Below are 69,072 nucleotides of genomic sequence, written 5' to 3'. Positions count from 1 at the left end.
CAGGCCTATAAGCTTGGCTGGGGGCAGAGAAGCAGAGTCTGAGCAGCTACAGGAAGGATGGAGGGGTTCAGACAAGGTTTTCCAACTCCGTGCCTAAATGTCACTTTCACAGCGAAATAAGCCCAGTTTGGCCCTGTTCACTTTTGCTTAGCAGAGTCTGTATCTTCAAAACTAGACACTCTGCAGGCCTATAAGCTTGGCTGGGGGCAGAGAAGCAGAGTCTGAGCAGCTACAGGAAGGATGGAGGGGTTCAGACAAGGTTTTCCAACTCCGTGCCTAAATGTCACTTTCACAGCGAAATAAGCCCAGTTTGGCCCTGTTCACTTTTGCTTAGCAGAGTCTGTATCTTCAAAACTAGACACTCTGCAGGCCTATAAGCTTGGCTGGGGGCAGAGAAGCAGAGTCTGAGCAGCTACAGGAAGGATGGAGGGGTTCAGACAAGGTTTTCCAACTCCGTGCCTAAATGTCACTTTCACAGCGAAATAAGCCCAGTTTGGCCCTGTTCACTTTTGCTTAGCAGAGTCTGTATCTTCAAAACTAGACACTCTGCAGGCCTATAAGCTTGGCTGGGGGCAGAGAAGCAGAGTCTGAGCAGCTACAGGAAGGATGGAGGGGTTCAGACAAGGTTTTCCAACTCCGTGCCTAAATGTCACTTTCACAGCGAAATAAGCCCAGTTTGGCCCTGTTCACTTTTGCTTAGCAGAGTCTGTATCTTCAAAACTAGACACTCTGCAGGCCTATAAGCTTGGCTGGGGGCAGAGAAGCAGAGTCTGAGCAGCTACAGGAAGGATGGAGGGGTTCAGACAAGGTTTTCCAACTCCGTGCCTAAATGTCACTTTCACAGCGAAATAAGCCCAGTTTGGCCCTGTTCACTTTTGCTTAGCAGAGTCTGTATCTTCAAAACTAGACACTCTGCAGGCCTATAAGCTTGGCTGGGGGCAGAGAAGCAGAGTCTGAGCAGCTACAGGAAGGATGGAGGGGTTCAGACAAGGTTTTCCAACTCCGTGCCTAAATGTCACTTTCACAGCGAAATAAGCCCAGTTTGGCCCTGTTCACTTTTGCTTAGCAGAGTCTGTATCTTCAAAACTAGACACTCTGCAGGCCTATAAGCTTGGCTGGGGGCAGAGAAGCAGAGTCTGAGCAGCTACAGGAAGGATGGAGGGGTTCAGACAAGGTTTTCCAACTCCGTGCCTAAATGTCACTTTCACAGCGAAATAAGCCCAGTTTGGCCCTGTTCACTTTTGCTTAGCAGAGTCTGTATCTTCAAAACTAGACACTCTGCAGGCCTATAAGCTTGGCTGGGGGCAGAGAAGCAGAGTCTGAGCAGCTACAGGAAGGATGGAGGGGTTCAGACAAGGTTTTCCAACTCCGTGCCTAAATGTCACTTTCACAGCGAAATAAGCCCAGTTTGGCCCTGTTCACTTTTGCTTAGCAGAGTCTGTATCTTCAAAACTAGACACTCTGCAGGCCTATAAGCTTGGCTGGGGGCAGAGAAGCAGAGTCTGAGCAGCTACAGGAAGGATGGAGGGGTTCAGACAAGGTTTTCCAAGTCCGTGCCTAAATGCTCACTTTCACAGCGAAATAAGCCCAGTTTGGCCCTGTTCACTTTTGCTTAGCAGAGTCTGTATCTTCAAAACTAGACACTCTGCAGGCCTATAAGCTTGGCTGGGGGCAGAGAAGCAGAGTCTGAGCAGCTACAGGAAGGATGGAGGGGTTCAGACAAGGTTTTCCAACTCCGTGCCTAAATGTCACTTTCACAGCGAAATAAGCCCAGTTTGGCCCTGTTCACTTTTGCTTAGCAGAGTCTGTATCTTCAAAACTAGACACTCTGCAGGCCTATAAGCTTGGCTGGGGGCAGAGAAGCAGAGTCTGAGCAGCTACAGGAAGGATGGAGGGGTTCAGACAAGGTTTTCCAACTCCGTGCCTAAATGTCACTTTCACAGCGAAATAAGCCCAGTTTGGCCCTGTTCACTTTTGCTTAGCAGAGTCTGTATCTTCAAAACTAGACACTCTGCAGGCCTATAAGCTTGGCTGGGGGCAGAGAAGCAGAGTCTGAGCAGCTACAGGAAGGATGGAGGGGTTCAGACAAGGTTTTCCAACTCCGTGCCTAAATGTCACTTTCACAGCGAAATAAGCCCAGTTTGGCCCTGTTCACTTTTGCTTAGCAGAGTCTGTATCTTCAAAACTAGACACTCTGCAGGCCTATAAGCTTGGCTGGGGGCAGAGAAGCAGAGTCTGAGCAGCTACAGGAAGGATGGAGGGGTTCAGACAAGGTTTTCCAACTCCGTGCCTAAATGTCACTTTCACAGCGAAATAAGCCCAGTTTGGCCCTGTTCACTTTTGCTTAGCAGAGTCTGTATCTTCAAAACTAGACACTCTGCAGGCCTATAAGCTTGGCTGGGGGCAGAGAAGCAGAGTCTGAGCAGCTACAGGAAGGATGGAGGGGTTCAGACAAGGTTTTCCAACTCCGTGCCTAAATGTCACTTTCACAGCGAAATAAGCCCAGTTTGGCCCTGTTCACTTTTGCTTAGCAGAGTCTGTATCTTCAAAACTAGACACTCTGCAGGCCTATAAGCTTGGCTGGGGGCAGAGAAGCAGAGTCTGAGCAGCTACAGGAAGGATGGAGGGGTTCAGACAAGGTTTTCCAACTCCGTGCCTAAATGTCACTTTCACAGCGAAATAAGCCCAGTTTGGCCCTGTTCACTTTTGCTTAGCAGAGTCTGTATCTTCAAAACTAGACACTCTGCAGGCCTATAAGCTTGGCTGGGGGCAGAGAAGCAGAGTCTGAGCAGCTACAGGAAGGATGGAGGGGTTCAGACAAGGTTTTCCAAGTCCGTGCCTAAATCTCACTTTCACAGCGAAATAAGCCCAGTTTGGCCCTGTTCACTTTTGCTTAGCAGAGTCTGTATCTTCAAAACTAGACACTCTGCAGGCCTATATCAGCCCAATATCAGCATCAGCCCAATATCAGCATCAGCCCAATATCAGCATCAGCCCAATATCAGCATCAGCCCAATATCAGCATCAGCCCAATATCAGCATCAGCCCAATATCAGCATCAGCCCAATATCAGCATCAGCCCAATATCAGCATCAGCCCAATATCAGCATCAGCCCAATATCAGCATCAGCCCAATATCAGCATCAGCCCAATATCAGCATCAGCCCAATATCAGCATCAGCCCAATATCAGCATCAGCCCAATATCAGCATCAGCCCAATATCAGCATCAGCCCAATATCAGCATCAGCCCAATATCAGCATCAGCCCAATATCAGCATCAGCCCAATATCAGCATCAGCCCAATATCAGCATCAGCCCAATATCAGCATCAGCCCAATATCAGCATCAGCCCAATATCAGCATCAGCCCAATATCAGCATCAGCCCAATATCAGCATCAGCCCAATATCAGCATCAGCCCAATATCAGCATCAGCCCAATATCAGCATCAGCCCAATATCAGCATCAGCCCAATATCAGCATCAGCCCAATATCAGCATCAGCCCAATATCAGCATCAGCCCAATATCAGCATCAGCCCAATATCAGCATCAGCCCAATATCAGCATCAGCCCAATATCAGCATCAGCCCAATATCAGCATCAGCCCAATATCAGCATCAGCCCAATATCAGCATCAGCCCAATATCAGCATCAGCCCAATATCAGCATCAGCCCAATATCAGCATCAGCCCAATATCAGCATCAGCCCAATATCAGCATCAGCCCAATATCAGCATCAGCCCAATATCAGCATCAGCCCAATATCAGCATCAGCCCAATATCAGCATCAGCCCAATATCAGCATCAGCCCAATATCAGCATCAGCCCAATATCAGCATCAGCCCAATATCAGCATCAGCCCAATATCAGCATCAGCCCAATATCAGCATCAGCCCAATATCAGCATCAGCCCAATATCAGCATCAGCCCAATATCAGCATCAGCCCAATATCAGCATCAGCCCAATATCAGCATCAGCCCAATATCAGCATCAGCCCAATATCAGCATCAGCCCAATATCAGCATCAGCCCAATATCAGCATCAGCCCAATATCAGCATCAGCCCAATATCAGCATCAGCCCAATATCAGCATCAGCCCAATATCAGCATCAGCCCAATATCAGCATCAGCCCAATATCAGCATCAGCCCAATATCAGCATCAGCCCAATATCAGCATCAGCCCAATATCAGCATCAGCCCAATATCAGCATCAGCCCAATATCAGCATCAGCCCAATATCAGCATCAGCCCAATATCAGCATCAGCCCAATATCAGCATCAGCCCAATATCAGCATCAGCCCAATATCAGCATCAGCCCAATATCAGCATCAGCCCAATATCAGCATCAGCCCAATATCAGCATCAGCCCAATATCAGCATCAGCCCAATATCAGCATCAGCCCAATATCAGCATCAGCCCAATATCAGCATCAGCCCTAGACACTCTGCAGGCCTATAAGCTTGGCTGGGGGCAGAGAAGCAGCCCAATATGATATAATATCAGCTGATGCTGATATTGGGCTGATGCTGATATTGGGCTGATGCTGATATTGGGCTGATGCTGATATTGGGCTGATGCTGATATTGGGCTGATGCTGATATTGGGCTGATGCTGATATTGGGCTGATGCTGATATTGGGCTGATGCTGATATTGGGCTGATGCTGATATTGGGCTGATGCTGATATTGGGCTGATGCTGATATTGGGCTGATGCTGATATTGGGCTGATGCTGATATTGGGCTGATGCTGATATTGGGCTGATGCTGATATTGGGCTGATGCTGATATTGGGCTGATGCTGATATTGGGCTGATGCTGATATTGGGCTGATGCTGATATTGGGCTGATGCTGATATTGGGCTGATGCTGATATTGGGCTGATGCTGATATTGGGCTGATGCTGATATTGGGCTGATGCTGATATTGGGCTGATGCTGATATTGGGCTGATGCTGATATTGGGCTGATGCTGATATTGGGCTGATGCTGATATTGGGCTGATGCTGATATTGGGCTGATGCTGATATTGGGCTGATGCTGATATTGGGCTGATGCTGATATTGGGCTGATGCTGATATTGGGCTGATGCTGATATTGGGCTGATGCTGATATTGGGCTGATGCTGATATTGGGCTGATGCTGATATTGGGCTGATGCTGATATTGGGCTGATGCTGATATTGGGCTGATGCTGATATTGGGCTGATGCTGATATTGGGCTGATGCTGATATTGGGCTGATGCTGATATTGGGCTGATGCTGATATTGGGCTGATGCTGATATTGGGCTGATGCTGATATTGGGCTGATGCTGATATTGGGCTGATGCTGATATTGGGCTGATGCTGATATTGGGCTGATGCTGATATTGGGCTGATGCTGATATTGGGCTGATGCTGATATTGGGCTGATGCTGATATTGGGCTGATGCTGATATTGGGCTGATGCTGATATTGGGCTGATGCTGATATTGGGCTGATGCTGATATTGGGCTGATGCTGATATTGGGCTGATGCTGATATTGGGCTGATGCTGATATTGGGCTGATGCTGATATTGGGCTGATGCTGATATTGGGCTGATGCTGATATTGGGCTGATGCTGATATTGGGCTGATGCTGATATTGGGCTGATGCTGATATTGGGCTGATGCTGATATTGGGCTGATGCTGATATTGGGCTGATGCTGATATTGGGCTGATGCTGATATTGGGCTGATGCTGATATTGGGCTGATGCTGATATTGGGCTGATGCTGATATTGGGCTGATGCTGATATTGGGCTGATGCTGATATTGGGCTGATGCTGATATTGGGCTGATGCTGATATTGGGCTGATATTGATATTGGGCTGATATTGATATTGGGCTGATATAGGCCTGCAGAGTGTCTAGTTTTGAAGATACAGACTCTGCTAAGCAAAAGTGAACAGGGCCAAACTGGGCTTATTTCGCTGTGAAAGTGAGATTTAGGCACGGACTTGGAAAACCTTGTCTGAACCCCTCCATCCTTCCTGTAGCTGCTCAGACTCTGCTTCTCTGCCCCCAGCCAAGCTTATAGGCCTGCAGAGTGTCTAGTTTTGAAGATACAGACTCTGCTAAGCAAAAGTGAACAGGGCCAAACTGGGCTTATTTCGCTGTGAAAGTGACATTTAGGCACGGAGTTGGAAAACCTTGTCTGAACCCCTCCATCCTTCCTGTAGCTGCTCAGACTCTGCTTCTCTGCCCCCAGCCAAGCTTATAGGCCTGCAGAGTGTCTAGTTTTGAAGATACAGACTCTGCTAAGCAAAAGTGAACAGGGCCAAACTGGGCTTATTTCGCTGTGAAAGTGACATTTAGGCACGGAGTTGGAAAACCTTGTCTGAACCCCTCCATCCTTCCTGTAGCTGCTCAGACTCTGCTTCTCTGCCCCCAGCCAAGCTTATAGGCCTGCAGAGTGTCTAGTTTTGAAGATACAGACTCTGCTAAGCAAAAGTGAACAGGGCCAAACTGGGCTTATTTCGCTGTGAAAGTGACATTTAGGCACGGAGTTGGAAAACCTTGTCTGAACCCCTCCATCCTTCCTGTAGCTGCTCAGACTCTGCTTCTCTGCCCCCAGCCAAGCTTATAGGCCTGCAGAGTGTCTAGTTTTGAAGATACAGACTCTGCTAAGCAAAAGTGAACAGGGCCAAACTGGGCTTATTTCGCTGTGAAAGTGACATTTAGGCACGGAGTTGGAAAACCTTGTCTGAACCCCTCCATCCTTCCTGTAGCTGCTCAGACTCTGCTTCTCTGCCCCCAGCCAAGCTTATAGGCCTGCAGAGTGTCTAGTTTTGAAGATACAGACTCTGCTAAGCAAAAGTGAACAGGGCCAAACTGGGCTTATTTCGCTGTGAAAGTGACATTTAGGCACGGAGTTGGAAAACCTTGTCTGAACCCCTCCATCCTTCCTGTAGCTGCTCAGACTCTGCTTCTCTGCCCCCAGCCAAGCTTATAGGCCTGCAGAGTGTCTAGTTTTGAAGATACAGACTCTGCTAAGCAAAAGTGAACAGGGCCAAACTGGGCTTATTTCGCTGTGAAAGTGACATTTAGGCACGGAGTTGGAAAACCTTGTCTGAACCCCTCCATCCTTCCTGTAGCTGCTCAGACTCTGCTTCTCTGCCCCCAGCCAAGCTTATAGGCCTGCAGAGTGTCTAGTTTTGAAGATACAGACTCTGCTAAGCAAAAGTGAACAGGGCCAAACTGGGCTTATTTCGCTGTGAAAGTGACATTTAGGCACGGAGTTGGAAAACCTTGTCTGAACCCCTCCATCCTTCCTGTAGCTGCTCAGACTCTGCTTCTCTGCCCCCAGCCAAGCTTATAGGCCTGCAGAGTGTCTAGTTTTGAAGATACAGACTCTGCTAAGCAAAAGTGAACAGGGCCAAACTGGGCTTATTTCGCTGTGAAAGTGACATTTAGGCACGGAGTTGGAAAACCTTGTCTGAACCCCTCCATCCTTCCTGTAGCTGCTCAGACTCTGCTTCTCTGCCCCCAGCCAAGCTTATAGGCCTGCAGAGTGTCTAGTTTTGAAGATACAGACTCTGCTAAGCAAAAGTGAACAGGGCCAAACTGGGCTTATTTCGCTGTGAAAGTGACATTTAGGCACGGAGTTGGAAAACCTTGTCTGAACCCCTCCATCCTTCCTGTAGCTGCTCAGACTCTGCTTCTCTGCCCCCAGCCAAGCTTATAGGCCTGCAGAGTGTCTAGTTTTGAAGATACAGACTCTGCTAAGCAAAAGTGAACAGGGCCAAACTGGGCTTATTTCGCTGTGAAAGTGACATTTAGGCACGGAGTTGGAAAACCTTGTCTGAACCCCTCCATCCTTCCTGTAGCTGCTCAGACTCTGCTTCTCTGCCCCCAGCCAAGCTTATAGGCCTGCAGAGTGTCTAGTTTTGAAGATACAGACTCTGCTAAGCAAAAGTGAACAGGGCCAAACTGGGCTTATTTCGCTGTGAAAGTGACATTTAGGCACGGAGTTGGAAAACCTTGTCTGAACCCCTCCATCCTTCCTGTAGCTGCTCAGACTCTGCTTCTCTGCCCCCAGCCAAGCTTATAGGCCTGCAGAGTGTCTAGTTTTGAAGATACAGACTCTGCTAAGCAAAAGTGAACAGGGCCAAACTGGGCTTATTTCGCTGTGAAAGTGACATTTAGGCACGGAGTTGGAAAACCTTGTCTGAACCCCTCCATCCTTCCTGTAGCTGCTCAGACTCTGCTTCTCTGCCCCCAGCCAAGCTTATAGGCCTGCAGAGTGTCTAGTTTTGAAGATACAGACTCTGCTAAGCAAAAGTGAACAGGGCCAAACTGGGCTTATTTCGCTGTGAAAGTGACATTTAGGCACGGAGTTGGAAAACCTTGTCTGAACCCCTCCATCCTTCCTGTAGCTGCTCAGACTCTGCTTCTCTGCCCCCAGCCAAGCTTATAGGCCTGCAGAGTGTCTAGTTTTGAAGATACAGACTCTGCTAAGCAAAAGTGAACAGGGCCAAACTGGGCTTATTTCGCTGTGAAAGTGACATTTAGGCACGGAGTTGGAAAACCTTGTCTGAACCCCTCCATCCTTCCTGTAGCTGCTCAGACTCTGCTTCTCTGCCCCCAGCCAAGCTTATAGGCCTGCAGAGTGTCTAGTTTTGAAGATACAGACTCTGCTAAGCAAAAGTGAACAGGGCCAAACTGGGCTTATTTCGCTGTGAAAGTGACATTTAGGCACGGAGTTGGAAAACCTTGTCTGAACCCCTCCATCCTTCCTGTAGCTGCTCAGACTCTGCTTCTCTGCCCCCAGCCAAGCTTATAGGCCTGCAGAGTGTCTAGTTTTGAAGATACAGACTCTGCTAAGCAAAAGTGAACAGGGCCAAACTGGGCTTATTTCGCTGTGAAAGTGACATTTAGGCACGGAGTTGGAAAACCTTGTCTGAACCCCTCCATCCTTCCTGTAGCTGCTCAGACTCTGCTTCTCTGCCCCCAGCCAAGCTTATAGGCCTGCAGAGTGTCTAGTTTTGAAGATACAGACTCTGCTAAGCAAAAGTGAACAGGGCCAAACTGGGCTTATTTCGCTGTGAAAGTGACATTTAGGCACGGAGTTGGAAAACCTTGTCTGAACCCCTCCATCCTTCCTGTAGCTGCTCAGACTCTGCTTCTCTGCCCCCAGCCAAGCTTATAGGCCTGCAGAGTGTCTAGTTTTGAAGATACAGACTCTGCTAAGCAAAAGTGAACAGGGCCAAACTGGGCTTATTTCGCTGTGAAAGTGACATTTAGGCACGGAGTTGGAAAACCTTGTCTGAACCCCTCCATCCTTCCTGTAGCTGCTCAGACTCTGCTTCTCTGCCCCCAGCCAAGCTTATAGGCCTGCAGAGTGTCTAGTTTTGAAGATACAGACTCTGCTAAGCAAAAGTGAACAGGGCCAAACTGGGCTTATTTCGCTGTGAAAGTGACATTTAGGCACGGAGTTGGAAAACCTTGTCTGAACCCCTCCATCCTTCCTGTAGCTGCTCAGACTCTGCTTCTCTGCCCCCAGCCAAGCTTATAGGCCTGCAGAGTGTCTAGTTTTGAAGATACAGACTCTGCTAAGCAAAAGTGAACAGGGCCAAACTGGGCTTATTTCGCTGTGAAAGTGACATTTAGGCACGGAGTTGGAAAACCTTGTCTGAACCCCTCCATCCTTCCTGTAGCTGCTCAGACTCTGCTTCTCTGCCCCCAGCCAAGCTTATAGGCCTGCAGAGTGTCTAGTTTTGAAGATACAGACTCTGCTAAGCAAAAGTGAACAGGGCCAAACTGGGCTTATTTCGCTGTGAAAGTGACATTTAGGCACGGAGTTGGAAAACCTTGTCTGAACCCCTCCATCCTTCCTGTAGCTGCTCAGACTCTGCTTCTCTGCCCCCAGCCAAGCTTATAGGCCTGCAGAGTGTCTAGTTTTGAAGATACAGACTCTGCTAAGCAAAAGTGAACAGGGCCAAACTGGGCTTATTTCGCTGTGAAAGTGACATTTAGGCACGGAGTTGGAAAACCTTGTCTGAACCCCTCCATCCTTCCTGTAGCTGCTCAGACTCTGCTTCTCTGCCCCCAGCCAAGCTTATAGGCCTGCAGAGTGTCTAGTTTTGAAGATACAGACTCTGCTAAGCAAAAGTGAACAGGGCCAAACTGGGCTTATTTCGCTGTGAAAGTGACATTTAGGCACGGAGTTGGAAAACCTTGTCTGAACCCCTCCATCCTTCCTGTAGCTGCTCAGACTCTGCTTCTCTGCCCCCAGCCAAGCTTATAGGCCTGCAGAGTGTCTAGTTTTGAAGATACAGACTCTGCTAAGCAAAAGTGAACAGGGCCAAACTGGGCTTATTTCGCTGTGAAAGTGACATTTAGGCACGGAGTTGGAAAACCTTGTCTGAACCCCTCCATCCTTCCTGTAGCTGCTCAGACTCTGCTTCTCTGCCCCCAGCCAAGCTTATAGGCCTGCAGAGTGTCTAGTTTTGAAGATACAGACTCTGCTAAGCAAAAGTGAACAGGGCCAAACTGGGCTTATTTCGCTGTGAAAGTGACATTTAGGCACGGAGTTGGAAAACCTTGTCTGAACCCCTCCATCCTTCCTGTAGCTGCTCAGACTCTGCTTCTCTGCCCCCAGCCAAGCTTATAGGCCTGCAGAGTGTCTAGTTTTGAAGATACAGACTCTGCTAAGCAAAAGTGAACAGGGCCAAACTGGGCTTATTTCGCTGTGAAAGTGACATCGAAATTTCACAGCGAAATAAGCCCAGTTTGGCCCTGTTCACTTTTGCTTAGCAGAGTCTGTACACACAGAGAAGTCTTGGGCTATTTCTATGAACACCTTGCTGGGTTAATTTCGTTCAGCCATTATTCTGGTTTATTTGGTTACTGTAAACACACTGCTGGGTTGTTCTGTCTACCCATCACCCTGGGTAACCCCTGGGTCAAAGCGCTTGAACACCTGCCTGGGTTATTTTAACCCAGAGGTTGCTGGGTTAATTTCGTTCAGCCATTATTCTGGTTTATTTGGTTAATGTAAACACACTGCTGGGTTGTTCTGTCTACCCATCACCCTGGGTAACCCCTGGGTCAAAGCGCTGGGTTATTTTAACCCAGAGGTTGGCTTTATTGATTTTCCCACTTGATTGATTGATTGATTGAAATATTTATTAACAGTTTGCAGAATTACAGTACATTTCAAGCACAAACTCAATACAAAGGCTGTTAAGTGTGTGAGTGGACGACGACGGGGGGGGTGGGGGGTCTCAAGGTTCGGGGACCCCCAGGGACCCCCCAGGGACCCCCCACATGGTAACTTAAGGCACTTCTGGTTGTCGGGTTGAGATATAACCTACATATTCTGATTCAGCGCCATTGGTTTAGTGGGGGTAGAAGGAGTTTTGGAGCAAAATGACTAAAATTCGAGAAAATATGAATTTTTTAAACTTTCAAACAGCAATTTGACCCATTTCTAAGTCTTCTAGACAGTTAAAACTAACACCATTAGATTTCCCTTACTTGACATAGGGGGGGAAGTGTATTTAGAGGAATCCTTACAAAATTGGATTTTTAGTGGCCTCCAACGCGTTAAAATCAATTAAAAATCCAAAATTTGTCCGTTTGTTTTGAGCAGGCAAATTTCTTCTTCGTCTCATCAAGCTGAATCCATTGAACTTGGTCATGAGTCTCTACGACACTTCTAACTATTAAAGGTCACGCCCATGACCCCCGTGCGGCGTCAAGCCCCTTTTAAGCTATAGACGACAGGGAAAAACCAATTTTTCTAAAACAAAGGGTGTCTATCCATGTCTGAAGCACGGGGAATCCAATGGAATTGGTTTCAAGTCTCTACGACACTTCTAAATATTTTAGATATTTTTTTAGACACGTTTTTTGGACCCCACAAACACAAATATTTTTTTTTTTTTATAAAAACTACTTATTCTGACTCACTTCTTCACGCTGGATTTAATGGAATTGGTCCCGTTGAAAAGAAATGTTCTGTTATTTTTCTAGCCTCTCTAAGGCCACTAAGTCAAAAACCATTAGATATTAGAGGCCCATATTTTAGTATGTTCTATAGCTTGTCAGGACGAACAATCTGATATGTGTTTCTCCACACACGGTCATGTGGTTCTGAAAACTAGGGTTAGACTTTGAGGCGCGATAGCTCCTCCCACAAAGGTCGAAAATGGGCGTGCCTTACATCCACGCATAGCTATCGATTTGACGAACGCGCCAATATGTGTCTCCCCGCACACGGACCTGTGGTTCTCAAAATTAGGGTTAGCATTTCACCATTCAATACACTCTAAGGTTTACCATGTCTATAAAGCTTGTGGATTACAGGTCAGAGTTGGAGAACTCTTGCTACGGGTGTCGCACGAGAAGGGCGGACCTATCGGAGCGTAGATCTTGGAGAGCTGTACGCGCCCATGTGAATTACTTGGCTGACGGACCTATCGTTCCTGAGCTATCGCGCATTGAAAACTAACCCTAACGCTAGCCAATTAAGAGAACCGTAAGTCCGTGTGCTGGGAAACACATATCAGCGTGTTCAGCTTGTCGTGCTGAGTCCGAAAATGGTCTCACTTTTTTCCAGACGTGTTTCGAGGGCAAGGGACCGATAGTAGGCGTTTACACCCACTTCCTGACATTGTAGAGAGATGAGACCACAACCGTTGGAATCGGGTCGAAAAAGTAAGTGGGGATACATACCCCTTGATTATTTTAAAACATTTGAAATATATCGTTTCTGGGTGCATTTGTGACACTGGGTGCATTTGTGTCCAAAACGGTTGAGAAATTAAAGAGTTACCATGTGGGGGTCCCTGGGGGTCCCCAGGGGTCCCCGAACCTTGAGACCCCCAAAAACGCCCCCAGGGGGGTGACACGACTCCAACAAACCCACCCCTGTGCAAAACGGTTGAGAAATGAAAGAGCTACCATGTGGGGGTCCCTGGGGGTCCCCAGGGGTCCCCGAACCTTGAGACCCCCAAAAACACCCCCAGTGGGGTGACACGATTGGATATGTACTGTAATTCTGCAAACTGTTAATAAAACAATCAATTGATTAATTGCGTACAAAAGGAAACAAATTAACAGCCTGAACAGAAAAACACATTTGTGACATTTGCCAGTGGGACTGTGTGTGTGTACCTTTAAGTTCCCAGTATGCCACTCGCGCGCGCTTTGGGATTTTCTGTTTATTAGATCTAAAAGCTTTTCTTCAATATAGCTGTTGTCTGAGGAGGCAATATAACTCTGTTTTGTACTTTCTACGTCACTTCCCAGCACCCGCCCGGCGCGCGCACACAACACATGTGACACACACACACACACACACACACGTTACAGAAAAGCGCGGGCTGACTCGGCTGAGCAGTGAACAAACCACCAACAACAACAACAGGGTTCAGCTCAGTTCACCCGACCGGCGTTTATCCATCGTGAGTTTTATTTTTATTACTTGTATTAAACTACTATGAGGCCTAGCTTTGCTTTAGCCTCCATGTTGACAAAACAGAAACGAGACGTCATGGGATAACTATCATAGCATATGATAGTTATGATTCATAGGCTACTATGAGCAGAGGGGCTAATGGCTAGCATGGTTAGCATGGTGTTATCCTCGGTGACCGGCAGTGTTGACAACATAGCATGCATGGTTAGCATGTTGCATGCATGAGAAATAGGGACAATACACCGTGAATGATTACATTGACTTCATGTAAAGATAGTTATTTCGTCTGCTTTATACTGCTTTTACTATATACGGCTATATTTTTGTATTCTACCGGCAGTTAGCCTCGGTGACAGGCAGCGTTGTGCCTAAACATAGCATGGTTAGCATGTTGCATGCATGAGAACAGGGACAATACACCGTGAATGATTACATTGACTTCATGTAAAGATAGTTATTTCGTCTGCTTTATACTGCTTTTACTATATACGGCTATATTTTTGTATTCTACCGGCAGTTAGCCTCGGTGACAGGCAGCGTTGTGCCTAAACTAGAATAGGCTTTGCAAGCTAGAACCAATTTCGATAGTTATTTGTTTTTGAAGTGCAAACGCAGGTTGCCTCATCACAAATTATTACTACATTCGCTAAGTTTACAATAAATGTCAAGTCATTCTGTTTTCTAATTTAGATAATCTGATTTAATTCTAGTCATGGAGTTTCACCATGGACAGTTTTGTTGCAGAGATGCTGACTGCATGGCAACTCTCTAATTTAATTGAGACATTTAAAGGTAAATACATTTTTATTGAGGCAATGTTGTACTATAAACTATTTTGATATATTTTAAGGAAGCCATATCCAGTTTGTTACTAAATCCACACCATTTGTTGCTAAAAAACAAAATTGCAGATTTACAAGCTCACAACAGATTGCATTGTGAGTTTGTAGATATTTCTGGCTGCTAATCCTCCCAAAAATGTGGACGACTATGTCAATAAAATAAAAAAATCATTGTTTTGATTTTTTTTTAATAATTTTTTTTTTTTATTATTAAAAAAAATCAAAACAATGATTTTTTTTTTTTTTTTTTTAATACGTGGTGCCAAAGTTTGTTTTCGCCATTGAGAATGCATTTGGCGTTTAAATTCAATAACTCAGAAACTATAAAACATTTCAAAGTAAAAAGTTCCAGCATGTGTCTCCACAGTCAGCTGAATTATAAAAAATGTGAATGGATTTTCTAGGTGAAAGTGATTTTTGGGCAGTTTTGCATGGGCTCTCAATGTGTTTTAAAATTGTAATAATTGTGACTGGCCTACATTTGTAACAACATTTACTTATTTCTTTATTTTCATTCTTGAATTTCAGAGGAGGAGGTTGATGAGGAGAGTTTCCTATTGTTGGACACCAATGCCATTGCAGCACTAATACCAAAAATCGGACAGCGTGTCAAGTTTCAGAAACACCACAAGGAACTTGTGAGTAAAACATTTTAGGTTTGATCGGAAGTTTTTGTAATGATGGCATATACATGCTTCCGCTGCAAAGAAGCCATAGCCGGTGATGCCAAGGCTCTGTTTATTCATTTGAGGGCAGTGCATTCCATGACTTCTGCTTCAACATTTTGGCAGTGCTATGAAAATGGTTGCAGGCGGACTTTTGGGTTTGTGCGGTCTTTCAGAAGACACCTTTTGAAAGACCATCCTGTTGTTCCAGGCCAGCATCATGGCACTGAACAGCATTCCAGGGGGGCCTCAAGAGCATCTGTAGAGAGCACATCTGTTACCATGAATGTAGAAATGCATAATACAGCAAATTCTGATCCTGAAGAGGCTTTTGTGCAACAGGATGATTACTGGGATGACCTAGAACAAGAAACCATAATGGACAGAGTAGCTGAGTTTTTAGCAACCCTTAAGGCTAAATCAGCACAGACCTACAGTACAGTCCGTTTTGTTGTGCAACATACAACCAGCTTGGTTTCGGACATTGTCGGTTCACTACAGAGGAAGACTTTGTATCTGTTCGAAAGATTTGGTCATAAGGATGATCCCGCGGTAGAAGCGCTTGCCCATGATTTTGAGGCAGCAGCTAGTCCATTTGAAGGGTTGGAATCTGAATTCAAACAGATGAAGTATTTTGTGAAGTCGGGCAACTTCATTGAGCCGGTAGAGGAGATGTTCCCTGGAGGCTCCTTTGTGCAGAGAAGGGCCCCTGCTACTGGGACAGTTAGACAGGTCTTACTGCCAGACGTGTTTTATCGTGTCCCCCTGAAACCTCTGTTGCAAAAAGTGCTCGAGATCCCTGGCATTTTGGATGCCATCTTTGCCTGGCAGCAAAGAGAAGATGGAGTCCTTTCAGACTTCTATGATGGGGAATACTGTAAGCAGCATCCTCTCTTCTCCAGCAAAGTGTCTGTTCCACTTGTAATCTATAATGACGACTGTGAAACGGTAAATCCACTGGGGGCAAAGGTTGGCGTTCACAAGTTGGGGTTCATTTACATGATGATCAAGAGTTTGCCCCCAGAGTTTTCATCAAAACTCTCATCACACTTTCTGGTGGCAGTTTACAAAGTGGATGATGCCAAATCCTATCAGGTTGATGCTGTGCTGCGGCCAGTCATAGAGGAACTGAAGGATCTTGAGGTCAATGGGATAACTGTAAACACACCTCACTTTAAGGGTGAAATCAGGTTTGCAGTTGCCCAGTTGTGTGGGGACAATCTTGGTTTGAATGCCATACTTGGATTTACAGAGGGCTTCAATGCTAATTATTTCTGTCGCATCTGCAAAGCACACAGGACTACAACACAGTCACAGACAAAGGCAGATGCAACCCTGATGCGAAATGAGGCAAATTACGCGGCTGATGTTCGCTGTCATAGCTTGTCAGATACTGGTGTTAGCAGGGACAGTATTCTAAATAATTTGTCCTACTTTAATGTCACACACAACAAAGTGTTGGATATCATGCATGACTTGTTGGAAGGGGTGGGTCCATTTGAGCTGAAGTTGGTGCTCGCCTCCTTGATTGAGGACAAACACCTCACACTTGACACACTCAACTTCAGGATAACCAGTTTTGATTATGGCTTTTCTGATGTCAAGAACAAGCCATCTGTGATTGGGAAGCAGGAACTTAAAAATCCTTCAAGGGCAATGCGTCAGTCTGCATCCCAAACATGGTGTCTTCTCAGGCATCTTCCGTGTATGATTGGGGACCTCATACCGGAAGAGAATAAACACTGGGAGCTCTTGCTCCTCCTTCTGGATTGCATGGAAATAGTTTTCTCTCCATCTCTGACACAAGAAGTTACCGTTTATTTAGCTGCCATCATTGAAGAGCACCACTCTCTGTTCCTTGAGCTGTACCCCGATAGGCACCTTCGTCCAAAGCATCACTTCATGGTGCACTATCCAGAAGCAATTCGACAGTTGGGACCCCTGATTCAGTTCTGGTCAATGCGCTTTGAAGCCAAACATGCATTTTTTAAACGCATCTGCCACATCACCTGCAATTTTAGAAATATTTGCAAGACAATGGCGTTTAGGCACCAAATGACTCTCTGCTATTCCCTCCTCGCTGGTTCTGTATTCAAACCAGAAACTGAAATTGGTCCGGGTCACAGCACTCTGCTGGCTGAAATGGATGGTTTTGGTGAGGTACAAAGTGGTCTTGAAGATATCCCACCATTTACTGAAACATTTGTGCCAAATTGGGTCAATGTTAACGGTACAAAATACAGACCTGGCATGACAGTTTTTCTGTCCTATGATGATGATGGAGAGCCTCAGTTTGGCTTAGTGAAAAACATTGTAGTCATCAATCAATCAGTCAAGCTTGTTGCCCAAAAGTGGGACACTGTGGGTTTTGATAGGCATTTGTTTGCTCATTGCGTTGAGGCAACCACTAGTGTCTTTGCTGTCGACCAGAGTTCTCTTATGGACTATCACAGTCTCCATGCTGTGAAATCGTACAGAGATGACAGTTACTACATTTCGCTTAGATACAGAGTCTATTAACCACTGTATCCATATTCTGGGGGGCGATTTGCAAAAAATAGCAGATCTACAAGCTCCAAGCGGGCCATTTGGAACATGTTGTGAGCTTGTAGTTCTGCTATTTTTGATAAAGAGAATTTGAGTAGAGATTTAGTGTTGACTGGAAAAGCGGTCCAATTACATACAGGTTACATTTGTGTTTTTGTATGGACATAGTGTTGGGTGCTGGCACATGCACACATGGCATCAACGCATGGTGTTGTGTGCTGGCCCACTACGTCTTTCTTTTATCTGTTCTGTGTTTTTATATGGACATAGTGTTGGGTGCTGGCACATATGCACACATGGCATCAACGCATGGTGCTGTGTGCTGGCCCACTACGTCTTTCTTTTATCTGTTCTGTGTTTTTATATGGACATAGTGTTGGGTGCTGGCACATATGCACACATGGCATCAACGCATGGTGCTGTGTGCTGTCACACTATACACTCTGTCTTTCTTTTATCTGTATTGTATTGTACTGTATGTGTCATTGTATGTTTAGTTTTACTACCATTTTAAGAGCCTGCTCAGGGACTACAGATGTAAATTAGCTTATGGCCAACTCTGGCACATTTACATGGAAGTGAAAACTGAAAGCACTGCTGCTGATTACTTATACTGATTACTTACTACTTAATTACTTACTTACATGTGGCTAGACAAATTTAGGACATTTGTGATGGCATTGCCTGATCCCGCAACTGTGAATACAGTTGACGGAAGTTGGCTCTGTCTCATCTGTATGTTTTAAGAAGTCTTTGGAATAGAGCGTCGCAGTCCCGCCCCTTACCATGGCCCAGGAAATGATTCTCCGTTCATTTTCCTCATAGACGTTTCAGAAAGTATTTATTTAAAGACGTTTACGCCGCGGACAAAGCCAACTCTTGTCGTGACAAATCATGACAACAAACCTTTCGGGCCAAACAAAGAATTAGAAAGTAGAAAAAACCGCAGGTTACAACACTTTGTTGTTTTTCTTCTATGTAATTATTTGTGTGTTATGATTTGTCACGACTCGAGTTGGCTTCGTACGACGCTTAAAAGGTCTTTAAAGACTGTCTATGGGAAAAATGCATTGGGATTCATTTCCTGGTCCATGGTAAGGGACTGCGACGCTCTATAGTCCATTAATTTAACTATGATTCTCTACAGATTAACACACCAAGTTTTGCAGAGGGTTCTCAAGGTGCTTCTATGGCACCGGCACCAGCACCAGTGGAAGAATCCACATTCAGAATCCACAACGGCACCAATGTAGGAATCGACAATCTACAACCAACCTGTGTGTTGAACCTGCAGCTGGTACCAACATTTGTAAGTTGTTGGGGTCGCTGTTCTACACAAGTCACACAGGATTCAGTTGCATATTTGGCCACTCTGGCACGGTTTTTATTTCACAGAAAAGGTAGAGACAAGGTAAGTGCATCTAGACTAGACAACAGTTCATTTCTTCCTTTTCAGCGGGGGGGGGGGGGGGGGCAGCAAGGAGGAGCAGCAGCAGCGGACCAGCGGATGACCAGCCGAGGACCGTATCAGGTAAGTGGGTTTCTTTTATGGTTTTCCTTCCCTCCCCTCTAGGACAGCCTTGCTATTCCAGGTTTGCATAATGTGCAGCCTTGCCATTCCAGCCAAGGCGGGGTTTTGCATAATATGCCAAATCAAATGCAACTAAATAATAATGTATTTTCTTACAGGGGGGAGGAGGAGCGTCTACCGGTAAGTAGGACTCATGCCAGGGCTTCTCATCGAACACAGGTGGGGGTTATAGGGAAAGTTCAGTGCCATAGCCTCAGAGCCCAACGGTGTCATACATCCAGTATTGGAACGGCCTGTGAGGTAAGAGAATACACATTACTACCTTATCATCATCATCATCATACTGCTATTTAGAGAGGGGGGGAATATGGGTCTGTCTTACCGTGCGCCGTAGGTACTGTATGCGTGCTTCCCCGGGAGAGTTGTGAGATTGAGAGAGGCAGGGGATTATATACTACCTGGGCGTTGGCCCACAGGTGTCAGGTAATCTGGTAGATGAATAGGCGGCGTGGGAAGTACCGCCCATTCTGTATGATTCCAAGCTGACAGCGCGTCAGCCCACCTCCCTCCCTCTTAAGTATTGACTAAAAAAATCCCAGTGAAAATGCAAAAAAATAAACTTAAAAAAAGAGAACTTAAAAAAACATTTTATAATATTATTATTTTTAATTTTACAGTACCACACAGTTCTTGTCCTAGTCTAGTCTTTGTCTTTTTTCTATGCCCTTTCTCTTGTCTTTCTTTTCTTTCTGCAGACTGCACTCCTGAGCCAGTGTAACTCCTGAACCTAAACATTTGAGAAAGAAAAAAGTCCTCAAAAGAATTTGGCAGTTTTTCATTGTGATTCATTATGTTTTATAGTCAATACGCCAGATTCTGCAAGACACACTTCAGGGGAGGGAAATACTACGGAGTTTGGATGTACAGAGCTCCATCAACACCAAGCAGAGAAAGTCCCTAGCGAGACTTCTTGTAGCTCACCTGATTTCCACCCATGGTGAAACGTGAGTGAGCTGTATATGAATTGTTCTGTGAACATACACTTTTATACATTATGTTATTGAATCGTATATTTGACAATGATAACCGTCTCATCTTTACACTCTTCTTTGACAAACTTCAACCGTCTATTTTAACAGGCCAAACAGAGACATCAAGAAAGTCCTTGCCATGGCATTGGTGCATGACTTTCCCTGTCTTCTAGCTGCTACAGGCAGTGGCTATGTAAGTTAATCCGTCAGCACACAAAACAGAACACACACACCTACCAAGTTTTTCCTAGTACACAGTCCCGCACACATTTGTGGACTGCTCATCAAAATCCCATGTAACCTTCTTCATGGTTTATGCCAATTTAAGATGAATAAAATCTGTTTTACAGGGAGCTTGGTACGCAGTTGCTCGAAAAAATAAACCTGCTACAGGTTTCCTGGAGGAGCGCTTAAGGAACATAAGGAAGCGCATCAGAAAACAGAGACAGCTTGCACACGCCCATGAGCATCAGGAGGAACAGACCGTCCCTGGTGTACCAGGTAATATTAATAACCATGTAAAGTATTCCCAGCAGGCCAGAATGGACAAATGCAAGTGATTATATAGACTTCTGAACAGACCTTATACACTGATGTGATGTAAACACAGGTGCTGCTATAATTAATCTGATGACCCCTGTACTACATTCAACAGAACCCGATGTGTCCTGTGAAAAACTGAAAGAAATGGTGGAATGGCTGAAGAACAATAGATTTCCAGTGTCTCAAGTTGAGGAGTACATGAAACAGACAGCTATACAAAGAGGCAGGTGGATTAGGGATGCCCCGAGGAGCGTCCAGGAAGTCTTGACGGAGTTCCCTAGGCTTGTAGATCCCGGCATGGTAAGAAATTATTTGAACTGTTGAAGTCTGTTTAACCACTCCTACAGTATATACTTTGTAGAGTCTGCCTGGGATCTATACTTGGTCCACTCCCTCTACACCTGCCGAATATTTGCAATATAAATGTGCATCACAGCATGACACATTGTGAACTTGTTTCACTGAATGTTCACCTATTTTTCCAAAATGTTTACCTATTATGACCTGACCAGAAGTATGCTATAAGTTTCATTTGGTTAAGTAATAATACACAATCTAAGAATCATAGTATTTAGGTCACAGGACGGGTGTTGACAATCACAAACATTGACTGACTCTTACCCCTAACCCCTTTCCAGGTACAGTACAAGTCCATATCATTTCTTTAAACACTCTTGTACTATTGTTTTTCCAAAATGTATCAGATATCACAAGACTTCCAGCAGCTTTATCCAGAGGCGGGGGCGAAACTGTTCGAGAACTGGCCTAGTATGAGTGACCGAATCCTTGAAATGGCCCAGCGAGAGGGTAAACTGCCCCCAGTGTATGATGACATGACACCAGGTAAGCCATTTCTTGCTTTGTTACGAACTCTCACACAGGTTTGGGGTCCTTACGAATTGTAACGATTGCGGTTCATTAACTGTCTCATTCCTTAATTGTGCCCTTTAATGATTCCTATAGTGGGTTCCAAATGAATTTTAACAGGTCTGTAACTCTTGTGTACAAATATAACTATTTGTACACTGATGGAACGTTTCAGGTCCATTTGGTTCCATTTGTACACACACTGAGTTATGGTTGTCCTTGAAATTGAAATAGTTTAAGAACCAACAGTATTGCAATTGTACAGCAGACGGACGTGAAGTCCACATACCAGCTCTGACAATGTGATTACAATCTGGTTCCTCTTATTCCTCCGATTCCGAATCTCAACCCTACGTGTGTACACACACACAGACAGATGTGTTTTAGCACATCTACAAGCTTGCATCACGTCCCAATGAGACTCGTGAGTTTGTAGATCTGCTATTTTTGAGGCGCTAGCCCCTCCTATGCCCAGCTTTGTGTCTGTGTGTACCCCAAATCTGTGATGTGACTATAAAGATTCTGATTAGATGTCACATCTAACATGTCATCAACATTCAACACAAGGGCATAAAATATTGCTTCAGAAATGTCTCTTTATATTATTGGCATACTATTTAGATATTGATGTTAATATGTGTTCTTCTTATATTGCGTAGAAAGAGCTTTGAAGGTCCTGCCGTGTCTGCTTCCTCCATCGTCCTATAAGATTGGAAGAAAAAGCCACAGACCCACCATCGATGAGTCCTGCAAGGCCTTTATTAACATCCAACCAGTAAGTTTTACTTTGTCTACTTCAAATAACACAGGGAAGCTGGCAGAACCTTCACTAAAACCTGGGACAATGCTCCACACATCCAGACTCTTCTCCCTTCTTGGTCCAAAACTATGTAATGAACTTCCCATTGCAATCAGAACTGCAGACTTGCACCCAACCTTCCACCATTGTCTGAAAACCCACCTCTTCAGACTCCATCTCAGCCCGCACCACTGACCATAGCACTTAAACTAGCTTCGACGACCTTGCAGGCTTATGTAAAGGCTAATTGTGTAATTGTAGATGGGTTGTTATGTAGACAAATACCAGGTCATTATTGATCTGGCATTCTAGTGTCTATGTTGTGTTTCAATGTATGGATATTCTTCTGTTAGACGACAGATGTTAATCTCTTATACTTATGATCCTAGATGAGTATTTCTATGTTTTTGATGTATTACCTTGTATTGTCCTCGCTTGCTGTAAATCGCTTAAATTGTAATAATGTTGGGTGTTTCAGTGTTACTATTAGCATTTTCATATCTCTCTCTCTTTCGGTCTCTGTCTCTCTCTCTCTCTCTCTCTCTCTCTCTCTCTCTCTCTCTCTCTCTCTCTCTCTCTCAACAGGTGGGGACCAACATGGTGCAGTATCTCGAGACAGCAGATCCTTTACCGCACATTTTGTGTCTTGGCGATGAGAAGACCATAAGCCAGGCCTTCGCCATTGTGTCGGACAACGCAATCGAAACGGACACTTTGTTGGGTGCTGTAGACCTTTGTTTTAAGGCTTACTATGTGTTTCAAATGCATTACACAGTGAAGTGTCGCCCCACCTGGGAGTTTATCCAAAATGCCATGTATGACATTGCTGGACAGGAGTCCTCAATTGTGAAATTTTTGAGGACATCAATTGCAGCCTAGTGTTATGTTTTCGTTTATTTTTTATTTTTTTGTATTGGGGAATTTGAGCATCAGGGAAATAAATTGTATGAAAAATAAATTAGAAAAGCAATAAAAAAAACGGGGCAGGGCAGCAAATGTATATCTAAATACTAATTTGGGCAACTAAAAACAGTCTGGGGTACTGACAAAAGCAGGTTAAACATCCCTTTAATTTATTTTAATTGTATTTACCTCATTGTGTTTATTTGATTGAATATACTTTATTTATTTAATATACTTTATTTGTATTTATTTAATATACTTTATTTGTATTTATTTAATATACTTTATTTTTTATTTAGCTTGTTCATTTAATTGTTCCTGTTCGTTTAGCTCTTTTTTTGTAACTGAGGGAAATTAATGGAGGGTGTGCTCATGCACACACACACTCTCTGTGGATGTGTTTTTATTCATTCAGAATGGTCTCGATTCTGGAGACAATGGTGGCGGGTTATGAAAAGTGTTCAAATGTGATCTTTGTACATACCCTATTGTGCTGAATATAAGACCAAAATTCGGCACAATACGGTAACATGTTTTATTTTCTTGTAACAAGTTGCACAAATAGTTGATCTGCATGCTGGCTGTCGTACGCCTGGGAGGTTTTCTACCGTTACCTCATTACCAAAAACGTGTTTTTAGTGAAAGGCCGGAATGCCAGGGATGTGTTTACGTGTTTTGTGTTTTTATTCATTCAGAATGGTCTCGGTTCTAGAGACAATGGTGGTGGGTTATGGAATGTGTTCAAATGTGATCTTTGTACATACCCTAGGTATGTACAAAGATCACATTTGAACACATTCCATAACCCACCACCATTGTGAACTGAATGAATAAAAACACAAACACATCCCTGGCATTCCGGCCTTTCACTAAAAACACGTTTTTGGTAATGAGGTAACAGTAGAAAACCTCCCAGGCGTACGACAGCCAGCTTGCAGATCAACTATGTGCAACTTGTTACAAGAAAATAAAACATGTTACTGTATTGTGCCGAATAAGACCACCCCCATTGTTCAAGACTCATTTGTGGAAAAAGAACATTGAATGTCAAAAAAATTGGTCTTATATTCAGCACAATACGGCCTATTGTGCTGAATTTAAGACCACATGTTTTCTCTCCAATGGAAATATCTAAAAAACAGGGATGTATTGTAATCAGGGATTAGAACATTTGACATTCAATGTTCTTTTTCCACAAATTAGTCTTGAAAAATGGGGGTGGTCTTATTCGGCACAATACGGTAACATGTTTTATTTTTTTGTAACAAGTTGCACAAATAGTTGATCTGCAAGCTGACTATGTCATGCAGTTTTGGCTGTCGTACACCTGGGAGGTTTTCTACTGTTGCCTCATTACCAAAAACGTGTTTTTATTGAAAGGCTGGAATGCCAGGGATGTTTTTACGTGTTTTGGGTTTTTATTCATTCAGAATGGTCTCTAGTCTGTACTGGAGACAATGGTGGCGGGTTATGAAAAATGTTTCATATCGTTGCTGTCCGGAGGAAACCTCATAACTCAATTTATTTTACTTTTCATAACTAAGTGCTATTGAACACCCTAAAAGTAGTAAAAAAAACGCATTGGACAAAACCCAATTCCATTGGACCCTCAAACTGTCTGCTAAAACGGCTAACTCCACCACCTCGCTTTGTCATGCAAGTAATTGACAATATCTAAAGTCACAACACCCACTTTGATGAGGCAGTATTGCATCGTTTAAAAATATGAGGTTTTCTTCATTTCCTGAAAAATGAGTTTGGAGTTGGGGTTTCCTCCGGACAGCAACGATATGTGAAATTGCTTTATATATTTTATGACATTTCTGAAAAAAGCACTACGTCTGTAATCCACTTAACCCTTAGCCAATGTCCAGGCTCTGCCATGAGCCAATTGATGCTGGTCTAGTAGACGGCAAAGTCGTACTATATTTCTGACCCCCTCGGGGGTGTGTGTCTTGTAGTCTGGTGGACACTGTAAAGTGTAAAATAATTAATGGAGATTGTTCAAAATAACAAATAAATAATTTGTATACATTCATGGTTTGGAAATAATGTTACACTATTATTATTATTAATTTAAATCACTAACTTGGGTTAAATGAACAACCCAGTGTATGGTTTATATGTAACCCAGTGATATGGTTGATTTCAATCACTAACTTGGGTTAAATGAACAACCCAGTGTATGGTTTATATTTAACCCAGCGATATGGTTGATTTCAATCACTAACTTGGGTTAAATTAACAACCCAGTGTATGGTTTATATTTAACCCAGCGATATGGTTGATTTCAATCACTAACTTGGGTTAAATGAACAACCCAGTGTATGGTTTATATTTAACCCAGCGATATGGTTAATTTCAATCACTAACTTGGGTTAAATTAACAACCCAGTGTATGGTTTATATGTAACCCAGTGATATGGTTAATTTCAATCACTAACTTGGGTTAAATTAACAACCCAGTGTATGGTTTATATTTAACCCAGCGATATGGTTGATTTCAATCACTAACTTGGGTTAAATGAACAACCCAGTGTATGGTTTATATTTAACCCAGCGATATGGTTGATTTCAATCACTAACTTGGGTTAAATTAACAACCCAGTGTATGGTTTATATTTAACCCAGCGATATGGTTGATTTCAATCACTAACTTGGGTTAAATGAACAACCCAGTGTATGGTTTATATTTAACCCAGCGATATGGTTAAATGAACAACCCAGTGTATGGTTTATATGCAACCCAGTGATATAGTTAATTTCAATCACTACATTGGGTTAAATAAACAACCCAACACATGAGTTGAAATGATCCAACTCAGCACATGGGCTAAGCTAACCCAGCATGTGTGTGGTCCAAAACGAAACCAGGGGCTGGGTTAAGGTTGGGCTATTTTTTAACCCAGTAGTTCTAAGTGTGTATCTTCAAAACTAGACACTCTGCAGGCCTATAAGCTTGGCTGGGGGCAGAGAAGCAGAGTCTGAGCAGCTACAGGAAGGATGGAGGGGTTCAGACAAGGTTTTCCAACTCCGTGCCTAAATGTCACTTTCACAGCGAAATAAGCCCAGTTTGGCCCTGTTCACTTTTGCTTAGCAGAGTCTGTATCTTCAAAACTAGACACTCTGCAGGCCTATAAGCTTGGCTGGGGGCAGAGAAGCAGAGTCTGAGCAGCTACAGGAAGGATGGAGGGGTTCAGACAAGGTTTTCCAACTCCGTGCCTAAATGTCACTTTCACAGCGAAATAAGCCCAGTTTGGCCCTGTTCACTTTTGCTTAGCAGAGTCTGTATCTTCAAAACTAGACACTCTGCAGGCCTATAAGCTTGGCTGGGGGCAGAGAAGCAGAGTCTGAGCAGCTACAGGAAGGATGGAGGGGTTCAGACAAGGTTTTCCAACTCCGTGCCTAAATGTCACTTTCACAGCGAAATAAGCCCAGTTTGGCCCTGTTCACTTTTGCTTAGCAGAGTCTGTATCTTCAAAACTAGACACTCTGCAGGCCTATAAGCTTGGCTGGGGGCAGAGAAGCAGAGTCTGAGCAGCTACAGGAAGGATGGAGGGGTTCAGACAAGGTTTTCCAACTCCGTGCCTAAATGTCACTTTCACAGCGAAATAAGCCCAGTTTGGCCCTGTTCACTTTTGCTTAGCAGAGTCTGTATCTTCAAAACTAGACACTCTGCAGGCCTATAAGCTTGGCTGGGGGCAGAGAAGCAGAGTCTGAGCAGCTACAGGAAGGATGGAGGGGTTCAGACAAGGTTTTCCAACTCCGTGCCTAAATGTCACTTTCACAGCGAAATAAGCCCAGTTTGGCCCTGTTCACTTTTGCTTAGCAGAGTCTGTATCTTCAAAACTAGACACTCTGCAGGCCTATAAGCTTGGCTGGGGGCAGAGAAGCAGAGTCTGAGCAGCTACAGGAAGGATGGAGGGGTTCAGACAAGGTTTTCCAACTCCGTGCCTAAATGTCACTTTCACAGCGAAATAAGCCCAGTTTGGCCCTGTTCACTTTTGCTTAGCAGAGTCTGTATCTTCAAAACTAGACACTCTGCAGGCCTATAAGCTTGGCTGGGGGCAGAGAAGCAGAGTCTGAGCAGCTACAGGAAGGATGGAGGGGTTCAGACAAGGTTTTCCAACTCCGTGCCTAAATGTCACTTTCACAGCGAAATAAGCCCAGTTTGGCCCTGTTCACTTTTGCTTAGCAGAGTCTGTATCTTCAAAACTAGACACTCTGCAGGCCTATAAGCTTGGCTGGGGGCAGAGAAGCAGAGTCTGAGCAGCTACAGGAAGGATGGAGGGGTTCAGACAAGGTTTTCCAACTCCGTGCCTAAATGTCACTTTCACAGCGAAATAAGCCCAGTTTGGCCCTGTTCACTTTTGCTTAGCAGAGTCTGTATCTTCAAAACTAGACACTCTGCAGGCCTATAAGCTTGGCTGGGGGCAGAGAAGCAGAGTCTGAGCAGCTACAGGAAGGATGGAGGGGTTCAGACAAGGTTTTCCAACTCCGTGCCTAAATGTCACTTTCACAGCGAAATAAGCCCAGTTTGGCCCTGTTCACTTTTGCTTAGCAGAGTCTGTATCTTCAAAACTAGACACTCTGCAGGCCTATAAGCTTGGCTGGGGGCAGAGAAGCAGAGTCTGAGCAGCTACAGGAAGGATGGAGGGGTTCAGACAAGGTTTTCCAACTCCGTGCCTAAATGTCACTTTCACAGCGAAATAAGCCCAGTTTGGCCCTGTTCACTTTTGCTTAGCAGAGTCTGTATCTTCAAAACTAGACACTCTGCAGGCCTATAAGCTTGGCTGGGGGCAGAGAAGCAGAGTCTGAGCAGCTACAGGAAGGATGGAGGGGTTCAGACAAGGTTTTCCAACTCCGTGCCTAAATGTCACTTTCACAGCGAAATAAGCCCAGTTTGGCCCTGTTCACTTTTGCTTAGCAGAGTCTGTATCTTCAAAACTAGACACTCTGCAGGCCTATAAGCTTGGCTGGGGGCAGAGAAGCAGAGTCTGAGCAGCTACAGGAAGGATGGAGGGGTTCAGACAAGGTTTTCCAACTCCGTGCCTAAATGTCACTTTCACAGCGAAATAAGCCCAGTTTGGCCCTGTTCACTTTTGCTTAGCAGAGTCTGTATCTTCAAAACTAGACACTCTGCAGGCCTATAAGCTTGGCTGGGGGCAGAGAAGCAGAGTCTGAGCAGCTACAGGAAGGATGGAGGGGTTCAGACAAGGTTTTCCAACTCCGTGCCTAAATGTCACTTTCACAGCGAAATAAGCCCAGTTTGGCCCTGTTCACTTTTGCTTAGCAGAGTCTGTATCTTCAAAACTAGACACTCTGCAGGCCTATAAGCTTGGCTGGGGGCAGAGAAGCAGAGTCTGAGCAGCTACAGGAAGGATGGAGGGGTTCAGACAAGGTTTTCCAACTCCGTGCCTAAATGTCACTTTCACAGCGAAATAAGCCCAGTTTGGCCCTGTTCACTTTTGCTTAGCAGAGTCTGTATCTTCAAAACTAGACACTCTGCAGGCCTATAAGCTTGGCTGGGGGCAGAGAAGCAGAGTCTGAGCAGCTACAGGAAGGATGGAGGGGTTCAGACAAGGTTTTCCAACTCCGTGCCTAAATGTCACTTTCACAGCGAAATAAGCCCAGTTTGGCCCTGTTCACTTTTGCTTAGCAGAGTCTGTATCTTCAAAACTAGACACTCTGCAGGCCTATAAGCTTGGCTGGGGGCAGAGAAGCAGAGTCTGAGCAGCTACAGGAAGGATGGAGGGGTTCAGACAAGGTTTTCCAACTCCGTGCCTAAATGTCACTTTCACAGCGAAATAAGCCCAGTTTGGCCCTGTTCACTTTTGCTTAGCAGAGTCTGTATCTTCAAAACTAGACACTCTGCAGGCCTATAAGCTTGGCTGGGGGCAGAGAAGCAGAGTCTGAGCAGCTACAGGAAGGATGGAGGGGTTCAGACAAGGTTTTCCAAGTCCGTGCCTAAATGTCACTTTCACAGCGAAATAAGCCCAGTTTGGCCCTGTTCACTTTTGCTTAGCAGAGTCTGTATCTTCAAAACTAGACACTCTGCAGGCCTATATCAGCCCAATATCAATATCAGCCCAATATCAATATCAGCCCAATATCAGCATCAGCCCAATATCAGCATCAGCCCAATATCAGCATCAGCCCAATATCAGCATCAGCCCAATATCAGCATCAGCCCAATATCAGCATCAGCCCAATATCAGCATCAGCCCAATATCAGCATCAGCCCAATATCAGCATCAGCCCAATATCAGCATCAGCCCAATATCAGCATCAGCCCAATATCAGCATCAGCCCAATATCAGCATCAGCCCAATATCAGCATCAGCCCAATATCAGCATCAGCCCAATATCAGCATCAGCCCAATATCAGCATCAGCCCAATATCAGCATCAGCCCAATATCAGCATCAGCCCAATATCAGCATCAGCCCAATATCAGCATCAGCCCAATATCAGCATCAGCCCAATATCAGCATCAGCCCAATATCAGCATCAGCCCAATATCAGCATCAGCCCAATATCAGCATCAGCCCAATATCAGCATCAGCCCAATATCAGCATCAGCCCAATATCAGCATCAGCCCAATATCAGCATCAGCCCAATATCAGCATCAGCCCAATATCAGCATCAGCCCAATATCAGCATCAGCCCAATATCAGCATCAGCCCAATATCAGCATCAGCCCAATATCAGCATCAGCCCAATATCAGCATCAGCCCAATATCAGCATCAGCCCAATATCAGCATCAGCCCAATATCAGCATCAGCTGATATTATATCATATTGGGCTGCTTCTCTGCCCCCAGCCAAGCTTATAGGCCTGCAGAGTGTCTAGGGCTGATGCTGATATTGGGCTGATGCTGATATTGGGCTGATGCTGATATTGGGCTGATGCTGATATTGGGCTGATGCTGATATTGGGCTGATGCTGATATTGGGCTGATGCTGATATTGGGCTGATGCTGATATTGGGCTGATGCTGATATTGGGCTGATGCTGATATTGGGCTGATGCTGATATTGGGCTGATGCTGATATTGGGCTGATGCTGATATTGGGCTGATGCTGATATTGGGCTGATGCTGATATTGGGCTGATGCTGATATTGGGCTGATGCTGATATTGGGCTGATGCTGATATTGGGCTGATGCTGATATTGGGCTGATGCTGATATTGGGCTGATGCTGATATTGGGCTGATGCTGATATTGGGCTGATGCTGATATTGGGCTGATGCTGATATTGGGCTGATGCTGATATTGGGCTGATGCTGATATTGGGCTGATGCTGATATTGGGCTGATGCTGATATTGGGCTGATGCTGATATTGCGCTGATGCTGATATTGGGCTGATGCTGATATTGGGCTGATGCTGATATTGGGCTGATGCTGATATTGGGCTGATGCTGATATTGGGCTGATGCTGATATTGGGCTGATGCTGATATTGGGCTGATGCTGATATTGGGCTGATGCTGATATTGGGCTGATGCTGATATTGGGCTGATGCTGATATTGGGCTGATGCTGATATTGGGCTGATGCTGATATTGGGCTGATGCTGATATTGGGCTGATGCTGATATTGGGCTGATGCTGATATTGGGCTGATGCTGATATTGGGCTGATGCTGATATTGGGCTGATGCTGATATTGGGCTGATGCTGATATTGGGCTGATGCTGATATTGGGCTGATGCTGATATTGGGCTGATGCTGATATTGGGCTGATGCTGATATTGGGCTGATGCTGATATTGGGCTGATGCTGATATTGGGCTGATGCTGATATTGGGCTGATGCTGATATTGGGCTGATGCTGATATTGGGCTGATGCTGATATTGGGCTGATGCTGATATTGGGCTGATGCTGATATTGGGCTGATGCTGATATTGGGCTGATGCTGATATTGGGCTGATGCTGATATTGGGCTGATGCTGATATTGGGCTGATGCTGATATTGGGCTGATGCTGATATTGGGCTGATGCTGATATTGGAAACCTTGTCTGAACCCCTCCATCCTTCCTGTAGCTGCTCAGACTCTGCTTCTCTGCCCCCAGCCAAGCTTATAGGCCTGCAGAGTGTCTAGTTTTGAAGATACAGACTCTGCTAAGCAAAAGTGAACAGGGCCAAACTGGGCTTATTTCGCTGTGAAAGTGACATTTAGGCACGGAGTTGGAAAACCTTGTCTGAACCCCTCCATCCTTCCTGTAGCTGCTCAGACTCTGCTTCTCTGCCCCCAGCCAAGCTTATAGGCCTGCAGAGTGTCTAGTTTTGAAGATACAGACTCTGCTAAGCAAAAGTGAACAGGGCCAAACTGGGCTTATTTCGCTGTGAAAGTGACATTTAGGCACGGAGTTGGAAAACCTTGTCTGAACCCCTCCATCCTTCCTGTAGCTGCTCAGACTCTGCTTCTCTGCCCCCAGCCAAGCTTATAGGCCTGCAGAGTGTCTAGTTTTGAAGATACAGACTCTGCTAAGCAAAAGTGAACAGGGCCAAACTGGGCTTATTTCGCTGTGAAAGTGACATTTAGGCACGGAGTTGGAAAACCTTGTCTGAACCCCTCCATCCTTCCTGTAGCTGCTCAGACTCTGCTTCTCTGCCCCCAGCCAAGCTTATAGGCCTGCAGAGTGTCTAGTTTTGAAGATACAGACTCTGCTAAGCAAAAGTGAACAGGGCCAAACTGGGCTTATTTCGCTGTGAAAGTGACATTTAGGCACGGAGTTGGAAAACCTTGTCTGAACCCCTCCATCCTTCCTGTAGCTGCTCAGACTCTGCTTCTCTGCCCCCAGCCAAGCTTATAGGCCTGCAGAGTGTCTAGTTTTGAAGATACAGACTCTGCTAAGCAAAAGTGAACAGGGCCAAACTGGGCTTATTTCGCTGTGAAAGTGACATTTAGGCACGGAGTTGGAAAACCTTGTCTGAACCCCTCCATCCTTCCTGTAGCTGCTCAGACTCTGCTTCTCTGCCCCCAGCCAAGCTTATAGGCCTGCAGAGTGTCTAGTTTTGAAGATACAGACTCTGCTAAGCAAAAGTGAACAGGGCCAAACTGGGCTTATTTCGCTGTGAAAGTGACATTTAGGCACGGAGTTGGAAAACCTTGTCTGAACCCCTCCATCCTTCCTGTAGCTGCTCAGACTCTGCTTCTCTGCCCCCAGCCAAGCTTATAGGCCTGCAGAGTGTCTAGTTTTGAAGATACAGACTCTGCTAAGCAAAAGTGAACAGGGCCAAACTGGGCTTATTTCGCTGTGAAAGTGACATTTAGGCACGGAGTTGGAAAACCTTGTCTGAACCCCTCCATCCTTCCTGTAGCTGCTCAGACTCTGCTTCTCTGCCCCCAGCCAAGCTTATAGGCCTGCAGAGTGTCTAGTTTTGAAGATACAGACTCTGCTAAGCAAAAGTGAACAGGGCCAAACTGGGCTTATTTCGCTGTGAAAGTGACATTTAGGCACGGAGTTGGAAAACCTTGTCTGAACCCCTCCATCCTTCCTGTAGCTGCTCAGACTCTGCTTCTCTGCCCCCAGCCAAGCTTATAGGCCTGCAGAGTGTCTAGTTTTGAAGATACAGACTCTGCTAAGCAAAAGTGAACAGGGCCAAACTGGGCTTATTTCGCTGTGAAAGTGACATTTAGGCACGGAGTTGGAAAACCTTGTCTGAACCCCTCCATCCTTCCTGTAGCTGCTCAGACTCTGCTTCTCTGCCCCCAGCCAAGCTTATAGGCCTGCAGAGTGTCTAGTTTTGAAGATACAGACTCTGCTAAGCAAAAGTGAACAGGGCCAAACTGGGCTTATTTCGCTGTGAAAGTGACATTTAGGCACGGAGTTGGAAAACCTTGTCTGAACCCCTCCATCCTTCCTGTAGCTGCTCAGACTCTGCTTCTCTGCCCCCAGCCAAGCTTATAGGCCTGCAGAGTGTCTAGTTTTGAAGATACAGACTCTGCTAAGCAAAAGTGAACAGGGCCAAACTGGGCTTATTTCGCTGTGAAAGTGACATTTAGGCACGGAGTTGGAAAACCTTGTCTGAACCCCTCCATCCTTCCTGTAGCTGCTCAGACTCTGCTTCTCTGCCCCCAGCCAAGCTTATAGGCCTGCAGAGTGTCTAGTTTTGAAGATACAGACTCTGCTAAGCAAAAGTGAACAGGGCCAAACTGGGCTTATTTCGCTGTGAAAGTGACATTTAGGCACGGAGTTGGAAAACCTTGTCTGAACCCCTCCATCCTTCCTGTAGCTGCTCAGACTCTGCTTCTCTGCCCCCAGCCAAGCTTATAGGCCTGCAGAGTGTCTAGTTTTGAAGATACAGACTCTGCTAAGCAAAAGTGAACAGGGCCAAACTGGGCTTATTTCGCTGTGAAAGTGACATTTAGGCACGGAGTTGGAAAACCTTGTCTGAACCCCTCCATCCTTCCTGTAGCTGCTCAGACTCTGCTTCTCTGCCCCCAGCCAAGCTTATAGGCCTGCAGAGTGTCTAGTTTTGAAGATACAGACTCTGCTAAGCAAAAGTGAACAGGGCCAAACTGGGCTTATTTCGCTGTGAAAGTGACATTTAGGCACGGAGTTGGAAAACCTTGTCTGAACCCCTCCATCCTTCCTGTAGCTGCTCAGACTCTGCTTCTCTGCCCCCAGCCAAGCTTATAGGCCTGCAGAGTGTCTAGTTTTGAAGATACAGACTCTGCTAAGCAAAAGTGAACAGGGCCAAACTGGGCTTATTTCGCTGTGAAAGTGACATTTAGGCACGGAGTTGGAAAACCTTGTCTGAACCCCTCCATCCTTCCTGTAGCTGCTCAGACTCTGCTTCTCTGCCCCCAGCCAAGCTTATAGGCCTGCAGAGTGTCTAGTTTTGAAGATACAGACTCTGCTAAGCAAAAGTGAACAGGGCCAAACTGGGCTTATTTCGCTGTGAAAGTGACATTTAGGCACGGAGTTGGAAAACCTTGTCTGAACCCCTCCATCCTTCCTGTAGCTGCTCAGACTCTGCTTCTCTGCCCCCAGCCAAGCTTATAGGCCTGCAGAGTGTCTAGTTTTGAAGATACAGACTCTGCTAAGCAAAAGTGAACAGGGCCAAACTGGGCTTATTTCGCTGTGAAAGTGACATTTAGGCACGGAGTTGGAAAACCTTGTCTGAACCCCTCCATCCTTCCTGTAGCTGCTCAGACTCTGCTTCTCTGCCCCCAGCCAAGCTTATAGGCCTGCAGAGTGTCTAGTTTTGAAGATACAGACTCTGCTAAGCAAAAGTGAACAGGGCCAAACTGGGCTTATTTCGCTGTGAAAGTGACATTTAGGCACGGAGTTGGAAAACCTTGTCTGAACCCCTCCATCCTTCCTGTAGCTGCTCAGACTCTGCTTCTCTGCCCCCAGCCAAGCTTATAGGCCTGCAGAGTGTCTAGTTTTGAAGATACAGACTCTGCTAAGCAAAAGTGAACAGGGCCAAACTGGGCTTATTTCGCTGTGAAAGTGACATTTAGGCACGGAGTTGGAAAACCTTGTCTGAACCCCTCCATCCTTCCTGTAGCTGCTCAGACTCTGCTTCTCTGCCCCCAGCCAAGCTTATAGGCCTGCAGAGTGTCTAGTTTTGAAGATACAGACTCTGCTAAGCAAAAGTGAACAGGGCCAAACTGGGCTTATTTCGCTGTGAAAGTGACATTTAGGCACGGAGTTGGAAAACCTTGTCTGAACCCCTCCATCCTTCCTGTAGCTGCTCAGACTCTGCTTCTCTGCCCCCAGCCAAGCTTATAGGCCTGCAGAGTGTCTAGTTTTGAAGATACAGACTCTGCTAAGCAAAAGTGAACAGGGCCAAACTGGGCTTATTTCGCTGTGAAAGTGACATTTAGGCACGGAGTTGGAAAACCTTGTCTGAACCCCTCCATCCTTCCTGTAGCTGCTCAGACTCTGCTTCTCTGCCCCCAGCCAAGCTTATAGGCCTGCAGAGTGTCTAGTTTTGAAGATACAGACTCTGCTAAGCAATAAGTGAACAGGGCCAAACTGGGCTTATTTCGCTGTGAAAGTGACATTTAGGCACGGAGTTGGAAAACCTTGTCTGAACCCCTCCATCCTTCCTGTAGCTGCTCAGACTCTGCTTCTCTGCCCCCAGCCAAGCTTATAGGCCTGCAGAGTGTCTAGTTTTGAAGATACAGACTCTGCTAAGCAAAAGTGAACAGGGCCAAACTGGGCTTATTTCGCTGTGAAAGTGACATTTAGGCACGGAGTTGGAAAACCTTGTCTGAACCCCTCCATCCTTCCTGTAGCTGCTCAGACTCTGCTTCTCTGCCCCCAGCCAAGCTTATAGGCCTGCAGAGTGTCTAGTTTTGAAGATACAGACTCTGCTAAGCAAAAGTGAACAGGGCCAAACTGGGCTTATTTCGCTGTGAAAGTGACATTTAGGCACGGAGTTGGAAAACCTTGTCTGAACCCCTCCATCCTTCCTGTAGCTGCTCAGACTCTGCTTCTCTGCCCCCAGCCAAGCTTATAGGCCTGCAGAGTGTCTAGTTTTGAAGATACAGACTCTGCTAAGCAAAAGTGAACAGGGCCAAACTGGGCTTATTTCGCTGTGAAAGTGACATTTAGGCACGGAGTTGGAAAACCTTGTCTGAACCCCTCCATCCTTCCTGTAGCTGCTCAGACTCTGCTTCTCTGCCCCCAGCCAAGCTTATAGGCCTGCAGAGTGTCTAGTTTTGAAGATACAGACTCTGCTAAGCAAAAGTGAACAGGGCCAAACTGGGCTTATTTCGCTGTGAAAGTGACATTTAGGCACGGAGTTGGAAAACCTTGTCTGAACCCCTCCATCCTTCCTGTAGCTGCTCAGACTCTGCTTCTCTGCCCCCAGCCAAGCTTATAGGCCTGCAGAGTGTCTAGTTTTGAAGATACAGACTCTGCTAAGCAAAAGTGAACAGGGCCAAACTGGGCTTATTTCGCTGTGAAAGTGACATTTAGGCACGGAGTTGGAAAACCTTGTCTGAACCCCTCCATCCTTCCTGTAGCTGCTCAGACTCTGCTTCTCTGCCCCCAGCCAAGCTTATAGGCCTGCAGAGTGTCTAGTTTTGAAGATACAGACTCTGCTAAGCAAAAGTGAACAGGGCCAAACTGGGCTTATTTCGCTGTGAAAGTGACATTTAGGCACGGAGTTGGAAAACCTTGTCTGAACCCCTCCATCCTTCCTGTAGCTGCTCAGACTCTGCTTCTCTGCCCCCAGCCAAGCTTATAGGCCTGCAGAGTGTCTAGTTTTGAAGATACAGACTCTGCTAAGCAAAAGTGAACAGGGCCAAACTGGGCTTATTTCGCTGTGAAAGTGACATTTAGGCACGGAGTTGGAAAACCTTGTCTGAACCCCTCCATCCTTCCTGTAGCTGCTCAGACTCTGCTTCTCTGCCCCCAGCCAAGCTTATAGGCCTGCAGAGTGTCTAGTTTTGAAGATACAGACTCTGCTAAGCAAAAGTGAACAGGGCCAAACTGGGCTTATTTCGCTGTGAAAGTGACATTTAGGCACGGAGTTGGAAAACCTTGTCTGAACCCCTCCATCCTTCCTGTAGCTGCTCAGACTCTGCTTCTCTGCCCCCAGCCAAGCTTATAGGCCTGCAGAGTGTCTAGTTTTGAAGATACAGACTCTGCTAAGCAAAAGTGAACAGGGCCAAACTGGGCTTATTTCGCTGTGAAAGTGACATTTAGGCACGGAGTTGGAAAACCTTGTCTGAACCCCTCCATCCTTCCTGTAGCTGCTCAGACTCTGCTTCTCTGCCCCCAGCCAAGCTTATAGGCCTGCAGAGTGTCTAGTTTTGAAGATACAGACTCTGCTAAGCAAAAGTGAACAGGGCCAAACTGGGCTTATTTCGCTGTGAAAGTGACATTTAGGCACGGAGTTGGAAAACCTTGTCTGAACCCCTCCATCCTTCCTGTAGCTGCTCAGACTCTGCTTCTCTGCCCCCAGCCAAGCTTATAGGCCTGCAGAGTGTCTAGTTTTGAAGATACAGACTCTGCTAAGCAAAAGTGAACAGGGCCAAACTGGGCTTATTTCGCTGTGAAAGTGACATTTAGGCACGGAGTTGGAAAACCTTGTCTGAACCCCTCCATCCTTCCTGTAGCTGCTCAGACTCTGCTTCTCTGCCCCCAGCCAAGCTTATAGGCCTGCAGAGTGTCTAGTTTTGAAGATACAGACTCTGCTAAGCAAAAGTGAACAGGGCCAAACTGGGCTTATTTCGCTGTGAAAGTGACATTTAGGCACGGAGTTGGAAAACCTTGTCTGAACCCCTCCATCCTTCCTGTAGCTGCTCAGACTCTGCTTCTCTGCCCCCAGCCAAGCTTATAGGCCTGCAGAGTGTCTAGTTTTGAAGATACAGACTCTGCTAAGCAAAAGTGAACAGGGCCAAACTGGGCTTATTTCGCTGTGAAAGTGACATTTAGGCACGGAGTTGGAAAACCTTGTCTGAACCCCTCCATCCTTCCTGTAGCTGCTCAGACTCTGCTTCTCTGCCCCCAGCCAAGCTTATAGGCCTGCAGAGTGTCTAGTTTTGAAGATACAGACTCTGCTAAGCAAAAGTGAACAGGGCCAAACTGGGCTTATTTCGCTGTGAAAGTGACATTTAGGCACGGAGTTGGAAAACCTTGTCTGAACCCCTCCATCCTTCCTGTAGCTGCTCAGACTCTGCTTCTCTGCCCCCAGCCAAGCTTATAGGCCTGCAGAGTGTCTAGTTTTGAAGATACAGACTCTGCTAAGCAAAAGTGAACAGGGCCAAACTGGGCTTATTTCGCTGTGAAAGTGACATTTAGGCACGGAGTTGGAAAACCTTGTCTGAACCCCTCCATCCTTCCTGTAGCTGCTCAGACTCTGCTTCTCTGCCCCCAGCCAAGCTTATAGGCCTGCAGAGTGTCTAGTTTTGAAGATACAGACTCTGCTAAGCAAAAGTGAACAGGGCCAAACTGGGCTTATTTCGCTGTGAAAGTGACATTTAGGCACGGAGTTGGAAAACCTTGTCTGAACCCCTCCATCCTTCCTGTAGCTGCTCAGACTCTGCTTCTCTGCCCCCAGCCAAGCTTATAGGCCTGCAGAGTGTCTAGTTTTGAAGATACAGACTCTGCTAAGCAAAAGTGAACAGGGCCAAACTGGGCTTATTTCGCTGTGAAAGTGACATTTAGGCACGGAGTTGGAAAACCTTGTCTGAACCCCTCCATCCTTCCTGTAGCTGCTCAGACTCTGCTTCTCTGCCCCCAGCCAAGCTTATAGGCCTGCAGAGTGTCTAGTTTTGAAGATACAGACTCTGCTAAGCAAAAGTGAACAGGGCCAAACTGGGCTTATTTCGCTGTGAAAGTGACATTTAGGCACGGAGTTGGAAAACCTTGTCTGAACCCCTCCATCCTTCCTGTAGCTGCTCAGACTCTGCTTCTCTGCCCCCAGCCAAGCTTATAGGCCTGCAGAGTGTCTAGTTTTGAAGATACAGACTCTGCTAAGCAAAAGTGAACAGGGCCAAACTGGGCTTATTTCGCTGTGAAAGTGACATTTAGGCACGGAGTTGGAAAACCTTGTCTGAACCCCTCCATCCTTCCTGTAGCTGCTCAGACTCTGCTTCTCTGCCCCCAGCCAAGCTTATAGGCCTGCAGAGTGTCTAGTTTTGAAGATACAGACTCTGCTAAGCAAAAGTGAACAGGGCCAAACTGGGCTTATTTCGCTGTGAAAGTGACATTTAGGCACGGAGTTGGAAAACCTTGTCTGAACCCCTCCATCCTTCCTGTAGCTGCTCAGACTCTGCTTCTCTGCCCCCAGCCAAGCTTATAGGCCTGCAGAGTGTCTAGTTTTGAAGATACAGACTCTGCTAAGCAAAAGTGAACAGGGCCAAACTGGGCTTATTTCGCTGTGAAATTTCGATGTCACTTTCACAGCGAAATAAGCCCAGTTTGGCCCTGTTCACTTTTGCTTAGCAGAGTCTGTATCTTCAAAACTAGACACTCTGCAGGCCTATAAGCTTGGCTGGGGGCAGAGAAGCAGAGTCTGAGCAGCTACAGGAAGGATGGAGGGGTTCAGACAAGGTTTTCCAACTCCGTGCCTAAATGTCACTTTCACAGCGAAATAAGCCCAGTTTGGCCCTGTTCACTTTTGCTTAGCAGAGTCTGTATCTTCAAAACTAGACACTCTGCAGGCCTATAAGCTTGGCTGGGGGCAGAGAAGCAGAGTCTGAGCAGCTACAGGAAGGATGGAGGGGTTCAGACAAGGTTTTCCAACTCCGTGCCTAAATGTCACTTTCACAGCGAAATAAGCCCAGTTTGGCCCTGTTCACTTTTGCTTAGCAGAGTCTGTATCTTCAAAACTAGACACTCTGCAGGCCTATAAGCTTGGCTGGGGGCAGAGAAGCAGAGTCTGAGCAGCTACAGGAAGGATGGAGGGGTTCAGACAAGGTTTTCCAACTCCGTGCCTAAATGTCACTTTCACAGCGAAATAAGCCCAGTTTGGCCCTGTTCACTTTTGCTTAGCAGAGTCTGTATCTTCAAAACTAGACACTCTGCAGGCCTATAAGCTTGGCTGGGGGCAGAGAAGCAGAGTCTGAGCAGCTACAGGAAGGATGGAGGGGTTCAGACAAGGTTTTCCAACTCCGTGCCTAAATGTCACTTTCACAGCGAAATAAGCCCAGTTTGGCCCTGTTCACTTTTGCTTAGCAGAGTCTGTATCTTCAAAACTAGACACTCTGCAGGCCTATAAGCTTGGCTGGGGGCAGAGAAGCAGAGTCTGAGCAGCTACAGGAAGGATGGAGGGGTTCAGACAAGGTTTTCCAACTCCGTGCCTAAATGTCACTTTCACAGCGAAATAAGCCCAGTTTGGCCCTGTTCACTTTTGCTTAGCAGAGTCTGTATCTTCAAAACTAGACACTCTGCAGGCCTATAAGCTTGGCTGGGGGCAGAGAAGCAGAGTCTGAGCAGCTACAGGAAGGATGGAGGGGTTCAGACAAGGTTTTCCAACTCCGTGCCTAAATGTCACTTTCACAGCGAAATAAGCCCAGTTTGGCCCTGTTCACTTTTGCTTAGCAGAGTCTGTATCTTCAAAACTAGACACTCTGCAGGCCTATAAGCTTGGCTGGGGGCAGAGAAGCAGAGTCTGAGCAGCTACAGGAAGGATGGAGGGGTTCAGACAAGGTTTTCCAACTCCGTGCCTAAATGTCACTTTCACAGCGAAATAAGCCCAGTTTGGCCCTGTTCACTTTTGCTTAGCAGAGTCTGTATCTTCAAAACTAGACACTCTGCAGGCCTATAAGCTTGGCTGGGGGCAGAGAAGCAGAGTCTGAGCAGCTACAGGAAGGATGGAGGGGTTCAGACAAGGTTTTCCAACTCCGTGCCTAAATGTCACTTTCACAGCGAAATAAGCCCAGTTTGGCCCTGTTCACTTTTGCTTAGCAGAGTCTGTATCTTCAAAACTAGACACTCTGCAGGCCTATAAGCTTGGCTGGGGGCAGAGAAGCAGAGTCTGAGCAGCTACAGGAAGGATGGAGGGGTTCAGACAAGGTTTTCCAACTCCGTGCCTAAATGTCACTTTCACAGCGAAATAAGCCCAGTTTGGCCCTGTTCACTTTTGCTTAGCAGAGTCTGTATCTTCAAAACTAGACACTCTGCAGGCCTATAAGCTTGGCTGGGGGCAGAGAAGCAGAGTCTGAGCAGCTACAGGAAGGATGGAGGGGTTCAGACAAGGTTTTCCAACTCCGTGCCTAAATGTCACTTTCACAGCGAAATAAGCCCAGTTTGGCCCTGTTCACTTTTGCTTAGCAGAGTCTGTATCTTCAAAACTAGACACTCTGCAGGCCTATAAGCTTGGCTGGGGGCAGAGAAGCAGAGTCTGAGCAGCTACAGGAAGGATGGAGGGGTTCAGACAAGGTTTTCCAACTCCGTGCCTAAATGTCACTTTCACAGCGAAATAAGCCCAGTTTGGCCCTGTTCACTTTTGCTTAGCAGAGTCTGTATCTTCAAAACTAGACACTCTGCAGGCCTATAAGCTTGGCTGGGGGCAGAGAAGCAGAGTCTGAGCAGCTACAGGAAGGATGGAGGGGTTCAGACAAGGTTTTCCAACTCCGTGCCTAAATGTCACTTTCACAGCGAAATAAGCCCAGTTTGGCCCTGTTCACTTTTGCTTAGCAGAGTCTGTATCTTCAAAACTAGACACTCTGCAGGCCTATAAGCTTGGCTGGGGGCAGAGAAGCAGAGTCTGAGCAGCTACAGGAAGGATGGAGGGGTTCAGACAAGGTTTTCCAACTCCGTGCCTAAATGTCACTTTCACAGCGAAATAAGCCCAGTTTGGCCCTGTTCACTTTTGCTTAGCAGAGTCTGTATCTTCAAAACTAGACACTCTGCAGGCCTATAAGCTTGGCTGGGGGCAGAGAAGCAGAGTCTGAGCAGCTACAGGAAGGATGGAGGGGTTCAGACAAGGTTTTCCAACTCCGTGCCTAAATGTCACTTTCACAGCGAAATAAGCCCAGTTTGGCCCTGTTCACTTTTGCTTAGCAGAGTCTGTATCTTCAAAACTAGACACTCTGCAGGCCTATAAGCTTGGCTGGGGGCAGAGAAGCAGAGTCTGAGCAGCTACAGGAAGGATGGAGGGGTTCAGACAAGGTTTTCCAACTCCGTGCCTAAATGTCACTTTCACAGCGAAATAAGCCCAGTTTGGCCCTGTTCACTTTTGCTTAGCAGAGTCTGTATCTTCAAAACTAGACACTCTGCAGGCCTATAAGCTTGGCTGGGGGCAGAGAAGCAGAGTCTGAGCAGCTACAGGAAGGATGGAGGGGTTCAGACAAGGTTTTCCAACTCCGTGCCTAAATGTCACTTTCACAGCGAAATAAGCCCAGTTTGGCCCTGTTCACTTTTGCTTAGCAGAGTCTGTATCTTCAAAACTAGACACTCTGCAGGCCTATAAGCTTGGCTGGGGGCAGAGAAGCAGAGTCTGAGCAGCTACAGGAAGGATGGAGGGGTTCAGACAAGGTTTTCCAAGTCCGTGCCTAAATGTCACTTTCACAGCGAAATAAGCCCAGTTTGGCCCTGTTCACTTTTGCTTAGCAGAGTCTGTATCTTCAAAACTAGACACTCTGCAGGCCTATATCAGCACCACAATATCAATATCAGCCCAATATCAATATCAGCCCAATATCAGCATCAGCCCAATATCAGCATCAGCCCAATATCAGCATCAGCCCAATATCAGCATCAGCCCAATATCAGCATCAGCCCAATATCAGCATCAGCCCAATATCAGCATCAGCCCAATATCAGCATCAGCCCAATATCAGCATCAGCCCAATATCAGCATCAGCCCAATATCAGCATCAGCCCAATATCAGCATCAGCCCAATATCAGCATCAGCCCAATATCAGCATCAGCCCAATATCAGCATCAGCCCAATATCAGCATCAGCCCAATATCAGCATCAGCCCAATATCAGCATCAGCCCAATATCAGCATCAGCCCAATATCAGCATCAGCCCAATATCAGCATCAGCCCAATATCAGCATCAGCCCAATATCAGCATCAGCCCAATATCAGCATCAGCCCAATATCAGCATCAGCCCAATATCAGCATCAGCCCAATATCAGCATCAGCCCAATATCAGCATCAGCCCAATATCAGCATCAGCCCAATATCAGCATCAGCCCAATATCAGCATCAGCCCAATATCAGCATCAGCCCAATATCAGCATCAGCATATCAGCATCAGCCCAATATCAGCATCAGCCCAATATCAGCATCAGCCCAATATCAGCATCAGCCCAATATCAGCATCAGCCCAATATCAGCATCAGCCCAATATCAGCATCAGCCCAATATCAGCATCAGCCCAATATCAGCATCAGCCCAATATCAGCATCAGCCCAATATCAGCATCAGCCCAATATCAGCATCAGCCCAATATCAGCATCAGCCCAATATCAGCATCAGCCCAATATCAGCATCAGCCCAATATCAGCATCAGCCCAATATCAGCATCAGCCCAATATCAGCATCAGCCCAATATCAGCATCAGCCCAATATCAGCATCAGCCCAATATCAGCATCAGCCCAATATCAGCATCAGCCCAATATCAGCATCAGCCCAATATCAGCATCAGCCCAATATCAGCATCAGCCCAATATCAGCATCAGCCCAATATCAGCATCAGCCCAATATCAGCATCAGCCCAATATCAGCATCAGCCCAATATCAGCATCAGCCCAATATCAGCATCAGCCCAATATCAGCATCAGCCCAATATCAGCATCAGCCCAATATCAGCATCAGCCCAATATCAGCATCAGCCCAATATCAGCATCAGCCCAATATCAGCATCAGCCCAATATCAGCATCAGCCCAATATCAGCATCAGCCCAATATCAGCATCAGCCCAATATCAGCATCAGCCCAATATCAGCATCAGCCCAATATCAGCATCAGCCCAATATCAGCATCAGCCCAATATCAGCATCAGCCCAATATCAGCATCAGCCCAATATCAGCATCAGCCCAATATCAGCATCAGCCCAATATCAGCATCAGCCCAATATCAGCATCAGCCCAATATCAGCATCAGCCCAATATCAGCATCAGCCCAATATCAGCATCAGCCCAATATCAGCATCAGCCCAATATCAGCATCAGCCCAATATCAGCATCAGCCCAATATCAGCATCAGCCCAATATCAGCATCAGCCCAATATCAGCATCAGCCCAATATCAGCATCAGCCCAATATCAGCATCAGCCCAATATCAGCATCAGCCCAATATCAGCATCAGCCCAATATCAGCATCAGCCCAATATCAGCATCAGCCCAATATCAGCATCAGCCCAATATCAGCATCAGCCCAATATCAGCATCAGCCCAATATCAGCATCAGCCCAATATCAGCATCAGCTGATATTATATCATATTGGGCTGCTTCTCTGCCCCCAGCCAAGCTTATAGGCCTGCAGAGTGTCTAGGGCTGATGGGCCAAACTGGGCTTATTTCGCTGTGAAAGTGACATTTAGGCACGGAGTTGGAAAACCTTGTCTGAACCCCTCCATCCTTCCTGTAGCTGCTCAGACTCTGCTTCTCTGCCCCCAGCCAAGCTTATAGGCCTGCAGAGTGTCAGCCCAATATCAGCATCAGCCCAATATCAGCATCAGCCCAATATCAGCATCAGCCCAATATCAGCATCAGCCCAATATCAGCATCAGCCCAATATCAGCATCAGCCCAATATCAGCATCAGCCCAATATCAGCATCAGCCCAATATCAGCATCAGCCCAATATCAGCATCAGCCCAATATCAGCATCAGCCCAATATCAGCATCAGCCCAATATCAGCATCAGCCCAATATCAGCATCAGCCCAATATCAGCATCAGCCCAATATCAGCATCAGCCCAATATCAGCATCAGCCCAATATCAGCATCAGCCCAATATCAGCATCAGCCCAATATCAGCATCAGCCCAATATCAGCATCAGCCCAATATCAGCATCAGCCCAATATCAGCATCAGCCCAATATCAGCATCAGCCCAATATCAGCATCAGCCCAATATCAGCATCAGCCCAATATCAGCATCAGCCCAATATCAGCATCAGCCCAATATCAGCATCAGCCCAATATCAGCATCAGCCCAATATCAGCATCAGCCCAATATCAGCATCAGCCCAATATCAGCATCAGCCCAATATCAGCATCAGCCCAATATCAGCATCAGCCCAATATCAGCATCAGCCCAATATCAGCATCAGCCCAATATCAGCATCAGCCCAATATCAGCATCAGCCCAATATCAGCATCAGCCCAATATCAGCATCAGCCCAATATCAGCATCAGCCCAATATCAGCATCAGCCCAATATCAGCATCAGCCCAATATCAGCATCAGCCCAATATCAGCATCAGCCCAATATCAGCATCAGCCCAATATCAGCATCAGCCCAATATCAGCATCAGCCCAATATCAGCATCAGCCCAATATCAGCATCAGCCCAATATCAGCATCAGCCCAATATCAGCATCAGCCCAATATCAGCATCAGCCCAATATCAGCATCAGCCCAATATCAGCATCAGCCCAATATCAGCATCAGCCCAATATCAGCATCAGCCCAATATCAGCATCAGCCCAATATCAGCATCAGCCCAATATCAGCATCAGCCCAATATCAGCATCAGCTGATATTATATCATATTGGGCTGCTTCTCTGCCCCCAGCCAAGCTTATAGGCCTGCAGAGTGTCTAGGGCTGATGGGCCAAACTGGGCTTATTTCGCTGTGAAAGTGACATTTAGGCACGGAGTTGGAAAACCTTGTCTGAACCCCTCCATCCTTCCTGTAGCTGCTCAGACTCTGCTTCTCTGCCCCCAGCCAAGCTTATAGGCCTGCAGAGTGTCAGCCCAATATCAGCATCAGCCCAATATCAGCATCAGCCCAATATCAGCATCAGCCCAATATCAGCATCAGCCCAATATCAGCATCAGCCCAATATCAGCATCAGCCCAATATCAGCATCAGCCCAATATCAGCATCAGCCCAATATCAGCATCAGCCCAATATCAGCATCAGCCCAATATCAGCATCAGCCCAATATCAGCATCAGCCCAATATCAGCATCAGCCCAATATCAGCATCAGCCCAATATCAGCATCAGCCCAATATCAGCATCAGCCCAATATCAGCATCAGCCCAATATCAGCATCAGCCCAATATCAGCATCAGCCCAATATCAGCATCAGCCCAATATCAGCATCAGCCCAATATCAGCATCAGCCCAATATCAGCATCAGCCCAATATCAGCATCAGCCCAATATCAGCATCAGCCCAATATCAGCATCAGCCCAATATCAGCATCAGCCCAATATCAGCATCAGCCCAATATCAGCATCAGCCCAATATCAGCATCAGCCCAATATCAGCATCAGCCCAATATCAGCATCAGCCCAATATCAGCATCAGCCCAATATCAGCATCAGCCCAATATCAGCATCAGCCCAATATCAGCATCAGCCCAATATCAGCATCAGCCCAATATCAGCATCAGCCCAATATCAGCATCAGCCCAATATCAGCATCAGCCCAATATCAGCATCAGCCCAATATCAGCATCAGCCCAATATCAGCATCAGCCCAATATCAGCATCAGCCCAATATCAGCATCAGCCCAATATCAGCATCAGCCCAATATCAGCATCAGCCCAATATCAGCATCAGCCCAATATCAGCATCAGCCCAATATCAGCATCAGCCCAATATCAGCATCAGCCCAATATCAGCATCAGCCCAATATCAGCATCAGCCCAATATCAGCATCAGCCCAATATCAGCATCAGCCCAATATCAGCATCAGCCCAATATCAGCATCAGCCCAATATCAGCATCAGCCCAATATCAGCATCAGCCCAATATCAGCATCAGCCCAATATCAGCATCAGCCCAATATCAGCATCAGCCCTAGACACTCTGCAGGCCTATAAGCTTGGCTGGGGGCAGAGAAGCAGCCCAATATGATATAATATCAGCTGATGCTGATATTGGGCTGATGCTGATATTGGGCTGATGCTGATATTGGGCTGATGCTGATATTGGGCTGATGCTGATATTGGGCTGATGCTGATATTGGGCTGATGCTGATATTGGGCTGATGCTGATATTGGGCTGATGCTGATATTGGGCTGATGCTGATATTGGGCTGATGCTGATATTGGGCTGATGCTGATATTGGGCTGATGCTGATATTGGGCTGATGCTGATATTGGGCTGATGCTGATATTGGGCTGATGCTGATATTGGGCTGATGCTGATATTGGGCTGATGCTGATATTGGGCTGATGCTGATATTGGGCTGATGCTGATATTGGGCTGATGCTGATATTGGGCTGATGCTGATATTGGGCTGATGCTGATATTGGGCTGATGCTGATATTGGGCTGATATTGATATTGGGCTGATATTGATATTGGGCTGATATAGGCCTGCAGAGTGTCTAGTTTTGAAGATACAGACTCTGCTAAGCAAAAGTGAACAGGGCCAAACTGGGCTTATTTCGCTGTGAAAGTGAGATTTAGGCACGGAGTTGGAAAACCTTGTCTGAACCCCTCCATCCTTCCTGTAGCTGCTCAGACTCTGCTTCTCTGCCCCCAGCCAAGCTTATAGGCCTGCAGAGTGTCTAGTTTTGAAGATACAGACTCTGCTAAGCAAAAGTGAACAGGGCCAAACTGGGCTTATTTCGCTGTGAAAGTGACATTTAGGCACGGAGTTGGAAAACCTTGTCTGAACCCCTCCATCCTTCCTGTAGCTGCTCAGACTCTGCTTCTCTGCCCCCAGCCAAGCTTATAGGCCTGCAGAGTGTCTAGTTTTGAAGATACAGACTCTGCTAAGCAAAAGTGAACAGGGCCAAACTGGGCTTATTTCGCTGTGAAAGTGACATTTAGGCACGGAGTTGGAAAACCTTGTCTGAACCCCTCCATCCTTCCTGTAGCTGCTCAGACTCTGCTTCTCTGCCCCCAGCCAAGCTTATAGGCCTGCAGAGTGTCTAGTTTTGAAGATACAGACTCTGCTAAGCAAAAGTGAACAGGGCCAAACTGGGCTTATTTCGCTGTGAAAGTGACATTTAGGCACGGAGTTGGAAAACCTTGTCTGAACCCCTCCATCCTTCCTGTAGCTGCTCAGACTCTGCTTCTCTGCCCCCAGCCAAGCTTATAGGCCTGCACAGTGTCTAGTTTTGAAGATACAGACTCTGCTAAGCAAAAGTGAACAGGGCCAAACTGGGCTTATTTCGCTGTGAAAGTGACATTTAGGCACGGAGTTGGAAAACCTTGTCTGAACCCCTCCATCCTTCCTGTAGCTGCTCAGACTCTGCTTCTCTGCCCCCAGCCAAGCTTATAGGCCTGCAGAGTGTCTAGTTTTGAAGATACAGACTCTGCTAAGCAAAAGTGAACAGGGCCAAACTGGGCTTATTTCGCTGTGAAAGTGACATTTAGGCACGGAGTTGGAAAACCTTGTCTGAACCCCTCCATCCTTCCTGTAGCTGCTCAGACTCTGCTTCTCTGCCCCCAGCCAAGCTTATAGGCCTGCAGAGTGTCTAGTTTTGAAGATACAGACTCTGCTAAGCAAAAGTGAACAGGGCCAAACTGGGCTTATTTCGCTGTGAAAGTGACATTTAGGCACGGAGTTGGAAAACCTTGTCTGAACCCCTCCATCCTTCCTGTAGCTGCTCAGACTCTGCTTCTCTGCCCCCAGCCAAGCTTATAGGCCTGCAGAGTGTCTAGTTTTGAAGATACAGACTCTGCTAAGCAAAAGTGAACAGGGCCAAACTGGGCTTATTTCGCTGTGAAAGTGACATTTAGGCACGGAGTTGGAAAACCTTGTCTGAACCCCTCCATCCTTCCTGTAGCTGCTCAGACTCTGCTTCTCTGCCCCCAGCCAAGCTTATAGGCCTGCAGAGTGTCTAGTTTTGAAGATACAGACTCTGCTAAGCAAAAGTGAACAGGGCCAAACTGGGCTTATTTCGCTGTGAAAGTGACATTTAGGCACGGAGTTGGAAAACCTTGTCTGAACCCCTCCATCCTTCCTGTAGCTGCTCAGACTCTGCTTCTCTGCCCCCAGCCAAGCTTATAGGCCTGCAGAGTGTCTAGTTTTGAAGATACAGACTCTGCTAAGCAAAAGTGAACAGGGCCAAACTGGGCTTATTTCGCTGTGAAAGTGACATTTAGGCACGGAGTTGGAAAACCTTGTCTGAACCCCTCCATCCTTCCTGTAGCTGCTCAGACTCTGCTTCTCTGCCCCCAGCCAAGCTTATAGGCCTGCAGAGTGTCTAGTTTTGAAGATACAGACTCTGCTAAGCAAAAGTGAACAGGGCCAAACTGGGCTTATTTCGCTGTGAAAGTGACATTTAGGCACGGAGTTGGAAAACCTTGTCTGAACCCCTCCATCCTTCCTGTAGCTGCTCAGACTCTGCTTCTCTGCCCCCAGCCAAGCTTATAGGCCTGCAGAGTGTCTAGTTTTGAAGATACAGACTCTGCTAAGCAAAAGTGAACAGGGCCAAACTGGGCTTATTTCGCTGTGAAAGTGACATTTAGGCACGGAGTTGGAAAACCTTGTCTGAACCCCTCCATCCTTCCTGTAGCTGCTCAGACTCTGCTTCTCTGCCCCCAGCCAAGCTTATAGGCCTGCAGAGTGTCTAGTTTTGAAGATACAGACTCTGCTAAGCAAAAGTGAACAGGGCCAAACTGGGCTTATTTCGCTGTGAAAGTGACATTTAGGCACGGAGTTGGAAAACCTTGTCTGAACCCCTCCATCCTTCCTGTAGCTGCTCAGACTCTGCTTCTCTGCCCCCAGCCAAGCTTATAGGCCTGCAGAGTGTCTAGTTTTGAAGATACAGACTCTGCTAAGCAAAAGTGAACAGGGCCAAACTGGGCTTATTTCGCTGTGAAAGTGACATTTAGGCACGGAGTTGGAAAACCTTGTCTGAACCCCTCCATCCTTCCTGTAGCTGCTCAGACTCTGCTTCTCTGCCCCCAGCCAAGCTTATAGGCCTGCAGAGTGTCTAGTTTTGAAGATACAGACTCTGCTAAGCAAAAGTGAACAGGGCCAAACTGGGCTTATTTCGCTGTGAAAGTGACATTTAGGCACGGAGTTGGAAAACCTTGTCTGAACCCCTCCGTCCTTCCTGTAGCTGCTCAGACTCTGCTTCTCTGCCCCCAGCCAAGCTTATAGGCCTGCAGAGTGTCTAGTTTTGAAGATACAGACTCTGCTAAGCAAAAGTGAACAGGGCCAAACTGGGCTTATTTCGCTGTGAAAGTGACATTTAGGCACGGAGTTGGAAAACCTTGTCTGAACCCCTCCATCCTTCCTGTAGCTGCTCAGACTCTGCTTCTCTGCCCCCAGCCAAGCTTATAGGCCTGCAGAGTGTCTAGTTTTGAAGATACAGACTCTGCTAAGCAAAAGTGAACAGGGCCAAACTGGGCTTATTTCGCTGTGAAAGTGACATTTAGGCACGGAGTTGGAAAACCTTGTCTGAACCCCTCCATCCTTCCTGTAGCTGCTCAGACTCTGCTTCTCTGCCCCCAGCCAAGCTTATAGGCCTGCAGAGTGTCTAGTTTTGAAGATACAGACTCTGCTAAGCAAAAGTGAACAGGGCCAAACTGGGCTTATTTCGCTGAAATTGGAACGATACAGAGAAGATTGGGATCAAACCAAAAGGAACTGAAATTTTACGTTCCTTTTGTCGATCTGGCGCCAATTTTCTTGTTAGTGAACACCAATGCGGACTCCCACAGTACCCTCCCCAGGTAACCTCAGCCGTGAGACCCCTGGATGTCCACACTGAGATAGATAGATCGATCTATAGATAAATCGCTATCTATCTATCTATCTATCTATCTATCAATCAATCAATTGGAACGATACAGTGAAGATTGGGATCATAGGAACTGAAATTGGAACGATACAGTGAAGATTGGGATCATAGGAAGTGAATTTGGAACGATACAGAGAAGATTGGGATCATAGGAACTGAAATTGGAACGATACAGTGAAGATTGGGATCATAGGAAGTGAAATTGGAACGATACAGAGAAGATTGGGATCATAGGAACTGAAATTGGAACGATACAGTGAAGATTGGGAGGAACTGAAATTGGAACGATACAGAGAAGATTGGGAGCAAACTTAGGAAGAGGACCCCCACCGTTCTTTGAGGTTTTGGCCCGAGGCCCTGCGCGGGCCCCCGAAGGGGGCCGCGCAAAAAAATTTTTGGCCCTTCCCGGTCCTTATCCATTGACAGACAGCTAATAAATGTAGATGACATTAACAGGCATTGTTATAAAAACTATATGCATTTATTTATGTATGGGGTGTGTAAGTGTGTGTGTGTGTGTGTGTGTGCGCGCGTTCTCACCCAGAGCATCATACTGATCCACTGCAGCAACCAAATCTCCATCCTCCTGCTCCAAGGACTGGACACGTGATGCCGATCGTGCTTGGAAAAAACAGAAATAACAATTACAATTTGCAATGTACAACTTAGGCATTTAGCAGACACTCTTAACCCAGAGCACCTTACAACAAGCAATGACAACATAAGATAATCACATGGTAATACATGAAATAATATTATAGGATCATAAGTAAATCAAGGGCGGGGCCTATCATTAGTCTGACAGTAGAAAATCCAAAAGATCAATAAAACTATAGGACGCTGTGTCAACAGTAAACACTGACCTGGCATCTGTCTACGTACCAGACAACCTGAATAAAACACATATAAATTCCTGCAGACAGTTGGACATTGGTTGTGTAAACAGATTACTTACTTGCGTGCTGGCGGGTGAGAGTGGGAGCTGCCACCTCCTTGTCCCGGGCCAAGACATAGGACTGGAATTTGTGGACGTCACTCCCAGGTCTCTCGACCCGTATGCCCCTGATAAACGCCACATATCTGCAGACATAACATTGTCACACCATCTTCGACATCAGTTCAAGTACTTGAATGAATGAATGAATGAATGAATGAATTTGGTCATAACAGGAAACAGCACATCAGCACCTCCATACATACAGAAGGTACAACATCACAGAGGATAAAAACACAATAGAGCATTAAGGCTTATTTGAAGGTGGTCCTCAAACTTACGATCGACACTCGTTGCCATTGGACTCATACAGAGCCTTGTAGGTGACCCCCTTGTTCCTGTACTGGGACAGCATCACCATCTCCTCGTCATTGGCCCTTGCTGGCAAAGACCCCTCCATGGCCCTACACACCTTGATGGCAGCTGCCATCTGTGGGAAGTGCAGGGCATAGGAAGTGAGTGAGTCCTTGTTGGCCATGAGAGGAGTGTGTGAAGTGTCACCAGCCTCTCTCTCCTTCTGGTGCGCTGCCACCATCATGCGCGCCCAGCCCACGTCATGGCTCAGGAGCCACTGGAAGGTTTTCCCCCTGTACTTCCCAAACTGGAGCTCAGCCTGGCTGAGAACCAGCCAGGTGGAGTTGAGGTCTCCTCCAGCTTGGGTGATGTGTGCCTTGGCCTCCTTCACCACATCCACAGCAAACTTCACCTTCGACCCAGAGGGTGACTGCTGTATTTCAGCAGCCACCCAATTAGCTTCAGGTGAAGCCTGGATGGTGAGCTCCATGGTGAAGGGCTGAGTCCTGAACACTGGACGGAAATCCATTCTGAAAACTGAAAAAAAGGAAAAAGTTAAAACCATGGCACACTGGAAAGGTGGGACATTCAGATATAGTATATAGCCTGTGTCCATTACAGATAGTTAACAGGTGACAGTACTAGTAAAACAAAACAACCTAGTAATGAAATGTATTGCAATCTCACTTTTTACTCACACAAAATGAACAGAAACAATTTCCAAACTCAGCTATTGATTAAAGTGCCTAGAATTACATGTGAATACAGTTATAGTTTTCGCTATGTACATTCTGAAAGGTTTAAAAAGAGCCAATCTACAATCTCCACAGTAAGACAATTCTCACATCCAAATAATTACACCTATAGGCCCAACATCTAACCATATGAACACTAGAACTACTGACCGAGTGACTGACTGACTCAATCTACAGTTACTTCCTTTACCAGAGTAGCCAATAAAGTATTGGAAAACATGTTTGATTAAACAGTGGCACGTCGTGAGCTGGTGATCTGCTATTTCTGCAGTCTATTGTAGGTCCAATTTGGTTACAATGACAAAGCCTTTATCTAGCTACGAATGCTATAAACTGTGCTTAATATGTTTTCAAAGGGATGAAATATAAAAACAAATTTATATCACAATCTAAGGTGTACATCATTCATCTTTATGCTCAATGGGCTTCATTCATTCATTAACAGTTTTACCCCAGTTTGACCCCAGCAGTCTGCTCTAAATATCTCATGCTCCAGATTTATTAATTTAATAATATTAATCCAGTGTGCTAAATAATACAATAACAACATGACACATTAGCATTGTGATGGTACATGGCTGCATGAAAGATTGTGCCAAAGAGCCCATATAATACAATGTCAACAAGGCAGAGCCAACAAGCTGAAATTGATTCAACTTTCACATCCAACAACAATGTTTTCTCACACAAATGAACAGAAAACGTCTCCAAACAGTGCTGATCATTTACCTACAACATCCATGAGTCTAGCCAAGCCAATGGTGGGTTGGAAATATGACTGATTCAAGCAGAATGACCACTTTCAATGCATGTGAACATAAACGGAGCTAGCATGCTAACAGAGGCTAAATTAGACATATCCTACATCAGATAAACAAATAAAACGTTGCAACATGGTGCCTCCTAAACACACAAGGCTAAATGGTGGATTAAAAAGCGTTTTGTTGCATTCTATGTCCAGTATAATGCATGCTTAGTTGCTTACCTGTGTGTACTGTGCTGTGTAGCTGCTCTCACAGAAGACACTGAAGACAGAATGAATGACTGAGTGAGTTGTGGGTGGAGTGATGACACTGAGGTAGCATCAATGTCAATTGACAATTTGGCAGAGTAGTGTTGGGAACTTGTGAAGTCTGGGAGAATACTGGTACATGCATGCACAGTCCCACATGTAATAAAAATAGATATAATAATGTCAAATAGTATTGGTATGTTAAGGTAATATACAGTGTAGTGGTATAGTTAGCATAATAGTTTTAATCCATGTCTTTACTGTTTAGTTGCATGGGTGAATACACCAAATCAACATTAAACCAATTTGGCATTTGGTGGAACATAGATAAATTAAATGAGTAGTATAGGCTACTACACCTTGAGAGTAGGCTCCGGCACTTCTTAAAACTCACACCATAGTGTGAAGTGGTAATGAGTCATGACCCATCCATTCTTCCTGGTGTGTGTGTGTGTGTGTGTGTGTGTGTGTGCGTGTCTGTGTCTGTGTCCATGCGCAAGGCAGGCAGGCAGGCCCCTGCGCTTGGAAACCAGTGCGTTCTTTGAGGTTTTCACAGCTATTCCGTTAATTTTCTTATTTCTGAAGGTTCAGTTAACACAAACACATCTATAGCAACTCAAATTGACATTTCTATAACATCACCCTCAGTGAAATATGACATTAGAGCTGTACTATGGGACAGAGTCTCTGCTCTGTGCTCTGTGTTACTGTGCACTGACGACACCTCGTGGGCATTCAGTTGAATTGCATGCATGCCCAGCTAATTGACATCACAGGCTGTGTGAAATATGTGAATATGACAGAACAGTGGTTCTCATATTGACCAGGGGTCATTGCTTTTGTTCTCAGAGTTACATTGCTCAACTCAAGACTCCGCTCGCTCACTCACACTCACTCACTCACTCACTCACTCACTCACTCACTCACCGCACGCACGCACGCACGCACGCACGCACGCACGCACGCACGCACGCACGCACGCACGCACGCACGCACTCACTCACTCACTCACTCACTCACTCACTCACTCACTCACTCACCGCACGCACGCACGCACGCACGAAAAGGAAAAGGAACGCACCGGCCGAAGGAGGAACGCGGAGGCGCCGCGTTCCACTTATCGGGCCTTTGGGCCCGCCGCGGGCGGACGGGGCGACGCCGGGGCGCGCCAGGCGCGTCCCTCATCTCCGGGCGCCCCGGGGACCGGGAAGGGCCAAAAAATGTTTTGCGCGGCCCCCTTCGGGGGCCCGAGGCCCTGCGCGGGCCCAGTTAACACGACACCTCGTGGGCACAGTGACCTCTGGGCCCTTCCCGGTCCCCGGGGCGCCCGGAGATGAGGGAAGCGCCTGGCGCGCCCCGGCGTCGCCCCGTCCGCCCGCGGCGGGCCCAAAGGCCCGATAAGTGGAACGCGGCGCCTCCGCGTTCCTCCTTCGGCCGGTGCGTTCCTTTTCCTTTTCGTGCGTGCGTGCGTGCGTGCGTGCGCGCACTCACTCACTCACTCACTCACTCACTCACTCACTCACTCACTCACTCACTCACTCACTCACTCACTCACTCACTCACTCACTCACTCACTCACCGCACCGCACGCACGCACGCACGCACGCACGCACACAGGCATGAGGGCACAGTGACCTCTGGGCCCTGACCCTCCACGCACGCTCTCTCAACGCACGCACGCACGCACGCACGCACGCACTCACTCACTCACTCACTCACTCACTCACTCACTCACCGCACGCACGCACGCACGCACGCACGCACGCACGCACGCACGTCAAACTGGGGGCCCTTTAAATGAAAAGGGTTGACAACTGTCTAGCTTAGTGAAATATTGAATTGGACATTTCATAAAGTCACACATACAACAGACTGTGACAGACAGGTTTATTTTTAGCACTCCAGGGTGTCGAACCCCATACACGCCCGTGTAAACTTGGTGTAGTACCGGTACGAGCACTTTGTTTTTCCTGTCTGACACAATGTCTTTATTGCATGTGAACAACATGTACATTTTAGCCAATAATGTTGAATAAAAAAAGGAATATAAAACTAAATGTTATCATTCTGTCGGTTCTACATGACAACTCACCTTTGCATATAGAAAATAAATGTCATATGTGTCCACCACTCTGACAGCTGTCTGCTGCTCCACACACACTGTACACAAATTGAACATACAGTAAATAATGGGCTTGCAAATGTGTTTGTATTACATGCAATGAGTAATTATATTGGACTTTAGCTAACATGCAAACACAGGCTGGTTTTACAATTATTTATTTATTTAAAAATGGCCCAATAGACATAAACACTAAAATCGAGGCTTCATCTAGCCACAAGCAGATGGACCATGTAATACATATTTTATTTAGTGCATTAGCTAAATAATTATTATGCCCTTACCTCTGACAGCAAGCCCAGCCTGTCTGACTGACTGACTTCTAATGCTCTCTTCTTCCTTCCCTTCCTCCTGCTGCTATCATGCTAACAGAAGCTAACTCTCTCTAACTCTGTCCAAAAGACCCCAAAACGTTCCAAATAAATTTTCGGGTCCTTAGTGATCATCAGAGAGACAAAAGGTGGCCATTAATGTCTTTCAAACATCTTCTACGACTTATTAAAAAATATATGAAATATTGCACTGGCCAGCCATAACAGTGGAACACAAGCTAACATGCTAACAGATGCTACATGGCTCTAAATCTGTCAAAAATAGACCAAAACATTCCAAATTAATTTTCGAGTCCTTAGTGATCATCAGAGAGACAAAAGGTGGCCATTAATGTCTTTCAAACATCTTCTACGATTTATTAAAAAATATATCAATAGTACCTCCAGTCCAGCCTGCTTGTTGACAGGCAAACCAAGATGGCTGCCGTGTTCAGTGGAAAGTGAGAGAGGGGGGCGGCGCCCTGCTGTCAGCTGTCAGTCAAGAGTCTAAACCATTGGCCCCCAGCAACATTAGGATAGGCCAATAACCATCCAGGGATATCCTAATACATTTTAGGAAAGTCAGAGAGGATCGGCTGGCCAGGAGCGCGAGGAAACCAGTGCGTTCTTTGAGGTTTTCACAGCTATTCCGTTAATTTTCTTATTTCTGAAGGTTCAGTTAACACAAACACATCTATAGCAACTCAAATTGACATTTCTATAACATCACCCTCAGTGAAATATGACATTAGAGCTGTACTATGGGACAGAGTCTCTGCTCTGTGCTCTGTGTTACTGTGCACTGACGACACCTCGTGGGCATTCAGTTGAATTGCATGCATGCCCAGCTAATTGACATCACAGGCTGTGTGAAATATGTGAATATGACAGAACAGTGGTTCTCATATTGACCAGGGGTCATTGCTTTTGTTCTCAGAGTTACATTGCTCAACTCAAGACTCCGCTCGCTCACTCACACTCACTCACTCACTCACTCACTCACTCACTCACTCACCGCACGCACGCACGCACGCACGCACGCACGCACGCACGCACGCACGCACGCACGCACGCACGCACGCACGCACTCACTCACTCACTCACTCACTCACTCACTCACTCACTCACTCACCGCACGCACGCACGCACGCACGAAAAGGAAAAGGAACGCACCGGCCGAAGGAGGAACGCGGAGGCGCCGCGTTCCACTTATCGGGCCTTTGGGCCCGCCGCGGGCGGACGGGGCGACGCCGGGGCGCGCCAGGCGCGTCCCTCATCTCCGGGCGCCCCGGGGACCGGGAAGGGCCAAAAAATGTTTTGCGCGGCCCCCTTCGGGGGCCCGAGGCCCTGCGCGGGCCCAGTTAACACGACACCTCGTGGGCACAGTGACCTCTGGGCCCTTCCCGGTCCCCGGGGCGCCCGGAGATGAGGGAAGCGCCTGGCGCGCCCCGGCGTCGCCCCGTCCGCCCGCGGCGGGCCCAAAGGCCCGATAAGTGGAACGCGGCGCCTCCGCGTTCCTCCTTCGGCCGGTGCGTTCCTTTTCCTTTTCGTGCGTGCGTGCGTGCGTGCGTGCGCGCACTCACTCACTCACTCACTCACTCACTCACTCACTCACTCACTCACTCACTCACTCACTCACTCACTCACTCACTCACTCACTCACTCACTCACCGCACCGCACGCACGCACGCACGCACGCACGCACACAGGCATGAGGGCACAGTGACCTCTGGGCCCTGACCCTCCACGCACGCTCTCTCAACGCACGCACGCACGCACGCACGCACGCACTCACTCACTCACTCACTCACTCACTCACTCACTCACCGCACGCACGCACGCACGCACGCACGCACGCACGCACGCACGTCAAACTGGGGGCCCTTTAAATGAAAAGGGTTGACAACTGTCTAGCTTAGTGAAATATTGAATTGGACATTTCATAAAGTCACACATACAACAGACTGTGACAGACAGGTTTATTTTTAGCACTCCAGGGTGTCGAACCCCATACACGCCCGTGTAAACTTGGTGTAGTACCGGTACGAGCACTTTGTTTTTCCTGTCTGACACAATGTCTTTATTGCATGTGAACAACATGTACATTTTAGCCAATAATGTTGAATAAAAAAAGGAATATAAAACTAAATGTTATCATTCTGTCGGTTCTACATGACAACTCACCTTTGCATATAGAAAATAAATGTCATATGTGTCCACCACTCTGACAGCTGTCTGCTGCTCCACACACACTGTACACAAATTGAACATACAGTAAATAATGGGCTTGCAAATGTGTTTGTATTACATGCAATGAGTAATTATATTGGACTTTAGCTAACATGCAAACACAGGCTGGTTTTACAATTATTTATTTATTTAAAAATGGCCCAATAGACATAAACACTAAAATCGAGGCTTCATCTAGCCACAAGCAGATGGACCATGTAATACATATTTTATTTAGTGCATTAGCTAAATAATTATTATGCCCTTACCTCTGACAGCAAGCCCAGCCTGTCTGACTGACTGACTTCTAATGCTCTCTTCTTCCTTCCCTTCCTCCTGCTGCTATCATGCTAACAGAAGCTAACTCTCTCTAACTCTGTCCAAAAGACCCCAAAACGTTCCAAATAAATTTTCGGGTCCTTAGTGATCATCAGAGAGACAAAAGGTGGCCATTAATGTCTTTCAAACATCTTCTACGACTTATTAAAAAATATATGAAATATTGCACTGGCCAGCCATAACAGTGGAACACAAGCTAACATGCTAACAGATGCTACATGGCTCTAAATCTGTCAAAAATAGACCAAAACATTCCAAATTAATTTTCGAGTCCTTAGTGATCATCAGAGAGACAAAAGGTGGCCATTAATGTCTTTCAAACATCTTCTACGATTTATTAAAAAATATATCAATAGTACCTCCAGTCCAGCCTGCTTGTTGACAGGCAAACCAAGATGGCTGCCGTGTTCAGTGGAAAGTGAGAGAGGGGGGCGGCGCCCTGCTGTCAGCTGTCAGTCAAGAGTCTAAACCATTGGCCCCCAGCAACATTAGGATAGGCCAATAACCATCCAGGGATATCCTAATACATTTTAGGAAAGTCAGAGAGGATCGGCTGGCCAGGAGCGCGAGGAAACCAGTGCGTTCTTTGAGGTTTTCACAGCTATTCCGTTAATTTTCTTATTTCTGAAGGTTCAGTTAACACAAACACATCTATAGCAACTCAAATTGACATTTCTATAACATCACCCTCAGTGAAATATGACATTAGAGCTGTACTATGGGACAGAGTCTCTGCTCTGTGCTCTGTGTTACTGTGCACTGACGACACCTCGTGGGCATTCAGTTGAATTGCATGCATGCCCAGCTAATTGACATCACAGGCTGTGTGAAATATGTGAATATGACAGAACAGTGGTTCTCATATTGACCAGGGGTCATTGCTTTTGTTCTCAGAGTTACATTGCTCAACTCAAGACTCCGCTCGCTCACTCACACTCACTCACTCACTCACTCACTCACTCACTCACTCACCGCACGCACGCACGCACGCACGCACGCACGCACGCACGCACGCACGCACGCACGCACGCACGCACGCACGCACTCACTCACTCACTCACTCACTCACTCACTCACTCACTCACTCACCGCACGCACGCACGCACGCACGAAAAGGAAAAGGAACGCACCGGCCGAAGGAGGAACGCGGAGGCGCCGCGTTCCACTTATCGGGCCTTTGGGCCCGCCGCGGGCGGACGGGGCGACGCCGGGGCGCGCCAGGCGCGTCCCTCATCTCCGGGCGCCCCGGGGACCGGGAAGGGCCAAAAAATGTTTTGCGCGGCCCCCTTCGGGGGCCCGAGGCCCTGCGCGGGCCCAGTTAACACGACACCTCGTGGGCACAGTGACCTCTGGGCCCTTCCCGGTCCCCGGGGCGCCCGGAGATGAGGGAAGCGCCTGGCGCGCCCCGGCGTCGCCCCGTCCGCCCGCGGCGGGCCCAAAGGCCCGATAAGTGGAACGCGGCGCCTCCGCGTTCCTCCTTCGGCCGGTGCGTTCCTTTTCCTTTTCGTGCGTGCGTGCGTGCGTGCGTGCGCGCACTCACTCACTCACTCACTCACTCACTCACTCACTCACTCACTCACTCACTCACTCACTCACTCACTCACTCACTCACTCACTCACTCACTCACCGCACCGCACGCACGCACGCACGCACGCACGCACACAGGCATGAGGGCACAGTGACCTCTGGGCCCTGACCCTCCACGCACGCTCTCTCAACGCACGCACGCACGCACGCACGCACGCACTCACTCACTCACTCACTCACTCACTCACTCACTCACCGCACGCACGCACGCACGCACGCACGCACGCACGCACGCACGTCAAACTGGGGGCCCTTTAAATGAAAAGGGTTGACAACTGTCTAGCTTAGTGAAATATTGAATTGGACATTTCATAAAGTCACACATACAACAGACTGTGACAGACAGGTTTATTTTTAGCACTCCAGGGTGTCGAACCCCATACACGCCCGTGTAAACTTGGTGTAGTACCGGTACGAGCACTTTGTTTTTCCTGTCTGACACAATGTCTTTATTGCATGTGAACAACATGTACATTTTAGCCAATAATGTTGAATAAAAAAAGGAATATAAAACTAAATGTTATCATTCTGTCGGTTCTACATGACAACTCACCTTTGCATATAGAAAATAAATGTCATATGTGTCCACCACTCTGACAGCTGTCTGCTGCTCCACACACACTGTACACAAATTGAACATACAGTAAATAATGGGCTTGCAAATGTGTTTGTATTACATGCAATGAGTAATTATATTGGACTTTAGCTAACATGCAAACACAGGCTGGTTTTACAATTATTTATTTATTTAAAAATGGCCCAATAGACATAAACACTAAAATCGAGGCTTCATCTAGCCACAAGCAGATGGACCATGTAATACATATTTTATTTAGTGCATTAGCTAAATAATTATTATGCCCTTACCTCTGACAGCAAGCCCAGCCTGTCTGACTGACTGACTTCTAATGCTCTCTTCTTCCTTCCCTTCCTCCTGCTGCTATCATGCTAACAGAAGCTGCTAACTCTCTCTAACTCTGTCCAAAAGACCCCAAAACGTTCCAAATAAATTTTCGGGTCCTTAGTGATCATCAGAGAGACAAAAGGTGGCCATTAATGTCTTTCAAACATCTTCTACGACTTATTAAAAAATATATGAAATATTGCACTGGCCAGCCATAACAGTGGAACACAAGCTAACATGCTAACAGATGCTACATGGCTCTAAATCTGTCAAAAATAGACCAAAACATTCCAAATTAATTTTCGAGTCCTTAGTGATCATCAGAGAGACAAAAGGTGGCCATTAATGTCTTTCAAACATCTTCTACGATTTATTAAAAAATATATCAATAGTACCTCCAGTCCAGCCTGCTTGTTGACAGGCAAACCAAGATGGCTGCCGTGTTCAGTGGAAAGTGAGAGAGGGGGGCGGCGCCCTGCTGTCAGCTGTCAGTCAAGAGTCTAAACCATTGGCCCCCAGCAACATTAGGATAGGCCAATAACCATCCAGGGATATCCTAATACATTTTAGGAAAGTCAGAGAGGATCGGCTGGCCAGGAGCGCGAGGAAACCAGTGCGTTCTTTGAGGTTTTCACAGCTATTCCGTTAATTTTCTTATTTCTGAAGGTTCAGTTAACACAAACACATCTATAGCAACTCAAATTGACATTTCTATAACATCACCCTCAGTGAAATATGACATTAGAGCTGTACTATGGGACAGAGTCTCTGCTCTGTGCTCTGTGTTACTGTGCACTGACGACACCTCGTGGGCATTCAGTTGAATTGCATGCATGCCCAGCTAATTGACATCACAGGCTGTGTGAAATATGTGAATATGACAGAACAGTGGTTCTCATATTGACCAGGGGTCATTGCTTTTGTTCTCAGAGTTACATTGCTCAACTCAAGACTCCGCTCGCTCACTCACACTCACTCACTCACTCACTCACTCACTCACTCACTCACCGCACGCACGCACGCACGCACGCACGCACGCACGCACGCACGCACGCACGCACGCACGCACGCACGCACGCACTCACTCACTCACTCACTCACTCACTCACTCACTCACTCACTCACCGCACGCACGCACGCACGCACGAAAAGGAAAAGGAACGCACCGGCCGAAGGAGGAACGCGGAGGCGCCGCGTTCCACTTATCGGGCCTTTGGGCCCGCCGCGGGCGGACGGGGCGACGCCGGGGCGCGCCAGGCGCGTCCCTCATCTCCGGGCGCCCCGGGGACCGGGAAGGGCCAAAAAATGTTTTGCGCGGCCCCCTTCGGGGGCCCGAGGCCCTGCGCGGGCCCAGTTAACACGACACCTCGTGGGCACAGTGACCTCTGGGCCCTTCCCGGTCCCCGGGGCGCCCGGAGATGAGGGAAGCGCCTGGCGCGCCCCGGCGTCGCCCCGTCCGCCCGCGGCGGGCCCAAAGGCCCGATAAGTGGAACGCGGCGCCTCCGCGTTCCTCCTTCGGCCGGTGCGTTCCTTTTCCTTTTCGTGCGTGCGTGCGTGCGTGCGTGCGCGCACTCACTCACTCACTCACTCACTCACTCACTCACTCACTCACTCACTCACTCACTCACTCACTCACTCACTCACTCACTCACTCACTCACTCACCGCACCGCACGCACGCACGCACGCACGCACGCACACAGGCATGAGGGCACAGTGACCTCTGGGCCCTGACCCTCCACGCACGCTCTCTCAACGCACGCACGCACGCACGCACGCACGCACTCACTCACTCACTCACTCACTCACTCACTCACTCACCGCACGCACGCACGCACGCACGCACGCACGCACGCACGCACGTCAAACTGGGGGCCCTTTAAATGAAAAGGGTTGACAACTGTCTAGCTTAGTGAAATATTGAATTGGACATTTCATAAAGTCACACATACAACAGACTGTGACAGACAGGTTTATTTTTAGCACTCCAGGGTGTCGAACCCCATACACGCCCGTGTAAACTTGGTGTAGTACCGGTACGAGCACTTTGTTTTTCCTGTCTGACACAATGTCTTTATTGCATGTGAACAACATGTACATTTTAGCCAATAATGTTGAATAAAAAAAGGAATATAAAACTAAATGTTATCATTCTGTCGGTTCTACATGACAACTCACCTTTGCATATAGAAAATAAATGTCATATGTGTCCACCACTCTGACAGCTGTCTGCTGCTCCACACACACTGTACACAAATTGAACATACAGTAAATAATGGGCTTGCAAATGTGTTTGTATTACATGCAATGAGTAATTATATTGGACTTTAGCTAACATGCAAACACAGGCTGGTTTTACAATTATTTATTTATTTAAAAATGGCCCAATAGACATAAACACTAAAATCGAGGCTTCATCTAGCCACAAGCAGATGGACCATGTAATACATATTTTATTTAGTGCATTAGCTAAATAATTATTATGCCCTTACCTCTGACAGCAAGCCCAGCCTGTCTGACTGACTGACTTCTAATGCTCTCTTCTTCCTTCCCTTCCTCCTGCTGCTATCATGCTAACAGAAGCTAACTCTCTCTAACTCTGTCCAAAAGACCCCAAAACGTTCCAAATAAATTTTCGGGTCCTTAGTGATCATCAGAGAGACAAAAGGTGGCCATTAATGTCTTTCAAACATCTTCTACGACTTATTAAAAAATATATGAAATATTGCACTGGCCAGCCATAACAGTGGAACACAAGCTAACATGCTAACAGATGCTACATGGCTCTAAATCTGTCAAAAATAGACCAAAACATTCCAAATTAATTTTCGAGTCCTTAGTGATCATCAGAGAGACAAAAGGTGGCCATTAATGTCTTTCAAACATCTTCTACGATTTATTAAAAAATATATCAATAGTACCTCCAGTCCAGCCTGCTTGTTGACAGGCAAACCAAGATGGCTGCCGTGTTCAGTGGAAAGTGAGAGAGGGGGGCGGCGCCCTGCTGTCAGCTGTCAGTCAAGAGTCTAAACCATTGGCCCCCAGCAACATTAGGATCCAATAACCATCCAGGGATATCCTAATACATTTTAGGAAAGTCAGAGAGGATCGGCTGGCCAGGAGCGCGAGGAAACCAGTGCGTTCTTTGAGGTTTTCACAGCTATTCCGTTAATTTTCTTATTTCTGAAGGTTCAGTTAACACAAACACATCTATAGCAACTCAAATTGACATTTCTATAACATCACCCTCAGTGAAATATGACATTAGAGCTGTACTATGGGACAGAGTCTCTGCTCTGTGCTCTGTGTTACTGTGCACTGACGACACCTCGTGGGCATTCAGTTGAATTGCATGCATGCCCAGCTAATTGACATCACAGGCTGTGTGAAATATGTGAATATGACAGAACAGTGGTTCTCATATTGACCAGGGGTCATTGCTTTTGTTCTCAGAGTTACATTGCTCAACTCAAGACTCCGCTCGCTCACTCACACTCACTCACTCACTCACTCACTCACTCACTCACTCACCGCACGCACGCACGCACGCACGCACGCACGCACGCACGCACGCACGCACGCACGCACGCACGCACGCACGCACTCACTCACTCACTCACTCACTCACTCACTCACTCACTCACTCACCGCACGCACGCACGCACGCACGAAAAGGAAAAGGAACGCACCGGCCGAAGGAGGAACGCGGAGGCGCCGCGTTCCACTTATCGGGCCTTTGGGCCCGCCGCGGGCGGACGGGGCGACGCCGGGGCGCGCCAGGCGCGTCCCTCATCTCCGGGCGCCCCGGGGACCGGGAAGGGCCAAAAAATGTTTTGCGCGGCCCCCTTCGGGGGCCCGAGGCCCTGCGCGGGCCCAGTTAACACGACACCTCGTGGGCACAGTGACCTCTGGGCCCTTCCCGGTCCCCGGGGCGCCCGGAGATGAGGGAAGCGCCTGGCGCGCCCCGGCGTCGCCCCGTCCGCCCGCGGCGGGCCCAAAGGCCCGATAAGTGGAACGCGGCGCCTCCGCGTTCCTCCTTCGGCCGGTGCGTTCCTTTTCCTTTTCGTGCGTGCGTGCGTGCGTGCGTGCGCGCACTCACTCACTCACTCACTCACTCACTCACTCACTCACTCACTCACTCACTCACTCACTCACTCACTCACTCACTCACTCACTCACTCACTCACCGCACCGCACGCACGCACGCACGCACGCACGCACACAGGCATGAGGGCACAGTGACCTCTGGGCCCTGACCCTCCACGCACGCTCTCTCAACGCACGCACGCACGCACGCACGCACGCACTCACTCACTCACTCACTCACTCACTCACTCACTCACCGCACGCACGCACGCACGCACGCACGCACGCACGCACGCACGTCAAACTGGGGGCCCTTTAAATGAAAAGGGTTGACAACTGTCTAGCTTAGTGAAATATTGAATTGGACATTTCATAAAGTCACACATACAACAGACTGTGACAGACAGGTTTATTTTTAGCACTCCAGGGTGTCGAACCCCATACACGCCCGTGTAAACTTGGTGTAGTACCGGTACGAGCACTTTGTTTTTCCTGTCTGACACAATGTCTTTATTGCATGTGAACAACATGTACATTTTAGCCAATAATGTTGAATAAAAAAAGGAATATAAAACTAAATGTTATCATTCTGTCGGTTCTACATGACAACTCACCTTTGCATATAGAAAATAAATGTCATATGTGTCCACCACTCTGACAGCTGTCTGCTGCTCCACACACACTGTACACAAATTGAACATACAGTAAATAATGGGCTTGCAAATGTGTTTGTATTACATGCAATGAGTAATTATATTGGACTTTAGCTAACATGCAAACACAGGCTGGTTTTACAATTATTTATTTATTTAAAAATGGCCCAATAGACATAAACACTAAAATCGAGGCTTCATCTAGCCACAAGCAGATGGACCATGTAATACATATTTTATTTAGTGCATTAGCTAAATAATTATTATGCCCTTACCTCTGACAGCAAGCCCAGCCTGTCTGACTGACTGACTTCTAATGCTCTCTTCTTCCTTCCCTTCCTCCTGCTGCTATCATGCTAACAGAAGCTAACTCTCTCTAACTCTGTCCAAAAGACCCCAAAACGTTCCAAATAAATTTTCGGGTCCTTAGTGATCATCAGAGAGACAAAAGGTGGCCATTAATGTCTTTCAAACATCTTCTACGACTTATTAAAAAATATATGAAATATTGCACTGGCCAGCCATAACAGTGGAACACAAGCTAACATGCTAACAGATGCTACATGGCTCTAAATCTGTCAAAAATAGACCAAAACATTCCAAATTAATTTTCGAGTCCTTAGTGATCATCAGAGAGACAAAAGGTGGCCATTAATGTCTTTCAAACATCTTCTACGATTTATTAAAAAATATATCAATAGTACCTCCAGTCCAGCCTGCTTGTTGACAAACCAAGATGGCTGCCGTGTTCAGTGGAAAGTGAGAGAGGGGGGCGGCGCCCTGCTGTCAGCTGTCAGTCAAGAGTCTAAACCATTGGCCCCCAGCAACATTAGGATAGGCCAATAACCATCCAGGGATATCCTAATACATTTTAGGAAAGTCAGAGAGGATCGGCTGGCCAGGAGCGCGAGGAAACCAGTGCGTTCTTTGAGGTTTTCACAGCTATTCCGTTAATTTTCTTATTTCTGAAGGTTCAGTTAACACAAACACATCTATAGCAACTCAAATTGACATTTCTATAACATCACCCTCAGTGAAATATGACATTAGAGCTGTACTATGGGACAGAGTCTCTGCTCTGTGCTCTGTGTTACTGTGCACTGACGACACCTCGTGGGCATTCAGTTGAATTGCATGCATGCCCAGCTAATTGACATCACAGGCTGTGTGAAATATGTGAATATGACAGAACAGTGGTTCTCATATTGACCAGGGGTCATTGCTTTTGTTCTCAGAGTTACATTGCTCAACTCAAGACTCCGCTCGCTCACTCACACTCACTCACTCACTCACTCACTCACTCACTCACTCACCGCACGCACGCACGCACGCACGCACGCACGCACGCACGCACGCACGCACGCACGCACGCACGCACGCACGCACTCACTCACTCACTCACTCACTCACTCACTCACTCACTCACTCACCGCACGCACGCACGCACGCACGAAAAGGAAAAGGAACGCACCGGCCGAAGGAGGAACGCGGAGGCGCCGCGTTCCACTTATCGGGCCTTTGGGCCCGCCGCGGGCGGACGGGGCGACGCCGGGGCGCGCCAGGCGCGTCCCTCATCTCCGGGCGCCCCGGGGACCGGGAAGGGCCAAAAAATGTTTTGCGCGGCCCCCTTCGGGGGCCCGAGGCCCTGCGCGGGCCCAGTTAACACGACACCTCGTGGGCACAGTGACCTCTGGGCCCTTCCCGGTCCCCGGGGCGCCCGGAGATGAGGGAAGCGCCTGGCGCGCCCCGGCGTCGCCCCGTCCGCCCGCGGCGGGCCCAAAGGCCCGATAAGTGGAACGCGGCGCCTCCGCGTTCCTCCTTCGGCCGGTGCGTTCCTTTTCCTTTTCGTGCGTGCGTGCGTGCGTGCGTGCGCGCACTCACTCACTCACTCACTCACTCACTCACTCACTCACTCACTCACTCACTCACTCACTCACTCACTCACTCACTCACTCACTCACTCACCGCACCGCACGCACGCACGCACGCACGCACGCACACAGGCATGAGGGCACAGTGACCTCTGGGCCCTGACCCTCCACGCACGCTCTCTCAACGCACGCACGCACGCACGCACGCACGCACTCACTCACTCACTCACTCACTCACTCACTCACTCACCGCACGCACGCACGCACGCACGCACGCACGCACGCACGCACGTCAAACTGGGGGCCCTTTAAATGAAAAGGGTTGACAACTGTCTAGCTTAGTGAAATATTGAATTGGACATTTCATAAAGTCACACATACAACAGACTGTGACAGACAGGTTTATTTTTAGCACTCCAGGGTGTCGAACCCCATACACGCCCGTGTAAACTTGGTGTAGTACCGGTACGAGCACTTTGTTTTTCCTGTCTGACACAATGTCTTTATTGCATGTGAACAACATGTACATTTTAGCCAATAATGTTGAATAAAAAAAGGAATATAAAACTAAATGTTATCATTCTGTCGGTTCTACATGACAACTCACCTTTGCATATAGAAAATAAATGTCATATGTGTCCACCACTCTGACAGCTGTCTGCTGCTCCACACACACTGTACACAAATTGAACATACAGTAAATAATGGGCTTGCAAATGTGTTTGTATTACATGCAATGAGTAATTATATTGGACTTTAGCTAACATGCAAACACAGGCTGGTTTTACAATTATTTATTTATTTAAAAATGGCCCAATAGACATAAACACTAAAATCGAGGCTTCATCTAGCCACAAGCAGATGGACCATGTAATACATATTTTATTTAGTGCATTAGCTAAATAATTATTATGCCCTTACCTCTGACAGCAAGCCCAGCCTGTCTGACTGACTGACTTCTAATGCTCTCTTCTTCCTTCCCTTCCTCCTGCTGCTATCATGCTAACAGAAGCTAACTCTCTCTAACTCTGTCCAAAAGACCCCAAAACGTTCCAAATAAATTTTCGGGTCCTTAGTGATCATCAGAGAGACAAAAGGTGGCCATTAATGTCTTTCAAACATCTTCTACGACTTATTAAAAAATATATGAAATATTGCACTGGCCAGCCATAACAGTGGAACACAAGCTAACATGCTAACAGATGCTACATGGCTCTAAATCTGTCAAAAATAGACCAAAACATTCCAAATTAATTTTCGAGTCCTTAGTGATCATCAGAGAGACAAAAGGTGGCCATTAATGTCTTTCAAACATCTTCTACGATTTATTAAAAAATATATCAATAGTACCTCCAGTCCAGCCTGCTTGTTGACAGGCAAACCAAGATGGCTGCCGTGTTCAGTGGAAAGTGAGAGAGGGGGGCGG

At 46.9% G+C, this 69,072-nt stretch overlaps 2 protein-coding genes across 2 annotated transcripts; one reads left to right on the top strand and one right to left on the bottom strand.

The window, feature by feature from the left end:
* Nucleotides 1–20,007: 20,007 nt before the first annotated feature.
* Nucleotides 20,008–23,151, top strand: LOC306917757 (uncharacterized protein; the record flags this gene model as incomplete). Its single annotated transcript, XM_079530668.1, has 7 exons — nt 20,008–20,036; nt 20,172–20,256; nt 20,414–20,564; nt 20,719–20,906; nt 21,311–21,449; nt 22,133–22,248; nt 22,858–23,151. The coding sequence occupies exons 2-7, from the start codon at nt 20,203–20,205 to the stop codon at nt 23,149–23,151; spliced, it is 942 nt and encodes a 313-aa protein (XP_079386794.1). The 5' UTR covers nt 20,008–20,036; nt 20,172–20,202.
* Nucleotides 23,152–23,660: 509 nt separating this feature from the next.
* Nucleotides 23,661–52,306, bottom strand: LOC306917756 (uncharacterized protein; the record flags this gene model as incomplete). Its single annotated transcript, XM_079530667.1, has 4 exons — nt 23,661–23,668; nt 51,030–51,110; nt 51,445–51,569; nt 51,765–52,306. The coding sequence occupies 4 exons, from the start codon at nt 52,304–52,306 to the stop codon at nt 23,661–23,663; spliced, it is 756 nt and encodes a 251-aa protein (XP_079386793.1).
* Between the last annotated feature and the right edge of the window lie 16,766 nt (nt 52,307–69,072).

This window comes from Electrona antarctica (assembly GCF_951216825.1).
Source record: "Electrona antarctica genome assembly, contig: scaffold_372, whole genome shotgun sequence".
NCBI lineage: Eukaryota > Metazoa > Chordata > Actinopteri > Myctophiformes > Myctophidae > Electrona > Electrona antarctica.
Note: the sequence above shows the minus strand (reverse complement) of the source record. Positions and strands in the feature narration are given on the sequence as shown.